Source organism: Ipomoea nil, unplaced genomic scaffold (genome assembly GCF_001879475.1).
Source record: "Ipomoea nil cultivar Tokyo-kokei standard unplaced genomic scaffold, Asagao_1.1 scaffold3195, whole genome shotgun sequence".
Taxonomy (NCBI): Eukaryota; Viridiplantae; Streptophyta; class Magnoliopsida; order Solanales; family Convolvulaceae; genus Ipomoea; species Ipomoea nil.
Window position 1 is genome coordinate 1531010 of NW_017619623.1, and position 72089 is coordinate 1603098.

Genomic DNA, 72089 nt, shown 5'->3' on the forward strand with positions numbered 1-72089 from the left:
AAACTTTATTTGGTAATAATATGAACGTGGAATAATAATAAGATTTCACCACACATATAAATGGTGTAGTTTGTCAAAATAACACTTTTTCCAAATTGATCACATTTGATTATTATTTAATATATAAATTTCAAATATTCCAAGCCAAGCATTTACACAACACACGGGTTCGACACGTCAAAACCCATTCTCGATACTTCGAGAATCACCACTCACAACGTTATCATTTATCGATAAATGTACTTGTGTCACCATAATATTATAATCACATAATATCACACATAATTTGTGAAATCATATAACATTGATTTATATAACATCATATCATAACCACATTCACACATTATAAAAACATATATATACTTTGGGGTAAATATAAAATTTTAGTGAACATGAAATCTTACCAAAATGATGACACTATCAACTCCATAAACTGTCCAACCTCGGATTCCTATCTTTCTTCCTCTATTTTGTTTGTCATTCTTTTCTTCCCATTTCACTCTCTCTATTATCTTTATTTTTTCTCTTTCTTTCTTTCTTTTCCTCCGAATCATCTCCCTACCCCTTCTTATAAAACTTTTATTTCTTATAATAATAATAATAAATAATGAATAATTATATTATGCTACTTAATTATAATAGCAATTGCTAATCACCCCTAATCTGTCTTCTAATCATGTCAATTTGTCTACTAATCAATAACGGCTAATCACCTCTTTTTTTTTTTTTTCCATCCAATCATTTCTCTACTAAAATAAAAAATAAGATAACCATTTCACCACTGGCAAGAATCGAGCCCAACATCTCAAGATTAACATACAAGTCTCAAACCAACACACCAATTCATCTCTAGGCTTACTTCTTATCAAATTGTGTATATATATATATATATATATATATATATATATATATATATATATATATATATATATATGTATGTATGTATATACGAAAAAGAATATATGGCTTTCTTTAGGCATAATAGATAACTATAACAATTAAATTTTTATAGGAATAATTTTCAAAAATTCTTTTTGCAACATACGATAATATTTTAATGCTGAACTAAATAATATTTTCTCAAAATTATATTTTTGCTTAAAATTACCGGGTATCACATGTACCTTTAGTACAATGACCGGGCACAAGTGGTGCCAACCGCCAACGATTCATTTCCACCAATCACAATCTCATCATCATCATCATCATCATCAATCACACCGGCCATTGCGCAATGACCACGATACTCATCATCATTCAATAAAACAACACATAATCAATCAATTAACAATCAAGACACAACAACAACTACACGTATTACACATAAATTCCTAGAACGATACCCAAAACACCAAACGAGACTCATACACGACAAACGGGGTACAACGGGACACGGGGAAATAACAAACGGGGAAAAACATCACGAACCATGGCAAGCTTCCAGCGGGCAGCCGCCTACCCGCAGGAGGTGGCAGGCTCCCCTGCCCCCCACCTACCCCCCCACTGACTCACAGGCAACTTTTCGATCTCGGGATCTCTCGTGGAACCTGAAACCATGTCCAGACACATTCAAACACATAATGACAACACCACGTATTCAATTAACGGGATTAAATCAAGAATCACACCAAAATCGTTCTAACACGATTCCTAAACATGCCAAGACTCAACACTAATCATATAACGGTTCTGGACCATCCGGAACCACAAGAACATCAAGAAATCTATATGCAAAGTTCTAAATACAAGTCCTAGTCTAGACTCAACACCCGATCATGCATAAACCCACCCCAATATACCAAGAACGTCATAATACGAGATTCACGACATAAACCCTAGGGCTCTAGACATAATTAAAATACAAGATTATACATATAATCAATCACAATATCAAGAATATCAAGATTATCAAATAAACACAATATATACCCTAAGCAAGGCTCTATCAAGACTCAATCACAAAATTACACATACGATTATCAAAAGAGCCAATAAATAAGATATAGCAAGAAAAATAGGTTTTGTCGAGACATGGGTTACCTCTTAGCGTTAATTAATCCTCCCTTGGCTATTAAGGTTCTTCTCTAAGATTTCCCTCTGATTGATCTCTCTAGGCTTGATGGTGGGGAATCTCTTGGGAATATTTTCGTGTATTATAGCTATGGGTGGTAAGGGTTCTAATTGCTTTCTAATCCCCTATTTATAGAATCAGGAATCCTAATCAGAATATGAATAGTAAAGGCCTACTTTCTTTATTCCTAACAGATATATAGGTCTAGGATTCCTAATTAGAATCTGACTAGTAAAAGGTTTACTCTCTTTATTCCTAATAGGCCTAAGACTCTAGTTTAGGCAAGGGTCCACGATTCATGGTGGACCACATTAATTAATTAAAGAGAATCCTAACCCAATTAAATCCTTTTAATTATTATTAACGGAATTAACTAAATAATTAATCCGGAATTAAAGGCTGTAAAACGGGGTGTTACACACTCCCCACCCCCCCCCCCCCCTCATAAGAAGCTTTGTCCCCGAAGCTTAGACATCATTACGGGGATAACGAGTCAAAACTAGTACGGTGCTCATATAGAGAAAGTATTCTACGGTGGAAAATATATAATTATATATCTATGTAAACTGTGTTTTTGGGAACGATTGGGTTAAAAGGATAAAGAGAGTGGACAATTCGGGTTTCAAACTTGAGGACAAAGTTAATTTAGGAAATAGGATCAAAGTTTTCAAAGTTTCAATTTAGGAAATAAGGTTGCCACCTTGTATGGTATCATTTGAAATAAGGAATCAGGAACGAGGTTTGGAATGGTAGAATGGATTTCTCAACGAACGGTATTCGATAGACAAGGAAAGGAAAAGAGTTTGGCTAGAATAGGGTTAAGGATTCTCGACTTCGAGCATTTATTCCTGTTTGAAACTCGATTATGACGTAAAGATGAACTGACGATCTTTTTCTTTAGTTTTGGCTTCGCTTGATTCTAAGATTTCCGTTGATCTTTTCTTCCCAAGCTAAAGTCTCATCCATCTTTACCGCTTTAGTAGGAATTCTCGTGATGAATTCTGTGCATACTCTCCCAAAATGCCCTGGAGTCTTGACCTAGTCGGTTAGCAAAGCCAATCCTTAGGTCTCAACTCCCGATTCTTGTTGAGGTTTCTTAAGGATCAAGGGGCTTCGGGTTGGTTTCCTCGTTTTATTGAATTTCATTTCTTCCTTGGTAGGTGAAATCCTTAGCACGACTTCACGTCCTTCCTGAAATTTGACTTGTTGCGTCCTTTTGGTGATGCTTCTAGTAGCAAAAGCTCTTAGCACGCTTCCTTCCTTCTTGGAATGCAGTTGGTTATTGATCCTTGTTGCGAAATGACTTGGCAGTCCTTACGAGTTGTTTTACTTCCTTGTTTGACCCTTAAAGTAATTGAGGTCTTGATACCAAAGTGTTCCCTACACTTCCCTTGAACATACGATCCTAGAATGGGTGCATGAAATCTTATGATAAGAAATGTCCTTAGACTCTAGCCATCTTATCTTGTTCTTCTTGGGCGGATAGGATGTCTCTTTTATTCTTCACGGATTCGGGGACTTTTAGTAAGGTAAACAAAGGGTTAAGGGCTGGAGTGGGTTTGTACCATAGGTGTCGGCATTCTTGCTTTTTACAAAATCTTGAAGGAGTTCTTTGAAGATGCGAACGATAACCAAGATTGTAAGAAACTCGGTCTATCCTTAGAACTTGTCTTGAGGCCTTTGTAAGTCCGTAGCGCGAGTTCTCAACTCGTCTTCTTGGTTTGCACGTTTCTTTTTGTCAATCATGCCTTGTTGGTTGAATCGTAGTGTTCAGCTGTAACTTCACAACTAACGCTGTCGATAGTCCCTTTTTAAAATGAGACGTGGGTTTAATCCATTTAACACCTTGAGACGACCCATGGTTCTTTACTCCAAGGATTCACGCAGGTCCTTACTACTTGTTCAATAGGTCGGGTCTAGTTTACAGTTAACAATCTTGAAATCTTCATAAGGTAGCTGGCAATAATCCAACTTTTGTCTTTTCCTTGTATTGGTTAATGACAAACCCTCTTGGCCTTTCTTGAAGTCCGGCTTGTTGTCCGATCCCACTTAATCCTTTAGCGACCAAGTGCTTAGTGATGTCTTTCTCTTTCCTGAATTGTATCTGGTTAACTGTTCTCGACGTCGCACGATGTTGGCGATTCTGTGCGCCGCATGTACTTCTTACGGTGCCTTAAAAACATCAAGGTCCTCTTTCCAAAGTAAGAACTTCATTGCGGTGAAGCTTAGTGCACAGTACTTTCTACGCGTCCACCACCTCTACTTAACATGCCGAGTCCTTTTAAACAACTATCCTAACACCAACCTAATAAGCATCAACCTTCACACCATTTAGAAAAAACAAGGGGTTTACACCACTTATAGGGTTTTTAGCAAGGGTTCGAAAGAGAGGGATACAAAATTAGAGCAATGGCAATGATTCCAAGCTCATAACGATTTAAGGTTTCCAACGATGAATTAGATACAACAAAGAGTGAGTAAAGGCATAGCGGGTGTTTAATTGCTTTCAAGGATAACCAAGGATTCGAGGTAAGGGTTCCAACAATTAGGAATATCGAGAGGCTGGGATTCAATGGCGAATGATATTTTAACCTGAGGCAAAGGGTTCACCAGTCATCATGATATACTTACCTTGCACTAAAGATTAAGCAAAGATGACGTTCATGCGTTACTTCACTTCCTTGCATTTAATTGTCATTCTAGTTCCCTTTACAGGTGGTATCCCACTTCTGTTACTCCTTTTCCGGATCTGCTCCTGAACTCCCTGTTGTAGAAGTTGGATTCGGTAAAGGTTGGCGGTGCTAGCGTAAGCCTCGTTGAGGGTTTGGGTTTACTTACGGTTAAAGCCTTTTGAGTTTCGAAGTTGAGACCCACCACAAACTTCTCTACTTTAGTCGCCTCTGTGGGCACCAATTCAGGTGCGAAACGAGCTAGCTCGAAGAATCGTTTGTGGTATTCCACCACTGTAGTTATCCCCTGTTTCAAGTGGAGGAATTCTTCGTACATGGCTGCCCTTACATGCGCGGGGTAGAAACGTCCCTGTAACCGAGCCTTCAGGGTTTCCCAGTTGAATCCCAGTTCTTGCCTACAGGCAGGTCCCTCGTGGACCCACCAAAGATCAGCCTTATGTCCGAAGTAGAACGAGGCTAGTTCCACACGGAATCATTCCGGACATTCCACTACTTCAAAGATATTGTCGAACGTTCGGATCCATTCCTCAAGGGTCGTAGGATCTTCTTCTCCTGCGAAGATAGGTGGGCGATGGCTCGACACTTGGCGAGCCACGTCTGGGTTCCCGTTCGGGGGTGGTCGGTTGTTGTTATTAAGGATGGCGTTGCTCAACGTCTGGGCGACCTGAGTCAACTGTTGTAGGTTCTGGGTTAACGAATCTTGGGTAGGAGGCTCGGGGATTCTCGACTGGTTCCTTGTTGGCGTCATTCCGTTGTTTACAGGATCAGCACCGATCGTAACGGGAAGTTAGGGGTTCGCATCCTTACCTTGATGCTATAATTATGAGGAATTCTTAAACTAAGCACAGAATAGTAAGGAGAAGTGAAGTAGATAGTGATAGATAAACTCACAGCCTCACCGCGTGTTCTAAGCTCCCTAGATCCTATGTATTTAAGTACCAAGAGTCCGAACTTAATGTCCTAAAGTGTTGTCTTAGGGGCCTTATCCTAGGGTCGAACTTAGGCTCTGATACCAACTCAAACACCCCTAAATTTTTAAATATTTAAAGCTTATAAAATAAAGGCGAATCTAATATTAAATCCTAAACAGAGCATAAACGAAACATAATAGTTGGGGTGCTATGCCACATCTAGGTTTGAGAACCTTGATGCTCAGGCTAAACTAACCAAACAAGGCATGAACTATAACTAATATCCATAATACAATTCAAGGCTTATAGGCCATCTAACTAATACTAAGCTAAATCCACGAGTCCAACTAACGCGCTCTGAAGCTACTGATCTGTACCTGGAAAAACATATGGTGTAACAACCGTCAGTGAATAATGCTGGTAACCCATTCCAACGCGTTAAGTACAATATAGGTAGATATAAGAAAATCATTTTGAAATTGGAATACATATATAACCTACGAGACTCTAATTTAAATCCAAGATCAAGACTCAAGACACGATAATAGACTCGACAATATAATCATAAAGACTAACATGCGTCCTAAGAACACGTTGCAAGACAAAACAGACAGATAAGCATATAAATAGCAAATAGAGACAACAAAGGCATTCAAGACAATCAGTTAGCAAGTACTCAACAAAGCACACAATCCATCTTCCAACCTTATACCAAGTTCCAACCTTGTAGCTCCCCTCCGTCCTTATATCAGTTCTAACCTATATCTCCAGGCCACCCTTATATCGCCTCCCCTTATTCCTCCGGGCAACTACAGGCCCCCACCGACAAACCACCTATCAACCACCAACATATCAAGATGGTGCCGTAATTCCATTCACATGATCCGCACCTCTAGTGCCAATATCAAGGGGTCAGCACATATAGCCCTGACATGACACCGCAGCACTTATAACCTGACCCATGCTCAACGGCAAGCTAGTCGAAGGTGGGTTTGTGCCTTTAGCACAGTAACCGCTAGGGCTTGTACCTTTAATACAATGACCGGGCACAAGTGGTGCCAACCGCTAACAATTCATTTCCACCAATCACAATCTCTTCATCATCATCAATCACACCGGCCATTGCGCAATGACCACGATACTCATTATCATTCAATCAAGCAACACATAATCAATCAATTAACAATCAAGACACAACAACAACGACGCGTATTACACATAAATTCCTAGAACGATACCCAAAACACCAAACGAGACCCATACATGACAAACGAGGTATAACGGGACACAACGGGACACGGGGAAACAACAAACGAGGAAAAACATCACGAACCATGACAAGCTTCGAACGGGTGGGTGGCGGGTGGAGGACCACCCGCCAGCCTTACACCAAATGTTTTTCAGGTGATGAGCATCAGCTGCGGAGCGCGCTAGTCAGAACCCTTGGACTTAGCTTAGTTAGCTCTTGTATAGTAGATGGCATGCGTGCCTTGTGTTGTATTTGAATATTAACTTATGAATTAAATATGCATTGGTTAGTTTAGCCTGTGTATCTAGGTTCTCAAACCTAGGTATGGCATATCACCCCAACTCTTATGGATAGTCTTATGCTCTGTTTGGGATAATTAAATGTTAGATTCGCCTTTATTTTATAAGTTTTAAATATCTTAAAAATTAGGGGTGTTACATAGTGTCTCGTAGGTATATATGTATTCCAGTTTCAAAATGATCTCTTATATCTACCTATATTGTACTTAACGCGTTGGAGTGGGTTACCAGCATTATTCGCTGACGGTTGTTACACCGAATGTTTTTCAAGATCAGTTGAGTAGCTTCGGAGCGCGCTAGTTGGATTCGTGGACTTAGTTTAGATAGTTCTACTTTGATGAGATGGCCTGCGTGCCTTGATTTGTATTTGGATATTAATTACGCTTTGTTAGTTAGTTTAGCCTATGCATCTGGGTTCTCCAGCTCAGGTGTGGCATAACACCCCGACTATCATGTTTAGTTTATGCTATGTTCGGGAATTGATGTTAGACTTGCCTTTATTCTATAAGCTTTAAAAGTTTTAAAATTTAGGGGTGTTACACAAACACCCAAGAACAATTATGAATAAAAGATGCCCCTTTGCTCTATATTGCCTCTTCTCTAAATTGCTTCCTTGTTCATTCACATACATACATGCGGTACATACATTCTATGAGTACAATCGGGAATTAGTACTATCACTACCCGCTGGGCTTGGAATCCCAGTCAGGGGGTGTGCACGCTGAAAGTACAATACCCAATTCCAAAGAAATAAAGAAAGAAAGACAGAAAAGAAAGAGAAAGAGAAATTGATATGAGATTTGTGGTCGATATTCGCCGAGCCCGGATTAGGTTCATCTCACGAATCTTGAAGTTCCTACCTCCCCACTGTATGATATGATTGAGGTTCCGTTGTTACGGATGAGGCGGTTGTGTGGGAAGCATTGTTCACTAAGGCTTCATCGCGGCAGAGTGCCTACCTCCTATGACCCAGATTCATGAGACAAATGAGATTGATGAGATTATGACGAGACAAATGAGATTGATGAGATTATGATGATACAGATGAGATTGATGAGATTATGATGATAAAGATGAGATTCCCCCAGTAGTACTATTATGATACTCTATTTTTCTTGAGTGTGAGAGTATTTATTTTTAAACAATTTGCATATCTATTTGAGAAACCTTTTATTATGATTCATACATTTTTATATGAAAACAAGAGAAGTACGATGTCATGTATATCATTCGAGTCATTTGGCATGAAAGCATTAATTTACATTACACTCATCTCTTTTCACTTATGTTACTTATTATAAACCATCCTTGTTTACTTACTTCAAATATTGACATCTATGTATATGTGTTGCATCGTAAATACTATTAGTATGTTATAAGTATGAGTATGAACTCTGTGTGTGTGTGTGTGTCTATATATATATATATATATATATATATATATATATATATATATATATATATATATATATATATATATATATATATATATATAGGGTTGCATTCACATGCAAACCCACTTAAAATACAAATGTGTGGACATAATCTAGCCATAGGATATCATTGGATCAATGGACTGGATGAAAGGTTAATAATGACACACGGATTACTAATTAATGTAGACAAGGGCAAAATCGGGAATGTATTAACACTGTAAAAACGGAAAAATTTGATTAGAAAAGGAATACAATTGATTTCTAAAATATGCAACGGTTAAGGAAGTTTAAATTGGGTAGGATTTGAACACATCATATCCCTGCGAACGAAAAATTCTATACGAACGGCAAAGAGATTCTGTCGTGCAACCATGGACGTGAGAGAAGATCCCATTCACGGCAAAAACCGGCCAAATTACGATGCCAAACCAGACTACATGGATGCTCCAAACCCAGGTAAATACACCGTATATCTTACCAGAATCATTGTATATAGTTCGTGCGGTAATGAAGAATGTGTAATGCGTGTGTTTTTAATTTTTTTTCCTGCTGCAAAAATAGGGCAAATTTGAATATGGTCATACTCGTAGCAGAATTTTTTTGAATATTCTGTATACAATTTGGCAAATTTAGCACTTATGGAGTCAGTATACTATGTGGGGCGTAGGTGTAGAGGTCTGTATGAACTAGTGCACACGTTATTAGCCGGCTGTGCACACATGGGTACATAGACACGGACTGTGAAAAAAATGGATGACCAAGTGCGGGTTTACTGTTTCGTTTGTCTTAGCATACACAATTCTAATAGTGCTGCCAGTGCCGAATAATGCATCTACTATTAACAAAATAACATTGTTGATATACAGGTGAAGAGCATAGCGGAGCAGGAGTAACGGATTGCGATATGATTGTATTACCCGATGGAACAAAACAGTGGTTACCTACTTGCAAAACCAAAAGCACACCATACGTTGGACAATAGTTTGCAACTCTAGAAGACGGACGTGCGCTACCTGTGACCGACCGAGCCACGACAGGCGAAATTGTCCAGACAAACAAGACATATTAGCCGAATAACCCCACACGATTTAAAACAGTATGAATAATAACTTCATTTGAAGTTGAACTACATCGTCGTTGAACTTATGATATCAATGGTTGATATTTATTTAGTTCTCATGCACACTATTTCTTTATAATATGCTTACTTTAATATGACAACATGTTTTAGTTTAAAAAGACAAAACAGTAGCGGTATTTAACTGTATGTACAAAAAGTTTTTACTTCTCATCATCATACATAGTAAAACATCATAAATAATGCACCTTTTATAAAATCAATTTAAATATACAAAACATTTTTATAGACTTAAAAATGCTATATTAATTTGTACTATGCTTCTTGTATATACCATGCAAACGTATGTTGTTAGCGCATGCACACAGTTAGCGCAGAATGGCATAGGTGTAGTTATTCGCTAAGTCTATTAGGTAACAGCGAACTAGTCCCGTATATGAAATTTATGTAGTAATTATCTATGATTGCAATTCATTTAGATTCCCATACACACAGTTCAACCCTACCGTGCGGACACCTAAATAATTACTAGACCAAATCACTAACAGTAAACTAGCCACTGTTGCGAATTTTTTTTTAGCTAATGTCCATGGTTGCAATTTCTTTAGATACAAATGCACAGAGTTAAGCGCAAGTATGTGCATGTGCTTTGCTTTAATAAGCCCACAAGTTAAAGGTGAACTAGTCACTTGAGTACATTTAATTGACTTCTTAGCCATAGTTTACATTTATATAGTTTATATAGTTGTTCATACACACAGATTAACGCCACCGTGCACACATGTGTTCATTTTACTAAACGTATACGGGAATAGTATCCTAGGCAGTGTTGAGAATTATACATATTTGATCATGCACACAGTATGGTGCCAAAGTACACACATCTGTCCATTTACTAAAACAAGCGGAATTCATTTAGTCGTGCAAGGCTGTGCACCCGAAATTATAACACTGTGCATTTCGACAAACACACACGAAACGCACACCAAAGTAGACAATGAAATTTTAATAAAGACGGAGCAATTAATACCATAAATTTGTCACTAATAAACACACAACCAACTGTGAACAAACAAATGTCTAGGGACCCCACGAGGGTACACAGGTGCAGCCCGTACTTAGCAAAAAAATTGAGAACTCAACAAACTAAATAGTGGTTTAATCACCCATAAACAATAACAATGGTAGCTGTATAAAAACCCAAAAAGGAAGCCGTACCACAGCAAAAACTGCGAATTAATATCCATTAAACCAAGGACACGAAAACCACTACGGACCTACGGGATCGATGACACGAACTAATACGCCCGAGAGATATTCCTACGCTTAAGTAAATTAAATTCTGATGTTGCAATTTCCTTCATGTAGCATAACCTCAACTTCTTGAGCTGAGCAGTGTTACCTTTGGTAAGGCCACACCTCTATCTGGCCAATCCCTGTCCCACGTAAGACTCCATGTGACGCATGACATACACCCCGCAGTCAACCTTATTCTTGCCATCACGCCAACTCATCTGCATGTGCTTTGGCTCCAAACACGCAGACATCGTAGACCTCCCCGGATGAATACTGCTAAAGAATTCCATTAGCATGTCCAACTGTAACAGAAGCCCATATTGCAGACATGAAAATGGAGAAAAACGAAAAGCGCAAAGATGTAAAAAGTACCAGACTTGGCGAAATAGAGAACATACCAAATCTTCCGGGCAATCACCATATTTCAGCTTCGTATTAGGAAAACAAAAATGACATCAAACTAATGACTATGCACACACTTGCACCTAGAAGTGCACACATCTGAGTAAAATAACAAACAAAATAAGCACACCATAGATCACAATCCGAAAATAACCTAGAGCACATTGAAAAACACAATGCATACATAAAATCGAATAAAATCACCCATTTATTCACAAGCATGCACACATCAAATTCATTACTTTATAACACAACCTTGCAACTAAGCAATTCTTGAATTCAAATTACAAATGTCATTTAACAACACTGTGCACACATAAATCCCAGCAAATGCACCCATTTATTCACAAGCATGCACACAGGAAATTCATTACTTTATAACACAACCTTGCAACTAACCAATTCTTGAATTCAAATTACAAATGCCACTTAACAAAACTGTGTACACGTAAATTCCAGCAAATGCACCCATTTATTCACAAACATGCACACAACGAATTCATTACTTTATAATACAACTTTGCAACTAACCAATTCTTGAATTCATATTACAAATGCCAATTAACAAAACTGTGCACACATAAATCCCGACAAATGCACTCATTTATTCACAAGCGTGCACACAGCAAATTCATTACTTCATAACACAACCTTGCAACTAACCAATTCTTGAATTCAAATTACAAATGTCACTTAACAAAATTGCACACACATAAATCCCAGCAAATGCACCCATTTATTCACAAGCATGCGCACAACGAATTCATTAGTTTATAACACAACCTTGCAACTAACTAATTCTTAAATTCAATTACAAATGTCATTTAACAACAATGTGCACAAATAAAACCCAGCAAAAACAAAAAATCCCAAAAACTAAGCACTATGCACACATGCACACCAAGAAGAATCTGGTGGCCAGTGAGAGTTCTAGCATAGCATGCATTTACTTGAAGCCAATTTATTATTTCGAAAAATAATCACAGACAACAACTACAACATTAACATTGTTCATAATACGAATTCATCATATAACTAATTACAATGAGGCCTACAATTATGCACAACAATAATATCTACTGACTTATTTTCCTTGAATTTTCAAACCAGAAGTAAAAAAAAAAATGAAAAAAATGGTACTGTATTACAACCACCCCGAACACGCCATGCACCACTGCAAGCCACCACCCCCACACACAACTCACTTAATGATGGACCTAAAAATTTGTCTCCACTCTCCATTGAATTGAGCGCACCAGTACAAAAAAAAAGGGGGGGGGGGGGGGGGGAAAAACAAAACAGAAAAAGGAAAAAAAAAACAAAAAAAAAACCCCATGGTCCGCCGGCTCAATCCCCTGGCAACCGCCAAAAGCCATCCCACACCCCACATACACCTCGCCTGATGAAGGATCCCGACATGTATAATCACCCTCCACCACTAAACGACAAACACCCCAACAAAATCGATCCAAAAAACGAGTAGAAAAAAATTCCAAATGAGAAAGGTGAGCAAAAAAATACCTCGATCTGAACCTTGGGATGATGGTCCCAGTCGCTTGGCTCCACCGCAGACCCCACCGGCGACCATCGTGCGGTGGCTGATGATGATTGTGAATCGACAGAGAGGGATCCCTTGGCAGTCGCGCAGTTCGGAATCGAAAGAGATAGAGACCGTGAATATCGCGTAAAATAGCGGTGATTGAATTTGAGAAGGAATTGAACCGATTTTAAGAAATGGAAAAATCCAAAAATACCCCCACTAAAATACATGAGCCGATCGGACCCTTAAAAATACCATAAATAATTAAACAAATCCTGGACATTTAATTCTAAAATTCGACGATCCAAATAAATCCACACGTTTGTATTTTAAGGATTATTTGTATTTGAATATAATCCTATATATATATATATATATATATATATATATGGTTGCATTCACATGCAAACTCCCTTAAAATACAAACGTGTGGACATAATCTAGCCATAGGATGTGATTGGATCAATGGACAAGATGAAGGCTTAATAGTGACACACAGATTGTTAATTAATGTAGGCAAGGGCAATATTGAGAATGCATTAACAATGTACAAAACGGAATAAATTTGATTTGAAAAGGAATAGAATTGATTTGTATGATATCCAACAATTAAGGAAGTTTAAATTAGGTAGGATTTGAAGACATCATATCCCTGCCAACGTAAACCTCTATACAAACGGAAAAAGAGTTTCCGATGTGCAACCATGGACGCGAGAGCAGACATTATTCACAGCGCAAACCAATGAAATTACGACGCTATACCAGACTCCATGGATGCTCCAAATCCAGTTAATTACACCGTATATCTTACCAGTATTATTGTATGTAGTTTGAGTGGTAATGAACAGTGTGCGATGCATGTGTTTAAAAAAAAAAAAAATTGAGTAAAAAATAGGGCAAATTTGAATAGGGTTATACTCGCAGCTGAAGTTTTTTGAATATTCTGTATACAATTCTACAAAATTAGCAATTATGGAGTCAGTATGTGGTGTGGGACATGGGTGTGGTGTGTGCACACGCTATTAGCCGCATACGCACACATGGTTACCTAGATGCATACTGTGAAAAAATGGATGAACAAGTGCACCTTTATAGTTTCGTTCGTTATAGTGTATGCAATTCTAACAGTGTTGCCAGTGCCGAATAATGCGACTATTATTAACACAATAACATTATTGATATACAGGCGAAAAGCATAGCGGAGCAGGAGTAACGAATTGCGACATGATCTTATTACCAGATGGAACGAAACAGTGGCTAGCTACTTGCAAAAATGAAAGCACACCGTATGCTGGACAAGAGTTTGCAACACTTGAAGACGGACTAGATTTCTACTGGGCATACGCAATCATTTCGAGTTTCAATATCAGAAACGGCACGATGCGACGGAATAGGGAATGGTCAGTTCACATTTGAAGTTGAACTATACAGTCGTTTAACTTATGAAATTTATCAATTCTTGATATTTATTTAGTTATGCATACACACTGTTTCTTTATAATATGCACACATATATTTAGTTGCTATTCCTATACGACAGTAGTGAACATGCCACTTTTGTGAAATTTACCTATTCATTACCCATGGGCAAAATTTTTAAAGTGGCGCATGCACACAGTTAACACAAAATGTGCACAATTGTTGTTATTTACTAAGTCTATTAGCTAACATCGAACTAGTCACATATGTGAAATTTATGTACTAATTATCCTTGCTTGCAATTTATTTAGCTTTCCATGCACACAGTTTAACCACAACGTGCGCACACCTATTTATTTACTACGCCTATTCACTAATAGTGAACTAGCCCGTGTTGTCAATTTTTTTTTTTTTATGTAATGGCAATGGTTCAATTTCTTTAGTTTTTCATGCACACAGTTTAACGCAAGTATGTGCATATGCTTTGATTTACTAATCCCACACGCTAATGGTGAACTAGTCACTTGAGTAAAACATATTGAGTTATTAGCCATAGTTTAAATTTATTTAGTTGTGCATACACACAGATTAACGCCAACGTGCACACATGTATTTATTTTACTAAACGTATAAGGGAATAGTGGCATAGGCAGTTTTGAGAAATGTACATATTTAATCATGCACACAGTATGGTTCCAAATTCCACACATCTTTCCATTTACTAACACAAGCGGAATTTATTTAGTAGTCCAGGGTTGTGCACTCAGAATTATAATATTGTGCATTCAGGCAAACACACAGGAAACCAACCCCAAAGTAGACAACGAAATTTTAATACAGATGGAGCAATAAATAGCATAAATTTGTTACTAATAAACGGACAATCAATTGTGCACAAACATATGTCTTGGGGTTGGAGCCCTACTTAGCACCTCATGACGGTACACGGGTGCAGCCCTACTTAGCAAAATAATTGAGAACACGACCAACTAAAAAGTGGCTCCATCACCCATAAACAGTAACAATGGTAGCTGTATAAAATAAAATAAATTTTTTTAAAAAAAAAACCCAAAAAGGAAGTCATAATGCAGCAAAAATTGCGAACTAATATTCATTAAATCAAGCACACGAAAATCACTACGGAACCTACGAGATCGATGAGACGAATTGATACGCCCGAGAGATATTCCCACGCTTAAGTAGATTGAATTCTGATGTTGCAATTTCCTTCATGTAGCGTAACCTCAACTTCTTGAGTCGAGCAGTGTTATCTTTGGTAAGGCCACACCTCCATCTGGCCACTCCCTGCCCCACATAAAACTCCATGTGACGCATGACATACACCCCGCAATCAACCTTATTCTTGCCATCATGCCAACTCATCTGCATGCGCTTCGGCTCCAAACACGCACACATCGCAGACCTTCTAGGATGAATAGTGCTAAAGAATCTCATTAGCATGTCCAACTGTAACAGAAGTCCATAGTGCAAAAATGAAAACTAAGAAAAACGAAAAGTGCAAAGATGTAAAAAGTACAAGACTTTGTAAAATGGAGAACATACCAAATCTTCCGGACAATCACCATATGAACCAACCACAATTCCAGAAAAACTAAATACACAACAATAACAACAATTACGCACTTATTCAGTCTGAGATCTCCAACATCAATTTCCTTATCCATCAAACATAAGTGACTACTTCACTATTAGCTTATATGAACAGTATATATATATATATATATATATATATATATATATATATATATATATATATATGGTGCACATTGGCGTTAAACTGTGTGCATGTACAAACTAAATAAATTTCAACAATGGATAATAACTAAATACATTTCAACGAGTGACTAGTTTAGTATTAGCAAATAAATTGAGTACAGGAATACGTGTGTGCACATTTGCGTAACAACTAAAGAAATTTCAACCCTAAACAATACCTAAGTAATGTTCACACAAGTGCCTAGCTCACTATTAGCATGTAGGCTTAGTAAAACAAAATATATGTGAACACACTGTGGTTAAATTGTGCACATGGACAGCTAAACAAATCTCATCGATGGATAATAACTAAATTAAATTCGCATAACTGACTAATTAACTGTGTGCATGAGCAAATAGTTAAGTTTTAACCATGGATAATGAGTACATAAATTTGGCACAAGTGACTTGTTCACTACTAGCCTATACCCTTAGTACATAAATACATGTGTGCACACAATTACATTACGGTGTGCACTGGCCTGCACATCAAAGAGAAATTCACTCATGGATGACAACTCAAAAAACTCCACAGAAGTTGCTAGTTACTATTAGCTTATACACTTAGTAAAAGAATAGATGTATGCACTTTGGGGCCAAACTATGTGCATGCATAGAATATAAAATTTAACTAGCCTATAGGCTTAGAAAATAAACAGATGTGTGCACCTCTGTGGCAAACTCTGTGTATGTGCAACTAAATAAATTTGCTTAACCATCAACCAGGTACACTGAGGTATCCTAAAGTCTGTTATATGTTATTTGATAAAATATAATAAAAATAAGAATGGTTTCACAAAAGACTTAATCTTGTTTCATAATTGGATTTTTTGGTCATTAGCATCGGCAGGAAAATAGACATACACATATGGTATGGATGTTCAAATGCACTACAAGTATAGCAAGCCACAAAATACTTAACACAAGGACATTTCAGAGATTTTTAAGCTACAAAACAATCAAATAAAACCAAACTAACAATCTTTCCTCCCATAGACATAAAATACATAAAAAGAATGAAAGAATTGAAGAGAGTTGAGCACAATAACTAAACTAGGAATAATTTGAACAGTGTGAAGATGCTTTCACTAAAACAAACATACTCTCAACCTTTCTGATGTCAAGCTTGCTGGTTCGTCCGCACCAAAAACCATCCTAAGTGTTTAATTTTCTTCCAAACAACTATCCTTGTTCTCAGGTTCTTTCTCTTCTAAGGTCTCTGGATCATGAACATCAATGACCGAGTCTCCCCTATCATTAGACTACAGCCAAGCCTTCCAAACCCAGAATTGATCAAATTGATCAAAAAAAGAAAAAAAAAAAAAACCTAAATCAACTAAATTCCCCTAATCCCGCCGTCAAGCAATGTACCACCGTCCCTAGCCCCCCTCCCTCTCACACACACGCAGACACAAAAGTCGCCCCCTAACAGAAGACAAAGAACGAACAAAAAAAAGAGGAAACAAACAGCCAGAACAACTGAAAACGACAAAAGGGTACAAAAAAATACATCGACCTATACTCCGATTTGATAGTCCCCGTCGCTTGGCTCCACTTCAGCCCCCACCTACAACCATCTTCCACCGCTGATGAAGAATCTGAATCTAACGGCGTGGGAGACACTTCTTCAACAACCACGGTGAAGAGAGAAAGAGATCGGGTAAGACAAAGTTTCTAATCCTGATTAAATTCCTATAATTTAATACAATAAAAACAATAGTCAAAACCCAAAACTACCCTCCCTAACATAAAAATAGACGCTTCATCAATTAAAATATGCAAAACTAATTAAATAAATCCTATCCATCCAATTCTAAAATCTAACGATCCTAATCAATCCATACGTTTGTATTTTAAGGCTTGTTTGTATTTGAATATAATCCTCTATATATATATATATATATATATATATATATATATATATATATATATATATATATATGCTATCCATACATGTATTCCATTGAATGATTGTTGTACCTCTTATGATCTTATGTGATATATGTGTGACTGTCAAACCATTTTCCAAACCTATATCTATATCTATGTTACGGGGTTGGGTAGTTTATACTTAGCATTATATGCTAACATGTTATTTTTCCTTATAACCCTTTTCAGGTTGTTCTAATGCATGATTGAGAGCGCAATCTATCAATGATACAATAGTGTAGCTCTAGTTAGTTTATTTTTGGATGTTAGCCTTAGTAGTTATCCTTAGTCTTTGAGACTGATGCTACTGTTTTGATGTAGCCTTAAACTACCTATGTTTTATTGGTGCATAGACACCGGGATTCTTAAACCCCCATTTTTTATGTTTGTAGAGCTTATGACTCTAGTATGTTAGTTATGATGTTTTAGTCGGAACAACTACTCGAGGGTGGGTAGTTGTGGCGGTAGCACTCCCATGAGAATGATTATTTGGTTTTACCTATTTTAATCTAGTCTTTTACCCTTATCTTTATCCTTGAATGAATGTTATAATCTAGGCTCGAAAGTAAGAAAAATGGGGGTGTTACAGTATCATCCTCGGCAGAGCATCGCCTCTTCCCGACCACTTCAGGTCGTTACCGGCCCGCTGCGGAAGATTGATTGATCTTACGTTACTCAGGAATCCATCTCCATGTGGTCCCTTCCAATCAGATCGAATGACGGCCCGATGCATGGCCGCCATGTGGCCAGCATGCCGAAGGACCGGGGGATTGTCCCCTGAACCCCTATAAATACTGCATTTAATGCAGTCAGAGGGGACTTTTGGATGTTTACCTAAAGGACAGTTGCAGGGCTCTAGAACCTCTAACCCACTGTTACGTTTACCTGGCTTCATTGAAATGGCGTATATGTATAGCTATGGCGACCTACTGGGTTAGCCGACCTATGTAACTTGCCTTTATACGTACGAATAATAATACAAATCGTATTTTACTCCATCACTGTCAAATAATATACATTCAGTATACAAATAATGTATTTTTAGTATATTAAATATTTAACTTGTATTCAGAAAAAAATACATCACTTGAGTGCTGAAAATACATTATTTTTATATAATATAAATTCAATATGCAAATAATATACTTTTAATATATTAAAAATGTATTTTTTATGATCCATACAATACTGTATGGTCTACCTAAAAATTTACCAAATATCAAAAGATCAACGGATTGTGTGGAGTTCTAAAAATGTGATTGGCTTGGGACAGTTAAGTGCTTAAAAGACCAATTATATGGGTTAGAACAATCTAGAAATATGTTCAAGAATATTTGTTTTTAATGCAAGTAGGAGTATGTTGGATATTTATATATATTCGATAGATGTAATATAGCTAAAAAAAAACTAAGGGTGTGTTTGGTTCGCCTATAGGAATCAGAATCGGAATAGGTATCAAATACTTAATAATGGTAATAAGTTTTGGGGAAAAGTATTTTACATGTTTGGTAATAGGGTAGAATTGGAATGATTACCAATATTGCGCTTTGGTTATATATGTTCCTGTAATGGGAATACATATTTAAAAAATACAAACACAAAAAATTAAGACACTTTATTCTAATATAAAGACATCCATAGCACCAATATGAACAAAAAATATATATATATAAATACTAATCCAAACTTAAAAATCAAATTACCAATTAGGAAGGGAATAATGAAATGGAACTCTTATTTTATTAGGGAATGAGTTTTCTAATTAAGGTGGTAATCAAATCCTATAATAGTGTTCTAAAAACTTCTCAACCAAACAATAACAATGACTTTGATTTCTATTCTGGATAGTTAAACTCATGAACAAAACACGCCTAACTCATAAAATGAATTTGGATAATCTCTAAAATGTGAGGTAATATCTTAAAAGAAATTGTTTGTTATTCATTTGTTATCCTATTATTTATGCTTAAAGTTTCTTACAGGTGGGGGTGGTTAAGTAAGTAGGTAGAGGGGTAATGATATGTATTTTTTTTTTTTGAAAGTTACTGGCTCTATTATATTGTAGTATCTGTTCATATACTTTCTCAACCTACTGAAACACAAAGAACCAATAACGCCTCCACTGAGATTTGAACTCATAATGATATGTATTTAGACCACATAGTCCTGGTGGGTGATGATATGTATTTAGTTAGAGCATCCATCTCTTTTTTAGCACATATTTTTAGGAGACAACTAGAAGAGAAGTAATATAATGAGGAAAAAATCCAAAAAAAAAATAAAATAAAATGAATTGTCAGAAAAAGAAAAAGAAAAAAAAAAAAAACAAAATGTTGTTATTAACTCTTTCAGCAGGCGTATATGTAGATAAATCTCTTCTGACATTTAGCTTGTTTGTTAAATCAATAAATTATTGTGATTTACATCATTTCACATATTTAATAATATTAAAATATGGGTACCCTTGAATTGGATATTCAATTTTGGGAGAAAAATAAATTAATAAACCCAAAAAAAAAAAAAAAAAAATCGACCCTGTGTAATTTTTATTTTTATTGTTTGTTGTCCGCAAATATGACGACTGACGAGATAAACAAGAAAAATCTTTGATAAACCCAAAAGAAAAGAAAGAGAAATGGTGAGTTTGCCCAATGATTCATCTCTATGTCCATTGTCCACTAGCACTCTCTCTCGAGTCTTTTATTCTTTAACCACCCCCACCCCACCCCATCCCTCAGTCCCTCTTCTTCCAGCTTAGTCGGCTCAAATCCTAAAAGAATAAAACCCTTCTCTGAATCTTCTTGTGGTTATCGGACTTTGCACAAAAGTACACTCCTATTTGCTGTACATTTTTCTTTCCTCTTCTTCCCAACCTAATCCTTAATAGGCCAACTACCCTAAAAATCTATCGATGCAAATGTAGTTTTATTTGTTTATTTATATATGGGATTCGTATGATCAGATATATAGATTCCTGTGTTGTTTTTCGAGTAATTTCATTTGTTTAATGACTTTGAGCTCTGGGTTCTGTAAATCTGTGCTTTAGTGCAAGAAATCTATTGTTTCCCCGTGAGAACGGAGTGTTGTTCCATTTATGTCGGTGGATGTGCGTAAAGGTGTGATCTTTATCATAATTTAGTGAAGTCTTGTTTCAGATCTGAATTGAAGGCCAATTACTTTCCTGGGCATTATTTATTTTCTTGGGGAATTAGAAAGTAGTGCAAAAAAGTTGTGTTGTTGTAGATAAGAGAGTTGTGGAAGCGGGCGGAGAGATGAAGTGGGGTTATGGGTCCAGGTCAAGGAGCCGGCACAGCTCTGTGGTGGCGGTGGCGGAGGCGGAGGAGGCGTGTGAGGGGAGTCAATTTGGTGATGAGGGGTTGAGGCAGAGTTGCTGGAATAACATGCCTATAGAGCTTTTGAGAGAGGTGTTGCTGAAGATTGAGGAGTCTGAGGCTAAGTGGCCCATGAGGAAGAGCGTGGTGGCTTGTGCTGGGGTGTGTAGTAGCTGGAGAGAGATCATGAAGGAGGCTGTCCAGACCCCTGAAGCTTCTGCCAAAATAACCTTCCCAATTTCAGTCAAGCAGGTTTCATATTCTTCTTTCATGCTTGGTTATATAATATTTAGAGCTTTCATGTCATGATAAATTTTTAATATTGCTTTTTGATTAAGAGTGTTATGGCATGGTATATATATATTTGTATTGTTTGGGATTGAGAATTTGAGATATATATGAGTATATATTTTCTTTCTTTTTCTTTTTTTAATGACGAGTGAAACCCCACTACCCTTTCAAGTGTGAGTAAATCCTACCTCGTGGCTAAAGGATCACAAGGAAGGTTGGTTACTACCGGTTCAAACCAAGGGGCAAGGATTTGAACTTGTGATCTTGTGGTTACAAGTGTGGATCTCTTGTCTGGGTTTACCCCTATTTTCTTTCTTTTTGATTTTATGGGTGGTTATGCCAGATATGATTCATTTAAGGATTAAAATTTTCAGTGCTATGATAGGAACAGTTTTGAATCATCACTAATTTATAAGCCTTGTGTGATTATAGAAATCACTTACAGTTTGTATCTTCAATAATAATAGGATAGAGATTTTTATGGGGGAAAATTAAAAAGAGTCTCTGTTTCATTTGCTGCAGCCTGGCCCAAGAGACTCTCTCATGCAGTGCTTTATAAAGCGAAACCAGTCTTCACAAACATATAATCTTTATCTTAGTTTGACTCAAGGTACAGTTTTGTTGCTTCATATGGTGATTGTCTCCAATTCTTCTACTCATTATGATTTTTTAAGTAATGCTTGCTTGTTTTGTCTGACCCTCTGCCTCCAATGTTCTCCATCTTATTTTATATGGCAGCATTGGCTGATGATGGGAAGTTTCTCCTTGCTGCTCGCAAGTATAGGCGGACCACCTGCACCGACTACATTATATCTCTGCAAGTAGATGATATGTCAAAGGGAAGTGGCACTTATATCGGGAAATTGAGGTGTGTAGTGATAAATAGTTTGTTTAAACTCTCATGTCGACAAAGTCTTAAGCTCAATCTAGACCTAGTTGGGATTGTCTACTAGTTCTTGTTAAAATAGATTAATGATTAGAAGGATGCCTAAAAGAAACTTCCCCTTGATGAAGGTCAAATTTTCTGGGAACCAAGTTCACAGTGTATGATGCTTCATTGGCGCATGCTGGAGTGAAAATGGTGAAAAGTAGATCCACTAGGCTTGTGGCCTTAAAGCAAATTGCTCCAAGAGTGCCCGTTAGCAACTACGAAGTAGCTCACATTTCATATGAGTTGAACGTGCTTGGAGCCAGGTACAGTTTTTAGTCAAGTATATGCATTATTCTTCTACCTGCATAGACTGAGAGATGAGTATTCATGTTGCGGGTAAATTGATACATGCATGCTGGCCATGATTTTTATTATATTACCTACTTCAGATATTAATAAATTACTAAATAGTTAATTTAACGCATTTTTCTTAGTTTCCAAATTAATTTAGGTAGTTTAATTATTTAGAAGTAAATTGGAAGATTTCAGCAGATTACTTAGCTTATTTAGCCATTCTATAAAAAGGGAACCAATTTCAATGAAAGGGAAGCAGAAATTTAATCCCAAAAAAAGCAAACCCAATGTCTTTTTCTTTTTCAACTATTATTCTTTCTTCATTTTTCCTTATGTTTTTTTGCCCGTGATTGCGCATTTATGTTTATATATAACATTTTGTTATACTATGCAGGGGTCCAAGAAGAATGCAGTGTGTTATGGATAGCATCCCAGCTTGTGCCATTAAACCTGGGGGTGTGGCCCCAACACAGACTGATTTTCCAGTTAGCAATAATGATTCATTTTCAACAATACCGTTTTCCCGATCAAAATCAGCCAGTGTGGAGAAATCTTTATCTGGATCCCTGGAGAACCAAACAGAGGGAGCACTAGTTTTGAGAAACAAGGCTCCAAGATGGCATGAGCAACTCCAATGCTGGTGTTTGAACTTTCATGGACGGGTAACAGTTGCATCAGTAAAAAATTTTCAGTTGGTGGCTGCTCCTGAAAATGGGGTGAGTGGGCCAGAGCATGAGAAAGTCATTCTACAGTTTGGGAAAGTAGCCAAGGATGTATTTACTATGGATTTCCGCTACCCATTGTCAGCATTCCAGGCATTTGCCATCTGTCTTAGCAGCTTTGATACCAAGATTGCTTGTGAATAACATGGATTCAGAGGTTTGATTCTTATGGCTTTTAAATCATTTCCATAGCCAAAGCAAATTTACAATTTTATCAAAAATCAAAATACTCTGTCCAAATGGACCAAATTTCAAACTTCATATTTATTGTGGTCATAGTCTCATAGAAATTGCCTCTTGGGGTTGCACACATGGCCGTTCAGTGTGAGCTGCTTTAAATTCGTTCCATTTGACATGACATGACATTCTCCCATTCATATGTAATTGCACCAAACTGTCCAACTTTGGATAGCCAATGAGGTAACACTTGTCACAAGCTAGAAAAATATTTGGTGCAATGCAAAAGAATTATGGCAAGTAGCATTTTGCATTTACTATTAGATGTTCCCAAACCTACTTTGAGAGAAAGATGAGGCTCAGATCACCATAATTGCCGCCCCCAAGCTAACAGCCGCAATTCTAACCTCCACAACCATTTAAGCTCCCACCTGGACACCCACATCTGCAACCCAAGAGCCTATTTTGACTCACTGTTTTCAACTTGGCTACAATTATTACAAAAGCTACAAAATCAGAAGCTTATTTTGGATGCTGTAGCTTAGTGCTTCAATTTTGGTAGGAGCTTTTGCTATTGCCACTTAAGGTAATTTTTGTTTGTTAGGGGTGTAAATACAATTTGAACAACTCAAACTGTGTCAAACTGTTAGTGCTTAAGATTTATGCTGTTTTATTACAACATCTGATATATGCAACCATTTATCCAAAACTTACTTGACCATCAATAACCCATGCCTTCCTACATTCCTTTCTTTGCCATGTTTGATGCTCTAGCAATTCTTTTCCATTCCATTCCATTTAGTGTGTTTGTTCACTGCTATATATATATATATATATATATATATATATATATATATATATATATATATATATCTTCATCTAATAATCTCGATCTAACATTGTTTTCTTTGAAGCTATATTAACTTTCTTTCCAATGGTTGTTCAGGAACGGAAGGAAAGATTGTTTGGCAAAACCAAATAAACAGTCTGAAGTGGTTGCTTGCATTGCGGAGCTAGCTAGCATGATATGATGTTATTCACAATTTACCTTCAAATGTTTTCTTAATACAAAGACTAGTCAGTGATGGTTGTATGTTTAATTAGGGGCATTGGCTGTTGTTCATTAATTTGTCTACATTACTGTGTAAATGCAACTTCTTTTTCCTTGACAATTTATCTTCATCCCCACCCCCCAGCTTTGTTATCATCATCTGCAACGTAACTATGTTGGGTCCAGTTTTAACGTTGTTTTGTTTGGCCAATTTTCCCAGGTTCAATTTTGGCATGCTGTGTTTGTTTGGCCTTTTGATTTTTCTTGCTTTCACTATAGGGGCAAGGAAAGGAAAGCGTGTTCAGCTTTTACAGTAGATCACAACTACATTTGCTTTTAAATCAAAAGATATGAGTGTTTGGATTGTAAATTTGGTGGGGAAAAATTAAAGTGGAAATAAAGTAAGAATTTAAATTATATTGTTTGGTATGGAGGATTACAATTATTGAGAATGAAAATGAAAGGAGTGATATAAATATTAGGACTATGTTATTCATATTAGACTAGGACTATGTTATCCATATTAGACTAGGACTATATTATTCGTGTTAGACTAGAATTCTATCTAGTATCTATATATTTGCTCTCTGTACTCTCAGACATTATGATTGAATATAACATAATCTATATTCTCATCTGGTATCAGTTTCCAGGTTTTCTCTCATTGAGCTAGGGTTTAGCGCTTAAGAGTGTCGCTAATTACAATTGTTGGTTGATGTGATTCCATAATTACAATGAGCACTTGTAAAGGTTACCGAGAACCGTGTCAAATTTGTAAAGGTTTCGGCCACACGGGAACTAATTGTTTATGGCGCTATGATGAACCGTGTCAAATTTGTAAATGTTTCGGTCATACGGGAGTCAATTATTTTTGGCGCTATGATGATCCATGTCAAATTTGTAAATGTTTCGATCACACGGGAGCCAATTGTTTTTGGCGATATTCAAGGGCTCCGGGTTCTCAGCGTTTTGCAACCTCCCCGGCTCCTCAGGCGAATATGGCTGTCTCTGGTGAGAATGGTGATCTCACAGGTCCACATGAGTGGTTCACAGACACTGGTGCTACGAATCATGCTACACTTGATTCGTCCTTGATGACTTCCGCAACAAGTTATAATGGCCCGGGAACTTTGCGAGTCGGCAGTGGTACAGGTTTGCTAGCCACTAATTCTAGATCCTTTACATTGCGTGATGTTTTGCATGTCCCTGGTGAAGAGTATTGAGAATATGAAGGAAGATAGATGAATTGTATTATTGAAGCAAAAGCCATCTATTTATACAGTGCATACAGAGCATGGTGGTGGCAACCCATGATCTTAGGAAAAGGAAAAACAATCATAGACGAAAACAAAATACACAGGAATAGAAGGAATAAAGCTAACTAATATTATTCCTTAATACACCCTCGCAAGATGGAGGATCCATCGGAGACACCCAGCTTGCATCTAAATTTGTCAAAGGAAGCGCGACCCAAAGCCTTGGTTAAGACATCTGCAATTTGATCACCGGTGCGAATATGTTGGACCCGCAAAGAGCCATCAGAAACACGATCATGGACAAAAAAATAATCAAGGGCTAAGTGCTTCATTCGAGAGTGGTAAACTGGATTCTTGCAGGCATATGTTGCACTCATATTGTCACAAAATATCAACGGGGATTGAGGCAAACATATTCCCAAATCAAGCAACAAGTTCTGCAACCAAACAACCTCTGCAGACGATCGAGCAACTGCCTTTTGACGAACTGATTTCCAAGACACAACATTTGAACCCAGGTACACAACATAACCAGTAGTCGAGCGACCACTATCATGAATACCACCACAATCCGAGTCAGAAAACGCGGTTAAAGAGAGGGTTGAGCCTTTCCGCAAGAATAAGCCATGACACAAGGTTCCTTTGAGATAACGTAACACACGCTTGACATCTTGCCAATGGTGCATTGTTGGAGAATGCATGAACTGACTCAACCGATTCACAATGAAACTAATATCAGGACGTGTAAAAGATAAATATTGCAATGAGCCAAGAACACATCGGTACGTTGTAGCATCTATTGAGGACGAATCCACAGCCGACAACCGGTTTGCCGAAGTTGATGCCGGTGTATGCATAACCTTAGCATCATCCATGTGATATTGCTTCAAGATATCGATGATGTACTGAGCTTGAGACAGGAAGAGCCCAGTTGCGGTAGGCAGTACCTCCACGCCTAGAAAATGATGTAACGGGCCAAGATCTTTGATAGAGAATCGTTGATCCAGCCGGTGAACAAAAAAATCAAGAAACTGTGAATTATTTCCTGTTAAGACCACATCATCAACATAAACAATGAAGTATGCCAAAACACTGGTAGACTGATAAATAAATAGTGAGTAATCAGCCTTTGATTTTTGAAAACCAGATTCAATCAAAAAACCTGATAACTCCAAGTACCATGCTCGCGGAGCCTGTTTTAGACCATATAACGCCTTTTTTAAACGACATACATATGAAGGGTGTTGTGGATCAACATATCCAGGAGGTTGGGTCATGTAAACCTCCTCATGCAAAGTTCCATGTAGGAATGCGTTATTAACATCCAATTGTCGTAAAGGCTAATTAAAACACAAAGCTAGAGAAAGAACCACACGAATAGTGGCAGGTTTAGTCACTGGACTAAAAGTGTCAAAAAAATCTTTTCCAGATTCCTGCAAATACCCCTTTGCCACAAGTCAGGCTTTAAAACGATCTATACTGTACCATCTAGTTTTCTCTTCACACGAAACACCCATTTGCACCCAATAGGTTTTTGATTCGTTTTGGGCACTAGCTCCCATGTATTATTCTTTAAAAGAGCATGGTACTCCTCATCCATAGCTTTACACCACGCATGATTAGCCTTCACTTGAGTGACAATAGAAGGTTCTAGTGTTGGTATTAGCTTTCGACAGTCTCGTATCTCATGACCCATGAGATGACAAAAGTTGCACACAATCGTATTTCGGCCTGGATGCGGTTGAGATTGATTCGGCCATCCTTGGCGAAACGATGAATTTCCATTGTTGTTCTGACGAGTTGCACCAGTTGGAGTGTAGTTATTATTTGTTGATCGTCCAGATTGAAAATTTCTATTTTGTCTCTGCGTGACATTTGCTGTAGCAAGAAGAATCTGTTGGGCAGAGTTATTTTCATGTTGTAACCTTTCAAACTCCAACAGTACGTCAGAAATTTCTGCGAAAGAAATTGGTGTTTCACGTATCCGTAGAGCAGGGACAACATGATTGAATTCATCTCCAACTTGCGAGAGGACATGAACGACAAGATCTTCTTCGACAAGATCTTCTTCACTAACTGCCACACCCCGCCACGGTACCTCGCTGATGTGGAGCTTGAAGGACCAACCTGTGATGTACCTGCGCCCCATGGCAGTCTGTTCCCCCAAATTACGATGCGGGGAATGCCTAAGGAGCTTCACAACAAATACTCGATCTACAGAAGCGTTTCTTGCACAACATCCTTTTGTGCAAGGTCGATGACAACATGCAGAGTATTGCCACTCGTGTAGGCGAGTATGATGTTCAAAGGATGGGTCAGCTGCGCCAATGACTACGGCGATCTACAAAGTAGCAAATGAATTAAATTCGAACATTATATTGATTCATTTAATTTATTATTTAGCGATTTTAGTTGATTATAGTTCTTGGGAATAAAGGAATGTTTTGACTAAGTGGTTTATAACATATGAGGGTGACCAACATCAAATCGGAGATGTAAATATAAATCAAATGTCCAAAAACATGTGACACCGGGGCATACCCCTGATTACACCAATCGTTAAAACTAAAAAACAAACAAATACACATGTAAATAAATCATTTAAGATAAAACAATAAAATCCGGGATGCCCAACTAAACCAGGTCCCGTGCACTATGGTCCTCCGAATCTGCTCCATGCATTTCCATGCACGGCTCAAACGAAAGTCTTGAAGAGCTGAATGTAAAAACAAATCTCCATGAGGACTCGAACCGGGTCTCACGCCAACTAATTGGGATGTCTCCCGCCACGCTAGCTTGAATCATTGAATCCATTCTGTCTTAAGATTATGTTAACCATATATGTCACGGTGGGAAAGAAAAAAAATCATCACCATAATAAAATGATCCCTTGAATCACGCAAATCCCATATTCATCGCCCTTTCCATACCGAGGCCAGCGCCGGTCAACCATTGGAGAACCACCACCATCCACGGACTTCCATTGGCGAAGCTACAAATTACCAGAAAAATCCATGGCCATAAAACACCCTTGCCGGAAACACCCATCCATGGAATCCACCCAAACTGACCGGAAAAATCAAGGGACGTCGGACAGATGAACGGGAGCACCCTAATCCATCTCCAACGCACTCCAACTCTAGCGCCAATTCAGATTAGAAAACAACCACAAATAAGATGAATACCAAACAGAACAAACCGGACCTTTGCTCACCACCATTGCAATCACCCTAACACAGACGGAACCACCCCAACATGGCCGGAAAAAACGAGGACCATCGGAAACTGGGAACATCCACACATCTCCAATGCAGTCCATACTCCAGGCGCCATTTCAGAGAAAGACCATCCACATACAGGGGTCAAATAACAGAGGCGAACACGCCCGGAGACAGTCCATTCGCCGGACAAAGCACCCACTGCCAGATAAATCAAAAAACAAGACGCCTGAGAGAACTTACGAGATCGCCGGAACTCACAGAGATCTCTCCCACCGTCGTTAGGTTCGCTGGACACCACTCCCACTGCCGTAAGCCAACCGGTTTTCAGATCGTCCGTCAGGGACACTGTGAGTCGGAGGATTTGGGCGCCCGCACTGGTATCTCGCGTCAAAGTCCTTGTCGTTTCCGACAAATCCAAAGCTTGCCACCGGAAGAACGTCAACGAGCTTTCCCCATATCCCACGGTAAATCGGAACAGGACGCCTGGACTGAGACCACCACTTGGAGCAGTCACCGTCGCCATCGGGGTTGGGGTAGTCAACGCTTACGCAAAATCCACCAGGAAGGCAAAAACCAAAAAAGATGAAGCCACCGAAGAGTGACTCGCCGGCCTCTTTATCGGAAATCGAAGAGCAGATACACCGAAGTAGCCGTATTGCAAAATCGTGACCGTAACTCAACGGAGGACTTTGTCGCTATCGCTAAATCCAAGGGATTTTGACGTTAACGAAGAGTCCAAATGGAAACGGACAAATCAAACCGCCGGAAATCATTGTCTTTGTCTCGCCGATGGTGGACCAAAGACGCCACCAGAAATCCTTGTCTCATTCCCAAACGCCAAAGCTATGAACAATAGTAGTGCAATATTCAAATCACAATCTGGGACAAAGCTTTTAGATTTTACATAAAACCAAAATAACACAAATCATTAAACCTTCCAGTACGTAAACGAAACAAATAACCCAAATGAATTGAGAAATTCTTTGTTCACGAACTGGGAAAGGACGAAAGAACATTCATCGTGGCATTGGCACTCTAGAGAGAAGTCAGAGAGACTTCTCTCTAGAGAGAGAAACACTCTAGCCTAGCCAACCTCAACAATCCATGAGTTATGAGGGTGACCAACATGTATCTATATATGGATGTGTGTGGCAATTAACAAGGTCAATCATGTAGTCGGGAGTAGGAACCAAAAAAAAAAACAAAAAGGAAACTAATTAAAAAAAAAAAACAAAAAACAAAAAAAAAATTTTAAAAAACAAAAGGAAACTAATTAAAATCAAACTAAAATTATTTGTAGCGTTAAAAAATGGGAGTAGGACTAACAAAAGCGCCCTTCACCAGAAAGGACAACTACGAGCGTTGTGACGGGCGTACTCACTGCATACCTCCACTTCCGTCCAACTTTGCCACTTTTCCCTATGGCTATCTCTCGGCTGCTCTTAATACGCTTCCCACTTCCTTTGTTTTAGTTTGTGTTGGGGATTTAATGGTTATAAAGGGGGGTGGCTGCACTCCACATAGAGCTTCGATTGCGGCTGCGTTACCCTTTGTAGGGACATGGCCGGTACCATCACGCACAAATTCATCTCTCAACTCTTGCAATACTTGTATCATTTGTGCTTGACGCACCGTACTATTATCAACCATCCCAACACACATGTTCATATCAGACCATAGGTTTGTAGCTCCTGTTTTACCCCAACGATCAACGGTATAGTCTGAGGGTAAGCGCTTTACTTGTGCAACCCTCAACACTAGAAACATATGCCTGCAAACCAACCCCAATCGTAGGAACATCTTGCAGTTGCAAACAGTACTACACCCAATTAACCGGCTTGTACTCTACGCGGTCTCTATAGCCTGCAAATAGTGACATGTGAATGGGGTTAGTCAACACGCATATAGCTAAAGGGGGGATAAGCAATTTGCATTAACATTCTGCCAAAATAGCAAATGAACTTTGGGGGGGGGGGGGGGGGGGGGGGGGGGGGGGGGGCGGGGGGATTCAAATAAGCCACAATCACATTAGGAGTTAGTGACTGCATCATGGGTGATAAACAGGATGTTTTAATTCAAATCACTTCTAATTAAACCATGGCTTAGCTTACTCAATAAGAACAACTTGACACTGTAAATTAAAAAAAAATGGGAAAAAAAAAACCAACAGACCACAGCACAAGAGCTAAGGAACAGAATAAATGCACAGATAAGAAGACAAAATGCACTATTAATTCTACAGTGCTCTGTGTGATAACACCAGGCCTCACTAATCGTTCAAATGCACAGAAAATAGCTAACGAACAGACAAAATGCACATATAAGAAGAACAAATAAACTACTAATTCTATAGTAAACTAATTCTACAGTGCTCTGTGTGATAACACCAGGGCTCACTAACAGATCAAATGCACAGAAAATACTACTAATTTACCGGAAGGTTGTTGTAAACCAACAAATGTACTAATACCCTAATTCGCATGCCAGAGGCTGATCACCCACGGTAGTCCAGGAACGAAGCAGTAGCAGGAGAATTCAACCACACCCATGTGGTGCCACTGCAAGGCTGGGAACAACGTTCGCTACGTGCGCCGGAGGGAGGCGCACCAACTGCCGCACAGGGGCTGCCTCCGGTGTCTCCGTCGGTACGACGTCGGCGTCTGCACTTGCGGCGCACGAAACCAAAAGAACGAAAGGGAGGGTGAGGGGGGAGGATACCTGTGGAAGCAATCTTGGATGCACCGGCTGCAACATGCCCCCCCTCCCCCCACCATGAATCTCTATCGTCGCAACAACCTAGTTCGGGTACGCAGAGGAAGAATGCCCAGAAAAATAGGATGGGAGAGACGTAACTGGAGTCCAGTCCAATGAAGAATAGAACACGCGATACCCCTGGAATGCCTGGATGTCCATATTGTAACATGTGTGTCGGTGCATCGTAACCGTACGCATGCTAACTCTGGGCCGTCAGATGCACGCGATCAATGCACCAGATGGGTACACAAGTTCACACATTAAGTGTGGTATGCACCAGAAAACCACCCTATATATATAGGGAAGGGTTCAGGTGCGGGTATAGCTTCCCGTGCGGTTGACGCTCCTTAAGCATTATAATCGCGCACCTTAAGTACAAAAACCACGCATCTTAAACACACAAACAAAGCACCTTAAGAACACAAACCACGCACCTAAGGTTTTAAAATGGCGCACCTTAAGTTTCAACAACTCACACACCTGAAGCATACAAATCACACACCTTAAGAAGGAAAACCACGCACCTTAAGCTTTAGGTTGACGCACCTTAAGTTTCAACAACTACTCACATTAAGCACATAAACCACGCACCAAGGTAGGAATTCCTCAAGTCAATGCATATTGATACATGCTTGTTTATATTTAAATATTGAATACATTGGAAAGCCTAACTAGGGGAAATGGAGGGTATTTATATCTGTGCATCATGAATTACAGTTATAATTCAAATAATTTAATTACAGCCCGTAGAGTATTTCAAGTAATTTAAATACGTAAATGAAGAAACAAATAATCCCTTATCTCTCGTTGTGTTTCCTAAATGCACATACCGCAGCATATTGCAAGAACACCCAAAAAAAAATAGAGGGTAGTGATTGTTGTTAGGGTGGTGTAGAGTGGGCAATATACCCATCCTTAATCAAGATATTATTAATGCATATATAATAGAAAGACCATCAAATTGATTCTGAATCGAAAAGGTTAAATCTTAAATTAATGGCATACATCACTCATATCTTGTCTGCAACTTTAATTATAAACAAAGAAAGAAAATTATAAATGCTTTATTTTAATATATGACTTATGAGAATGTATGTGGTACATTTCAATTACCCCCTTAATGTCTAAATTGAACTACTTTCAATGAATAAGGAACAGAACATGATACTGTAATTTTTTAAAAACCAACAGACCACAACACCAGAGAACACTAACAGACCGAATGCACAGCTAATAAGATCGAGTGCACTACTAATCCTACAGTAAACTAATTCTACATTTGAAGTTCATACATGCATTTAAAATACCAAATAATTCTACTAATTCTACCGTGCACTAACAGACCAAATGCTTAGTGTGGTTTACCTTGAGGGCTCTACGAATATAGTTAACTTAGAATGATTTTCCTAACCACTGTGCACTCGTTAAACACTGTAACACCGGTTGATTATAAATTAAATACACACCCAGTGAGCAGATTGCCAAACCAGGATTCAAATAGCAAAATCAACCAATAATAATAATAATACCATCCAAACAATAAGAATGGTCCAACAATCATCCAACGAATGACCCACACACCAAACAAGCTCCTAATACACAAGGCATCTCCCACGACCCCAATACCACCCAGCTCCCCCACACCAGAATACATATACATAGCAAACACGCAAATAGAACTACGAATACAAAATCAAGGAAATCGGACCCCAAAATTGTAAGAGAAACAGAACTAACCGCGGGCCTACTCCGCCAGCCGCACGGTTGAAGACCCCCGGCGCCACCGATGGCGGAGTACGATACCTGGACCACCGCTTGAATGACCGCTTCCCCACCGCGACTCTGTACGACCCTCCAAAAGGCTGCGTCGACGACGAGAACGGACGGCCCGACCTTCCCCTCCTCGAACGGCGTGAGCCACTAGAACGCACCATCGCCCCGTAGCAGAACCGACCGGCAAAATTTGTGAACAGAAATGGTAGGAGGACACGAGTACAGTAGAGATACGCAACTAGCGTAGAACGCCCTCCTTAGCTCCGTGAGAATTCCAAAAATGCCCCCGAGTAAGTTGCATAGAAGATTTATTATACAAACACGGTGCACACGGCGAGCATGCACCCTCAACCCCCACCATAGATCAACTCAAATGCACGGTGTCAAAAAGTGCACAAGTTCACATGGTAACTAAAGTTCACACCTAAACTTCATTCTATATATACTTCATTATATATATATATATATATATATATATATATATATATATATATATATATGCAGTAATAATATGTAATATGCGGTGTGCTTGCTGAAAAGCGCTCATGGTTTTGTTTTTCAATACCATATCAAGTATTCAATTTCAAAGTTTTTTATGTCATGTTCAATGTGACCTATTAACTTTGACAAATTGAAATTTGAAATTTTGATTTTTCAACCCATAAAAAAAGTTCCTATTTGCCACCTGTAATTTAATCATGGCCATAAATTGCTGGTCTTAATTTTTTAGTCTCTTTAGCGAGCTGTAATTATCAAATCAAAGCATAAAACCCTCCATTTTCCATGTGTTGCTTGGTGGGTGTCTATTGATGAGACTGGAAATGTTGATGTCTTACCAGCATTCTTGTCTTGATAGGCAGCTATCTATCTACCTTGAACCAAAAGTTTGGTTTAATCAAGAAAAAAATAAAAATAAAAATACCCCTCGTGTGGAAAAGTTCAAATCATTCTTGTACTTGAACAAAATGTAGGATCATGCCATTCCGAATCAGATCAGCAATTAGTCAAAACTCAAAAGAGAGTGAAAGTAGAAGAGAGAGATTTAACAATAATAATAGGGGCTTCTTCTCTGAGTAAATAAGAGTCTCCGATCCAAACTAAAATACAGCTTTAGCTCTTTTTCTATATTTAACACTTACTAATTTCACATTCAATATCTTATCTATATTATAATACTAGGCATGGCATGTCTAAGCAGCTTGCTCTTGTAGGTTCCTGGCAGAAAGAGATGATCCAGCAGGCTGATCATCTGAATCGAGTTCCAGTTCGAGTTCCCTGAGGTTGCGCATGAATTTGGTGAAAGAAGGAAAATGGTCGGGGGAGAAGAAATACGCCCCCATCCGTTGATAGGTGAACAAGCTGATGGCTGCTGCACTTTCACCCGCTAAGTACTTTCTGATCTGTTCGAAACCACTGGCAGCAGCGTTGGAAGCCGTTGAGTTCTGGCCAAGGATTTCAACTCCATGCTTTCTGCAACACAATGCAATTTGTGCAAGTAACGATTCTGGACTCGAGAGGGATTCCTTTGGCTGCTGCTCGTCAGACAGGTCCATTCCTGGCAAGATTATTTTGCACTTGTTCTTCGAGAACATCTCAACTATAGCTTCGTAGCCATCTCTGTTCTCCGTGTTGTAGATCCCAGCGACCAGCTCTGCTGGGTGGGAACGAGTTTTGTACCAAGAATGGATTAGAGGAACTTTTCCACAAACTGTAATCTCGGGGACATCACTGAAAGTGGAGGCAGCAACCGAAAGAAGTTGATCTCCGTGTGTAATAAGCTGGTTGGAATACCAAGAAAGGAAAAAATCACCATAAGTCGTCTCCCATGATCCACCATGCTCCTTGAAGAAGTTGGTTGAGATAGGTGGGTCGTTATAGGCAGGAGCATCATGGGGACCACCAAGTCCCCACAGAGGGTTACCAGACATTTCCGCGTGTTGTTTGAGATGACTTAGCATGTATTTATCATAACACTGGAATTCCCCAGCTCCATTATTGCTTTTGGCTGGTTGGTGGTGAGAAGGGTAGCGAAGCTCACCGTCTGGTCCTAGACCAATTGATATGCCCTATACAAAACAAAACCATAATCTATTATGGAAGGAATTTCATGAATGAAAATGAAGTTAGTGAGTGTCAAAATTCTTTACAGTTATAGTGGAATCCATGAAATTGGAAAATGCAGTCTTGAAGCTCTCGCAGAACCCTTTGTACACTTGCAGTGGAGTTTTCCCATCAAGAACTGGAAGATCATCCACAACTAAAGACAAACAATCTTTATATTGGTGCCCTGACCGATCTGTAAAGAAGATGCTAGGATCTGATTCACCGATTTGATAAACCCATTCAGGAAGTGAGATTTTATGTTTCATGGATGCATGGAAGCATAATGACACGTGAAGCTTCAGGCCGAGCTTCTGGATCATTTCAGCCACAGCAAGGTAGCCACTCCAGTCATACTTTCCCATAGCTTCCTTCTCAGCAATACCCCACCAGATTGGCAGTTCCACACCATCTACACCTAGTAACTTGAAAGCTTTCAGTCCAGCTGCAATTGCTCGTGCTTGGTTGATCGTGTTAGAACCAGAGACTGTATCCAATGGCAGCCCAACATATAGTTTCACACTATCAATCTGCATAACCATTTTGCAACTAATCAATGTCAGCAGCATAAGATTGGAACATTTAGAATTTAATATGGAAATGAAAATCTACATAATATCTAGTCTAGACTTGTTGGGCAGAGACCAGTAAAGGGCCAAGTCTAGCACCCAGCGTCTAGCGTAAGTGGTAAGCGCTTGATCTGATCCTAACAAGACTAGACTTTATAAAAGAGAAAACAGATCACTAAAGTAAAACATAAGGATGATATCTCCCCAATTGAATTGAATTGTTAACTTAAACTCTTAAAGACTTGATCAGTGGTTATAAAGTGAGTTTATCTTATTTACATACACCAAGTATAGAAACAGTTGGCCAGTTTAAGTGTTAGGGAGGTAGTACCGTTCTGATCTAGATCACTCATTTATCTTAGTACCGACTACGGAGAAAAATAGCAATCAAAATAGCATTTCCTTGGTAAAGTTTTCAAGAATTTTCAATTAAACAACTCTAACAATGAAAAAGACAATACTTGTAATAAATTCACCAACCCGGCCTGCTACTTACCAGCCTAAACAAAATAGTGTTTCGCATTAATTTGGGGATCGTAAGCTCAATTTCTTTGTTAAACACAGAGAGAGGACCACAATCAATATTAAGCACCAAACACCTGTCTTTGGTCTTTGGACTTGCTTTTTCCTTCTTTCTTCCAGTGTGAAATTAAGATCTAATTATCTCTTCACTTTACTCGACTCTAAAAAAAAGCTCCAAAAAGAAAACCAAAATTGGATAAAAGTAAAACTTGCTTTAACTCTATCAGAGCAGATTATACACGATCAACAGTTATATTTTAATCCAACTTTATCTTTCACCATAAAACTAAACAAGTCAAAGCACCACAACAAAATAAATCACTAATTATAAGGCGATTAGCATAATCAAAATTGTTTATGAGAAAAAAAGAAAGATGACTTACAGGTTTAGATCTTTTTGCTCCACAAACTTTGTCAGAAACGACAGCCTCAGTTTGGGAAGCAGCAGAGGCTTTAAGGCTTAAGCAAGCAGAAGTTCTTGAAGGCCATGAAAAAGTCTGACCAAAACACAACTTTGGATTCTTCAAAGAAGAGGTCTTAGCATTGAAGTTTCTGCCAAAACTACAAACCCCAACCTCTCTAGAACCCAAATCACTCCTGCCCAGATGCACCTTAGAGCTTCCAATCATTGAAACCTCCATAGCTACGGCTCAAAATCTGGAAAAGAACTCAAATTATTTACAAATAAATTCAAGATTCAAATACACAACTCGCAAAATATGCAATCTAGGGTTGGTATTGGAAAGATTTGGAGCAAAGGGTACGGAGAAATTAAATATGGTGTTTGTGAAAAAGATTTGAAATTTTGAGAGCTAGAAATGCAGAGAATTTAGGGAGAAAAAAGTTGTTTGGATGCTCCTGAGAAATTGTTCCGTAAGAAAAAGAAGGCAGTGGAATGCTGATTTTAAAGAAACGGGCCACGTGTCACCCCCACAGAAAATATTAAAAAACAGCCGCATAATTTTTTAGCTTCTACTGTACCAATTTTACAATATATATATATATATATATATATATATATATATATATATATATATATATATATATATATATATATATGGATATGGATAATTTGAACAAACAAAGTTACAGGGACAAAAATGTACACAATCAATAATGGAATGACAACAATACCACTAAAATAATGAGTATATAGAAAATAGAGAGAATGTAACTATGTAAGTACTCCGTATTACTGTGAATTGCTTTCTTTCTTACCTCATGAATGAGATATATTTATACTAAGTAGTCTTAGAGTTATAAAAGGAATAAATTTCTAGATTATTTCATATTTAGAGTCTTTGTTACATTAGGAGTAAGAAACTCAATCTTTATCTCATTATGAATAGGAAGCATAATCCTACTAGATTACACATAGGCCGAAGATATCTATGCTTCGCTGAGTTCTGATTTTCTTGCGCTCTTTGAAGTTTCGGGCCTGACTCGACTAATTCTTGGGTTCGCTCGCACTTGAGTTCCTCTGGTCCGACCGACTTCCCAAAGCGACGGTCTAACCGGTCAACTCTCTAGTCCCCTATCCATCACAATTATTATATTGTAATAACAATCGATTTACTAATCATTACATTTTTTTTTTGGGAATTAATCATTTTATATGGTAGGTTTAATAATATTATTTTTGATGATGCTTTAAATGAAAGGAATTTATTTATTTTTTTTCAAAAAAATGCTAGAAACATTTTATTTTATAATAAACATTAAGTGTTATCTGTCAATATTTTTTCCAAATATATACAGTAACTTTATAAGGTTTCTACTCTATAATTATTATAATGGAAAATGACATCCATTATCCAAAAAAACGCGTGGGGACCATTTTCCATAGACTGTTGAATGACGTTGAAATTCTAGAATAATTTGGGGGCAAAAAATAGAATTATTTTTTTTCCTGTGGATATAAAGGACAGTGATGATGTGGAAAAGATAAAGTGTCGAGCCCGGCCCGTTCCTCGTGCCAACCAATTTAACGACCATTAATTATTTTATTTTATTTATTGTTTTGAGTAATTCCTTTTGGAGATTAAATTATGTTCAGTCATAGCGTAGTTATTGTTGCTCATGATTGGGGTGACACGTGGCAAGATAATCTACTGTCCCCTGTAGATGGCATGGGTGCTGACTCAGCGCCATGCCAGCGTGTGTCATTCTGCTTAGATTCTCTGACCATTGATTGCATCCATGATAAAAACCAATGGATTGTGATTTATACCCTCCGCATTTCATCTCTGAAAATTAAAGATGTGGATAAGTGCTCTTGCCTCTTGATGCATTTTGTGGTTATGTTTTGGATGACTTATTTTTAACTTTTCTTCTTCTAAAACAAAAAAATAAAAAAAAAAAATAAAAAAAAAATTGAATCCTCGGCCCCAAATACCCCCACATTCCAACTTGATAGAGTATTTGAGAGAATACAAATCACGGTGATCCAATGACTCAGCAAACATGACCAAATGCCAGTACGCATAAAAGGATCTACCCACTTTAAGCATATTTTCCACACTGCCCTTGGCGAATTTCAAACTTTGATCTCTTCTCACAAATGCTGCATACTCAACCAATGAGTTAAGTTCGTGCAGATTTATGTTTAACTTTACTATTACACTACTTTCATATCATTTTATATTTCTACTTCAATTAGTGATGTTTCACCAAAATTATTTTCAATTCAATTTTTAATAATATAAAGTTTTAGTACTTAAAATTTATATATTTTGAAACTATATTAATAGTACTATTAAATTTTAAAAAATCAAAATTTAAAAACAATAATAATAATAATAATAATAATAAATAAATAAATAAATAAACAAATTAAAGAAGAAAGAGTTGTTTGACCCATGAATAATAAGCATAACATATAAATAAAATAGGAGTAATAAAAAAAAATTATCAACTACAAGAGGTAGGAGTTAATTTTTTTAATTTCATGAAGAGAAAATTGATGTTATTGTGAACACTAATCTATAAGCATTTGAAAAAACAATCTTCATACTGTCCGTGCATTGTTGCCCATATTGTAATGTGGGTCACTAACATACACGTTAGTTTTAGATATACATGCTTTTTTTTTTATTTTTTTATTTTTTTTTTAATTCATTCATAATGTAGTGCATGTTTAATGTTAGTGCATTACCTAAAAATAATCATTTAGTATATCAAATTAAAAATGAATCTACAGTATATTAAATATAATATTTATCAATAATCCATCCTAAAATATGGATCATGGTTTAGTTGAGGCAAATTTTAAGAAAAAAGATTATGGTGCGTGGTTTAGAGGTAATATATATATATATATATATATATATATATATATATATATATATATATTTGGTGAACTTAGTGTTGGATATCCGTTGGTGAAAAAAAAAATTAATCTAATAAAATAAGATTATTATTTTTTCTGGAAAGTAAGGGAAGGAAATATGGAGAATTTGGCTAGTTTTTGGTATTGAGTTTTTAGCAAGAGTCAAACGATCACTCTTTCCTTAAAATCTTACTTGCCACCTCCCAAAAGTGGTAGGAGCGTTGTGGTTGTGGCCTAGGCAAGGTGCCGGCATACACGACCTCGAGCTTGAATCAAGCCTTTTCTATCTCGTTTCTAGTTAGAATTTGAGATGCATTCCCCCTACCCCGCACGCACGAGAGAGCTTCTATGCTATACAATTTTACAAGTTCTAAAGGAGCTCTTGTATAAAAAGGGGGGCAAATCCTCTTTTCAAACCAATGTGGGACAAAAACCCACTTTTTCCCTTTATTTTCCAACTCAAATGGGTCTACTTTGAGAATCAATATCTCATTCACCCATTATCTGTTTTGAGCGTACAATATATCAATCTCTCCGTCCACTACGAAGAACCGGAATCCACTTTGACCCGACCCAAATCAGAAGTGGACCCCACTGATAATTGTACCACAAAATAGTCACTTAACATGCCATTTTAAGCTATTTTTCCAACAATCCCCACATGAATGAAAAATTGATTTTCAGGGTATTTTGAAATCAGAAACAACTGTGTGCAAACGGTCGATCCCTGCATAGGATAGGTAGGGAGTCACTATACCCTTTGAACCTTCACTTGTGAAGACATGTTTACTCTACTGGCTATACGGTAGAACGCGATATCTTTGAACCGACTGCCATTTGTGTAGACGACGACATATCTCACACAGGAACCTCCCAACCATGCTCTTGTTCTCGCGAGTGTGCCCGTTTGGGTCGTGGGTCACCGTTCCTGGTTCTGCGAGAGTTCCTAAAGAATTGTTGCCCATCAATTCTCCTTTGAAGCGACCCTCACTTCTCTCTTACATAGGTGATTCTTTCTTGAGTATCCCGCATACTCAAGAATCATTAAAGCATCAACATGCTAGCCTCGTGCGGGAGTCACTGTTTTAACGAGGAGTAGTAGGAAGTCCGAGACCCCCACAGTGACACGCTCCGTTCCATAATTTAGTTGTCCCATTGAACCTAGGTGCCAGCTAGGTTGGATATCCACTATAGAACTTTTAGTCCAAGGGCATTAGACCCATTCCTCGTGTCAACTTCTCCACAACTTCTTTGCCTAACCCTTTGGTCAGCGGATCCGCTATATTGTCTTTTGACTTTACGTAGTCAATCGAGACAACACCAGTTGTGAGCAGTTGTCTAATGGTATTATGTCTTCGACGCACATGTCTAGACTTACCATTATACATATGACTCTGTACTCTCCCAATTGTGACTTGACTATCGCAATGCACACATATTGGAGGTACCGATCTTTCCCAATCAGGAATATCCTCTATAAAATGGCGTAGCCATTCAGCCTCTTCACAACCTTTGTCCAAGACTATCACCTCAGATTCCATCATGGATCTAGCTATCACAGTTTGCTTAGAGGATTTCCATGCACTGGCTAGTGTAAACACGTAGCCACTCGTGGACTTAGAGTCCTTAATATCAGATATCCAGTTCGCGTCGCTATGCCCTTCAAGTACAGCGGGATATCTCCCGTAGTGCAGTCCAAAATCACGAGTATACCTCAAGTATCTCATAACCATTACTATTGCCTTCCAGTGCATAGCACCGGGGTTACTCGTATATCTACTGAGTTTACTAACCGCATAGGCAATATCCGGCCTAGTACAGCTCATAAGATACATCAAACTACTAATAACCTAAGCATATTCCACTTGTGAAATACCTTCTCCGTGGTTCTTGGTTAGATGAATGTTTGTATCAAACGGTGTTCTAGCCATTTGACCATCATCCTTGTTAAACTTTCCAAGGATTTTGTCAATATAATGTGATTGGCTCAACACAAGGCCATTAGGTCTTCTAATGATTCAAATCACAAGGATTAAATCAGCCAAACCCATATCCTTTTATGTCAAATCTCGCATTTAACATGTTTTTGGTAGACTTGATCATCCGATCATTACTACCAACGATGAGAATATCATCGACATATAAACAAAGAATGACGTAGCCGTCTATCGTTTCTTAACGTAGACACATTTGTCATTTTCGTTTATTTTAAACCCGTTAGTTAACATCGCATGGTCAAATTTCTCGTGCCACTGCTTAGGCGCTTGTTTTAAACCATAGAGCGATTTAACCAACTTACAGTTAGAGGCAATATATTGTTTTTATATATTCTTCTTGCTTAGCTTACAGTTACACCACAGATACCAATTGTGGCGTACATCTCCTAACATAAATAGCCCAAAACATTCGATGAACCAACGCAATGAGAAAGTAGTCAAGAACTATGTACGTAAGAAAGTATGCTATAAAACATGGATTGCCTCGAGTATGGACAAAAAAATTCAAGTAAAGATATATTTTTGAAAGCCACACGGATCTCTATCTTCAGGCAAATTATGCCCTGGACCCGTGTCCACATTGAATTGTGGACACGGGCCCAAAACGACGTCGTTTTTTAAAAAAAACGCGTCATTTAGTTAAAAAAAAAAATTTGCGCGCGTTTTGCCGTTAACGGCGTTATTTTTTTTTTTTTGGATTATGAATGTACAGTTATGCCGTTATGAATGTACAGTTATTCCATTATGAATATACAGTTATGCAATTATGAAATTATGAACACAGAGCTCTAACATTATGAACTTACAATTATGAACATATATAGTGATAAAATTATGACCATGGAGCTTTAAAATTGTGAATATAGAGCTTCGAAGATTATGAATGTACAGTTATCGAGTTATGAATGTACAATTATAGAGTTATGAATCTACAGTTATGGAGTTATGAATCTACAGTTATGAGATTATGAATCTACAGTATGGAATTATGAATGTACAGTTATTGATCAAATTATAAACAAAGAGCTCTAACATTATGAACTTACAATTATGAACATATAGTGATAAAATTATGAACATAGAGCTCTAAAATTGTGAACATAGAGCTTCGAAAATTATGAATGTACAATTATGGAGTTATGAATGTACAGTTATGGAATTATGAATGTACAGTTATGGAGTTATGAATGTACAGTTATAGAGTTATGAACGTACAGTTATGGAGTTATGAATGTATAGTTATTAACATATAGTAATAAAATTATGAATATATACTCTTACAATGAAGCAGTCTGAAATTAAAAAAAAAAAAAAAAAAAAAAAAAAAGAAATAACAGTGCCTAACGGCACTGTTACCCGTGTCCAGCAAGCATGCTGGACACGGGTCCAACGCATAACGATTGCTATCTTCAAAGGTTGGCTCCGTTTGGTCTACGTAATATATTTATGGAATGTTGTTAAATTATGTGATTGTAATTAAAAGTATTTCATTAGTCAATTCAACTTCTCATCATCATCATCATCATCATCATCATCATCATCATTATTTTTAATTTTTTTTTTTTAAATTTTTTTTTAATTTTTTTTTTTTTGTGTTTACAATACTTTTGATGTAGGTTTATATACTAATTAGGAGTTAATACCTCTCATGGTCCTCCGAGTATTAGCCATACACCAGCTATAGTCATCCGACATTTAAACGACCACGAGATGTCCTACATGTTTTAAAAAGTTTCCACCCGAGGTCCTCCGTTACATTTTCTGTCAAATAGGTGTTAAGTTGGAGGGTAAACTTGTAATTTCTCAGTTTAGTGTTTTTTAAAAGAAAAAAAACACTAATGGATGCGGCATTCCTGTCTCCGATAATTTTAGATGGAGATTCTGCAGGGAGCACACTACTACCGGCATTGCTGTCTCTGGCGGCGGTGGACCCTTTGAAACCGGCGGTACGTGGGGCATCTAATATGCTAAATGTGAAGCTAGAAGAAGACAATAACAACAATGCCCTAAATTTATCAAGAAACTTTATGAAAATGTCAATAAATGATCAATTCTGGAGTGGCAATAATGGCTTCGCAGCAGATCTGCCTGGTTATGCTTCTTCCACTGGTCGACTCTTCTGATTTCTCTTCTTCCTCAAAACCCTTACTTATTAAATTTATACAAAAAAGGGTTTTTTGAAACATAATCTGTAGACTGGGAAGGATCAAAGAAGACAATTACAAAATCTCAATCTGCTAGGAAGATGTGTTAAAACTCTTTTTTTTTTTTTTTTTTTTTTTTTTTCTTCCAGTGGTAGGTTGAAAAACAAGAGCTAGACCCGAATCCATCCGGGACCTCCACCTATAGCTTCAAACGGCAATGAGCCTCCAGAAAACCCTCCATAGTTAGACCCCATTTCGATTCCACCTACTCCGGCTTCGAAGCCATTTCAGAGCCACTAGGAAGGCCTCCCATGGCGGACCCCATTTTTTTTTGTTTTTTGTTTTAAAAACTCTGAAATGAGAAATGACAAGTTTTCCCTCCAACTTAACACCTATTTGACAGAAAATGTAACGGAGGACCTCAGGTGGTAACTTTTTAAAACTTGGAGGACGTCTCGTGGTCGTTTAAAAGTCGGATGACCACAGCTGGTATATGGCTAATACTCGGAGGACCATTGGAGGTATTAACTCTACCAATTAATCATTTAATCAATTACACAAAAGAAATGACTAAATTCCAATAATTAATTAAGAAAAGGCCCACCATAGTCCATGAGCCCTTATCCCTAAACCCAATCCCCTAGTTCTAGAAGGAATAGAACTAACCCTGATTAGGGACTCTTAGGTATATAAATAGGGGGCATAGGAGGCACCTAGAACCCACACCACAATAATCTCTCACCACACAAGAAGTTCCAAGAATCCCCTATGAGAAATCAAGAAAGAAGGAATCTTAAAGAAAGACCCTTCATAGCCAAGGAAATTAATTAAGGCTAAGAGGTAACCCATGTCTCAACAAAACCTATTTTCCTTGCTATAATTATCTTCTTTGGCCTCCTCTCTATATTCGTGTCTTGATGAATCGTTTATGATATGTTCTTGGCGATTATGAGATGATTTTATGTGTGATCTTCAGGATCTTGATGATGATAAGAGGTTCTTGATGATTATGTGATGTTCTTGATGAATCTTGAAGTTTTGGCAATTAAAAGATGAACTATGATTTTATTGATTTGAATATGATTAGAGCCCTAGGTTAAAATTGAGAATTTCGTATTGTGTTATTTTGATATAATTGGGTGGGATTTCGCATGTTCGGGTGTTGATTATGTTTAGAAGTCATGATAGGATATGTGCTATATGATTCTTGCTTTTGATCCATTAATTGTATACGTGGTGTCATCAATTGCGTTTAAAAGTGTCTAAGCATGGTTTCGGGTTCCACAACGGATCCCGGGACGTTTATTTTGATGAAGAGTCAGTGGGGGGTAGGGGGACCCACCACCTACCCGCTGCCCGAGAAAGACGTCGCCGGCAGCGGGCAGCCGGCGGGCAGGCGACTGCCCGCCGGGCACCCGCTGCCCGGAGACCTTACGCCGGCGGGCAGCCTGCGGGTGGTCCACCACCCACCGGCTACCCGCTGGAAATTGCCCACTTCGGGACTCCTGCTTCCCCGTTTGATGTTTCCCCGACCCTCGTGGTGTCCCAACGGACTCCGTTTATCGTGCCTAAAGTCTAGTTTGATGTTTCGGGTACCATTCGTAGGATAAATGAGTCTTATATATATCGCATGCTAGTTGAATTGGTATCCCGTTGGCCTAGGTGAAAGAAGTATGAACCCCTTAGGATTATTCCTAGTATGTGGATGACCACGCATAGGTTTCATTATACGTTTTCTCCCCTCTCCCAATATATTAATATGGGTTGCATGTGCTTGTTATGTGTTATGTGTGCATGATACCCCAATTTGGTTGCGATCAAATTGGTTATTCCTGAGCTGCGGTTCAGAAGCTGGCTGCGGTCAGAATTACACTCTTGGGCTGCGGTCCACCGTTTGGTTGCGATCAAACGTTTTACATGAGCTGCGGTTCATATTTCTGGCTGCGGTTAGATGACTACTCTTGGGCTGCGGTCCACTGTTTGGTTGCGATCAAACATTATGATGAGCTGCGGTTCATCGGTCGGTTGCGATCGACCCCTTCGTATTGCGATACGAGGCAGGGTGCTGCGGGGCCGTGTCAGAGCTATATGCGCTGATCCTCATGTATGGGCATGCGATTGGTCCTGTGGCGCCACCAAAGTGTGCTTGTGTGTGATGAGATACGAATTGAGATGATGATATGACTGAGATGAAGTGAATCTGTGACCATAGGATATATGCTAGTATCTCTATATGTTTGATTATAACTGTTGAATGTGCTTATCCCTATCTGTCGAGTCTATTCTTGGTTTTAAAAGTAGTGTCTCCTAAGTATATAGCTTCCTGCTTCAAAATGGTTTTCGTATATCTATATATAACTATCTATAATGTATTTCAACGCGTTGGAGTGGGTTACCAGCATCTCCCGCTGAACAGATATATTTGGCTTTCAGGCACAGAGAAGTAGACACTGGAGCGCGCTAGAGATTTGGAGCGTAGAGTAGATAGTTTTCCCTTTCGGCCTGCGTGTCATGCTTCTGTATTTACATTATCGAGGATATTAGTTAGTTGGCCTGTGCACCTGGGTTCTCTAGCCCAGGTGTGGCATAGCACCCCGTACTCTATTATATTATGTTTTGAGATTTAATAAGAATTTACCTTCATTATATAAATTTCAAAAGTTTTAAAATTTCGGGGTGTTACAGTTGGTATCAGAGCCTAAGTTTGACCGTAGGATAAAACTCTTAAAATCAGACTTTAGGACAATAGGCTTGAACTCTAAGTATTTAGGAACATAGGACTCAGGAATCTTAAGATGCGCGGTGAGATTGTGAAACCTACACATAACCTCCCCTCACTTTATCCCTCCCTAATTTAAAAAGAACTTCCCCTACGCTTACCACACCAAGGTAAGGGTGCAACACACTGACTCATCATTACAATAAATAGCCCCGAAAACCATCAGCATGGCACCAACAAGAAGTCAGTCAAGGACCCCACACTCCTCGAAGAATGGATCCGGACCTTCGACAAGATTCTAGGATTGGTAGAATGCCCAGAGGAACGTCGTGTAGAGATAGCCTCATTCTATTTCGGACACGAGGCAGACCTTTGGTGGATCCACGAGGGGCCCACGTACAGACAGGAACCAGGGTTCGACTGGGAAAACCTCAAAACACAACTACGAGAACGATTCTATCCAACACACGTAAAAGCATCCATGCACGAAGAGTTCCTCCACTTGAAACAAGGAACGACCACCGTCATGGAATATCATAAACGATTCCTCGAACTAGCGCGCTTCGCACCAGAACTAGTCCCCACTGAGGTAACCAAAATAGAAAGGTTTGTATCGGGTCTCAACTTCGAAGCCCGCAAAGCACTAGTAGTAAGCAGACCCCGGACCCTCAACGAGGCTTACTCCAGTGCCGCAAATCTCTATCGGATCCAATTACTGCAACGTGGGGTTCAGGAACAAATTCGAAAGAGGAACACAGGAGGTGGAGCACCACCTATAAAGAGAACGAGAAACGACGCTAACACAAGGCCAAGCCATCCAGTTGGCCAGAGGCCACCCCTAGGAAACAACGAAACTAACGTAAGGAGCTTCCCTTGCCCAAAATGCAACAAAAACCATAGAGGCAAAGATTGCATGGGCAACCCCTGGCGATGCTTCAACTATGGGGAAGAAGGGCACAAGGCCTTCCAATGCACTCAACCCCAGAAATCACGCCCCACAACCATGGGCCAACACGGGGGCACGAATCATCAAGGAAACTACGGTGCCCCCGGAAAGGTGTTCATCATAAGCCGCACCTAGGCCGAACTCGAGAACGAAAGCAACCTCGAGGAAGGAGACATGGCTCCATGGGACGAGGACCATGCAAACCCACCAGAAGAAAACCAAGGAGATGAATTCTGCTTAGGATAACTAGCAAATTCCTTGTAACCACCCTCGTAGTAGAATTACTTGCTTAGATTAGCTATTTCGGAATTATTATAAATAAAGAACTAAATCAGAATTAATTTTAGCATAAGGGAAAAATACTAGATTATGCACAAAAGGGGACAAAAACCAAGTCTTCTACCATTAGGAGACGAAAGAAGGAAAAAGACAAGGGTCACACAATGGAAAAGACTAAGTGTCACCAATGGGAATTGAACCCTAAACCTCCCACTTAAAAACCCAAGTCCTTAACCACTAAGCCATGAGTATTTCTTAAAACCTTAAGGGAACACTCCCTTCTTAAACCCCTACAAATCCCTAAAACCCACAAAAATCCCCAAATCAAAAACCCTTCTTCTTCTTCCACATTCCCCCACCCCCTCTCTCTCTCCCTTCCTCTCCCTCTCACCTCCCCGCCGACCCAACAACACCCCAGCAACCACCACTGCCCGTCGCCGTCACCAGCCGAGTCGCCGCCGGCCACCCAGGCGACGCACCACCGCACACCACCATCGCCACCCGGAGGCAACCCGCGGCGCCACCACCGTCCGTCACCCACCCGGACACACCCCGCTGCCACATGCCTCACCACTGCTCGGTTCCGCCCAAGACCACCGCCAGCACGTCGAGCCATCGCCAGGACCAGACCCCGGCGCCGCCCGCTCGCCGTCGAGAAAGCAACGCCACCGGGAGCTCGCCGGAAGTTCATCGGAAAACACTACCCACCCAAACATGCCGAAAAAGCCCCTCGGAACCCGCACCCCAGAATGGAGCAGCGCCGACTACACCGTGATTGGAGGTAAAGCTCTTGAACCCGACCAATTCTCTCCGGAGTTGGTCGACATGCTTAACTTCCAAGGGCTCTTGGATACGTATCTCACCATAAAGGGGGATACATACCTCGAATTGGTGAAAGAGTTCTATCGTCACTTGGTGGCCGTCAAGCGAGGTGATAAATTGGAAATCACCGCCAAGGTCCGAGGCAAGGAAATCATACTTTCCGAAGGCCGCTTGGCCAAGCTCTTAAAACTGACCACCACGGGTGTGTCAGACTACGACCGAAAGGGGTGGATCGGCACCCAAAACCTGGGGTACAAGGACTACCTCGGGTACCTACTCGGAAAGGAGGAAGGGTTCACCTCGGCCACACGACCAAATAGGAAGTGGCTAACTGCGGAGCAAAAGATATTGGTTATGATTGTGACTGACAGCCTTTTGCCCACAAATAATAAAAGCAAAGACGTGGGGAGTTTAGAGTGCACTTTCGCCTATCTCTATAATGTATTTCAATGCGTTGGAGTGGGTTACCAGCATCTCTCGCTGAACAGATATATTTGGCTTTCAGGCATAGAGAAGTAGACACTGGAGCGCGCTAGAGATTTGGAGCGTAGAGTAGATAGTTTTCCCTTTCGGCCTGCGTGCCATGCTTATGTATTTACATTATCGAGGATATTAGTTAGTTGGCCTGTGCACCTGGGTTCTCTAGCCCAGGTGTGGCATAGCACCCCGTACTCTATTATATTATGTTTTGGGATTTAATAAGAATTTACCTTCATTATATAAGTTTCAAAAGTTTTAAAATTTCGAGGTGTTACAGGAGGCACAAAAGAAATTAGGTTATCATGAATATTAAAAAAAATTCAAAAAATAAAAGGCAATAAACTGTATGATATAAAGCTATCCTTATTCATGCAATACCCTCCCACTTTTAAAAGTGGATCCACTTTCACATCATCAAATTTGAAAATTCTTTACTATTTTCTCTATATCCCTGCAATACTCTCTCACTTTCAAAAGTGGTCCACTTTCATGCATTTTGATGTAGTTTTATATACTAATTAGTGTTTTAGTTGTGGATGCACCGAAGAAATTAGGTTATCGTGAATATTAAAAAAAATTCAAAAAATTAAAGGCAATAAAATGTATGATATAAGGCTATCCTTATTCATGCAATACCCTCCCACTTTAAAAAGTGGATCCCACTTTCACATTATCAAATTTGAAAATTCTTTACTATTTTCTCTATATCCCTGCAATACTCTCTCACTTTCAAAAGTGGTTCACTTTCCTGGGTTCTGCATTTTGGAAGAATAAATATATAATAAAGTAATATATAAAAAAATAAAATAGGAAATGAAACTATAAAAGTCAAGCTTGTAAGCTTCTTATTATAGCAAGCTTGCAAGCCACATAAGCTAACAAAATAAAACAAAAAAAAAAATTAAAAAAATTAAAAAAATTAAAAAAATCACATTACCTTTCATATAATCTTGAAAGGGGTTTACTTGCTGGGATAAGGATAACCTAATAATATAGTTGAACATTCTATATATTTGGTCAATTGTGTATTTTATAACATACAAAATTTAAACTAATTTGTTTTACGGTTAATATAGTCAATAGTTATGTACATATTTAGATAAATTTATAAATGAAATATATATTTATTCTTAATTATATTTTATATATTATAATTTCAACAATATGAATAATAATTAATGAAATTATACTTAGAAATCAAAAGATGTAAAATTTAAATTTTGTATGAGACGATTTAGACTCTAATATGATGTATTTTCTTATACAATTGTATAATGCATTGTATGTACACATAATATTTATTAATATGTATTCAGGCAAATTTTATAAAATAGTTTTCTTAAATATAATTTATATTGTTAGATTTATATATACTTAAGATAATTGCATTTAAAATTAAAATTTAATATTTTAAATCTATATGATTAATATAGTGAATAAGTATATGGATGTATTTAGCCATATTTCTAAGTATTTATGAATAACATTGAGGTTATATAGTTATGGAATAAAAATTATAATTAATTTTATAACTTCATGTCCATAATTATATTGCACATTGCCTTAATTATAATTAAGGAAATTACACTTAGAAATTAAAAGAATTTAATTTCTAAATTTTGTATGGTTAATGTTTTTTGTTTTTTTTTTTTGTTTTTTTTTTTTTTTAAGAAACACCACAAGATTTCATTAAAATAAGTGTTCAATACATGAGGGAATGGAAGACAACCAACAAAGAGGACCAGATTGAGAACGAGTGGCCCTTGCCAAAGCATGGGCGAACTTATTCACTGATTTAGGAACAAACTGAAAAGACACTACTTCAAAGTGTCGTTGATAAGTCTGGCACTCACTAATCACACATCCTGGATATGAATAATCTGGTGATGTACCATTCATCAACTTACAAACGGCCTGGCAATCAAAATAAATCAATACCTTTGTAAAACCTCTCTCCTAAACCCATGAGAGAGCTTCCTTAACGACAAGAGTTTCCGCTAAGTGCGGGTCATTCAAGCACCGGATATGATCGTTATTGGATGCCACAAACCCACTATTCCTGTCCTTCACAAAAACCCCAAAATAAGCATTGCATGAGTCCGGGAAGACCGTACCGCCTCATCTACATAAACAAACATCATATCTTCGCTAACCAATGGAAAATTAACAAAAACTGGCACATTTGTTCTGTGATTCTCCCCCTGAACCAATCTTTCCTGACAATCAAGATAGAGATTAGATGCCTCCACTTTAATTCTAGTTGGCTGCCAAGATTTACGGTTCCAAACAAACCCATTCCTACCTTTCCAAATACACATGGCAATGCATTTTAGCTTAGCTTCAATACCAGCTTGGGATAACCATCTCGAGAGCCAAGACACGAAGTCATCATCCATTGCAGGAGGGGGACAGTCCACCCTGTTGGAAAACATAGCAGCAACGTCAACGTGCGGCTAGAAAGCTTTTAAGGAACCAGGACAACACGAGTGTAAGACTGAAAGGGAGTCTGTGTCATGTTATAATAACACTAACACTACCTTAAAAGTGTTATTTGCCCGGTAACGGTGCAGTCAGAACCCTGACACGCTTTCGACAGGTTACATAGACTAAATACGCTTAGTTCGCACCAACTATAGTGTAGGTGAACCTGACTTTGCTCAGATGATTACACAGAGGGAATAAAGAAAGAAGGATAAGAAGATGATTGTTGAGTGTGTTTTGATAAAGGTGGTAGGATGTGATACCCCGAAAATCCAATCCTTAAATAGAATTAATTATGTAATTAATTCTAAGCCTTCTCATGAATTTCCCCTTCCAGTTCTTTAATTGAAAGTCGGAGGACTTAAATTGACCAATCCCTTGATCAATTGACTAATTCAAAAGAAAAAGGGACTTTGAGCTTTATAAGTTGTACATGGCCTTTTGTCTTCCTAGCCTTTTTAGTAAGGGTATGCTTGTCTTTTCACATTTTCTTAGCATTCAAGCCTTTCCCTGGCAAGATCACATTTCATTTCCCTCATTTGGCAAGACACTCTAAACTCTCCACCTTCTCTCTAGAACAGTAGCTTTCTTCCCAAGCCAAGTAAGTCCACCTTCTTCCTTGCAAGGAAACTCTTCAAGATTGCACATTTCCACCATTAAAGCATTAGGAAGGGTAAGATCTTAACTTAGCTAGTGTTTTTGGTTAGTCTTTCATGGTCCTTATCTAAGAATGGTTTTCTTTGTGTGGTTATTGGTTTTGTTGAGAAGATTTGAGTGAGGAGGAACTCCAAGGAGAAGTCTAGGAGTCTAAGGAACAGATTTGTGGTCTACAAAGGTAACCCATACTTTACAAAACCTATTTTACACTTGTTATGATGATTTCTTGACATTCTATGGTTGTTTTTGATGTTGTGAGTGATTTGATGCATAATCTTGTGTTTATGCATGTTTAGAGCGCGTATCTAGGGTTCATAAATTCTATTCTTTGAGATATTCATGTGTTCAAGTCATTTCCTTGTTGAGTGTGAGATTTGTGGTGTTTTGGACTTGGACTTGGCATTGTTGATGTTTTTCTCCAAAGGGAAAATGGTGGGTACAGGAGTGTACCCGCGGGTGGCTGTCCACTCGCCGTTCCACCCGCGGGTGGTGTGGCTTGCACCGGCGGGCAGAGTCGTGGGTGGAGGCCCACCCATGGTTCCACCCGCTGGTACGTGTAAAAGGGGGTCGGCGGGTGGTTGTCCACCCACCGTTCCGACCACTGGTACGTTGTGTTTTGGCCTCTGTTTTGTTGAATCCTTGTGTAATTGTGTGTCTCCTTTGATGTTTCGTACGTCTAGAACGGTGTCCTAAGTATCTGTTATAAGATTGGGAGTCTTGAATCATGCTTACGGTCCACCTTTGTGATTCGTTGGATTAATGTGAAAGTGTTGACATTCGATTGAACCGTTATGTTTCTCCTTTTGATGCACATGCTAGTTAAGATATTGATTGATGCTAGTATGCGTTTTTCCTTCGTTGTCTTGTGATTATTGGCAACTTGTGTTGTTAATCATGTTAACCTTTGGATTAAGGTCTATTGTTGCTGTATCGTAATTTGATGGTTGAATCATATCCTTCCTTGAATTTTATCGATTGATTCCTTGACATGATCTTGTGCATATGTTGTTTACGTTCGTTGATGCTTGATTGGACTATTGATGAGCCTCAATCCTCTTGATGATGACTATGTGTTACTATGAGATTGGTGGTATTGTTACTGAGCTTTGCTCATGAGATCGGTGGTATGTTACTATGATATTTAATGGTACCCTCGTGTATTGAGAGTTCGGCGGTATAATGATTGGTGGCATGATTGGTGGGGGACGATGGTCCCAGGGGGAATAAGGTTGGACTCGATGTACAGGGTGGCACTCGGTGGTAAAGGTTGGAACTGAAATAAGGCCGGGTGTAGCCATAAGGTTGGAACAGGGCATAAGGTTGGAACTAGTCATTTGATATGTGATCTTTGAATTATCTTGTTTGGAAAGTATGACTTAAGTTGAATATGGTATTGTCTTTCATTGCTAATGAGCATGCTTGGTGTTATCTCTTGGTCGGTGATCGTATGGTGTCTTATTGAGTTATTAAGTAACCATTATTGTTGGTCTTTGATTGAGAGTATACATGATGAGTCTTATGATGTCTCGATTCCTCGTTTTGAAAGATTATATATTCTATTCCACTGTCTAAACTGATTTTCCCTATACTTATACGATATGATACTTAACGTGTATTGGTGGGTACCAACATTCTTCGCTAACGGGTGCTACCCTTGTGTTTTCAAGTGATGAGTAGTTCCCTCGAGTGCGCAAGAAGACGGATAGATAGCATAACTCCTTTATGTCCTTTAGTTAGACTTGTGGCATGTGTGCCTTGAATATTATGACTTTGTTGATGAATGATGATTTGGTTAGACTTTAGCCTGTGCACCTATAGTTGTATAGGTGTGGCATAACGCTTTCCCGATTTTTATGAGTTTAACTTCCGCTTTATTTAATGTTTAGATGTTATCTCTTTCTTAAGCTTAACGGTTTTAAAATATGCCTAAAATCTGGCGTGTTACACAGGAGCAGTTTATATAATAAACAACTCCTCCACTCCTGCCACATAAGTGAGAGAAAGGTGCTGGCAATAATAAAATGAGAGGCTATGAAAAAGTCAGCCACAAACAAATAAGAGGTTGTGGTATTTTCTCTTTAATTTTCCAACAAACTCTCTATCTCTCTCTCTCTCTCTCTCTCTCTCTCTCTCTCTCTCTCTCTCTCTCTCTCTCTCTCTCTCTCTCTCTCTCTCTCTCTCCCTCTCTCAGGATTTTCCCACAATCCCCCACAAATTCTGAGTTGAGACGCAAAGACTTGTCTAAGCTATTCACAAGAAATGATGATCCCCCATATATTCAAAGTAGAAGGCTAAAGAAATAATGTCTGAGCAATATAAACAAGTTGATCTTAATGTCAGTGTTTGAGAACTTGAACTGACACATAGTGACACTGAGTAATTTTCTTCCCAAGAGTGATATGAATCTTGAACTAACCAGTTAGATAAATTTTGAACTCTAATGCACACACCAACTCTAATAAGTTGGTTCTACGAAAGTCAAACTCTTTAACTTCTTATGAATACCCCTAGTATTCAAGTTTGTTATGTCTATCTTAATATAGACCTCCATCCTGTCAAGATCTATCTCAACATAGACTTTTAACTCTGACAAGTCTTATCGCATTATAGATTTTTATGTCTTGTCAAGTCCATCTCAATATGGACTTAAAACTCTACCAAGTCTATCTTAGTATAGACCACCTTTAAAGGCTTATACAGTATTTAAAGACATAAATCAGTTGTAAGTCTTTTCCTTCTATCATAGTGTAACAACCCAAAATTTCATTTTATAAATCCGGTATTAAGAAATCCCAAAATAGCCTTATTCACTCCATTAAAATTTTTTGCGATCAATCGGTGTTTGAATAAAATATTTTCGTTACATTTTAAATTAATTTGACACCAAAAATGGATTCTATTCGAAAATTTCTAAGTTTTCGGGTATTTCGCGTAACAAGATTTAAATCGAGAAATTTATCTGAGTGCGACCGGGAGAATTCAAAAAAGATTTTAAACAAGTGTTCATCCAAATAGCTTTTTGAGAAAATTCATTTTCAACCCCAAGGTATTTAAAGTTAGCATTTCTAGCCTTGGTCCATGATACAAGGTGAACCATTCCATTTCAAAAGACTTTGCTGAGAATTCATTTTATGCAAGCTTTTACCATTTTTCCCTCAACCAATCATTGGCCTTCTACCTAGGGTTTTGGACTCTATATAAACCCCATTATTCCATCTTGATTCCCTGATCTCTTTCTTTGCCTCTCTACACAAATTGTCTGCCAAGAGAAAGAGAGAAAACGACATCACAGTAAGCTCATTTCATTCTTCAATCCTAGCCTTCATTTCTCTTCTAGTTTCTTTTAATCTTTGAGGTTCTAGGCTAAGGTTGTATGTTGTGTTTGAGAAGTATAGGTGGTGAAGGAGGCTCAAGCTAGATAGAGAGGAAGAAGAGATCCAAGCTAGAAGAGAGACGACAAGAGGTATAACCCCATGGATTCTTCTTTAAAATTGGCTCTGTGAAGCCTTAGTTTTAAGTAGAAATGAGTAGAAACTATGAGCTTTTGATGTGTTCATGCTTAGAAGTGATTTAGTATTTGTTTGTGAGTTGTTGAGATTATTTTAGACTTGTTTGGATTGGTTTCTTTTGCAGATGAAAAACTTTCTGGTGCACAACACAGTGTGCACCAGATCAGATGAACGGCCCTAGCCGCGGCCCATCAGGAGGGGCCGCCGGCTATAGCCGTGCATACACGGGACTAGGGCAAGACCCTAGAGGAGGGCCGCTGCCTAGTCCCGGTGAAGTAACGTGGTGTGAGGGGCGTACCATGAGGAGTCCCGTCCCAGGCCCCTGACTTTGATTTTGAGAAGAATCTGTGCAGTGGCCGGGCCCTTGTGGCTCAGCTACGTGTCGTTTCGGGCCGAGTGTTACGGGCCCTTGTGGCTCGGCTCTTCGGGATCGTCTCTGTAACACCCCCGAATTTCAACAACTTTTAAAACTTAATTTAAAGGGATTAAAGTCTAAACACCAACATAAGAAAAGTGGAAGCTAACTACACAAATCCGGGAGATGTTATGCCACAACTACACAACATTAGGTACACAGGCAAACACTAACTACTAAGCATTCTAACAGTTCAACTACTTTGACTCACAAGCCTCAACAACTAATAAAGGAAGAAATCTAATCTATCTACAGGCCACTAGCGCGCACTCCAAATCTACTCAACCTGTAAAAGATAAGGGATAACACCCGGTCATCGAATAATGCTGGTAACCCATCAACACACATTAAGTATCATAATATACATAGATATAATCAAAACCATTTGAAGCTGGGAATACAGTATATATCATTTTAAAGCTGAGAGAGATGAAACATCAATAGACTCATTAATCACTCACAACAAAGAACCAAGACCAACATACTCAACAAGATAATAGAACCACAAGCAACAAGCTGAACAACAAGGTACAACATTCGACACACAACGAAGGATTAACAATAGACATGCTCTTAAGCAATGGAAAGCCAGATTCACACCATAACGAGTTCCAAGTCCACATAGGACACCATCACACCAAGTCATATACCGTCGAGTCAGCACCACGGCTCGATTCATAGTGGATCAGTGTGGAGGGCTCCAAATCATCAACAAACATGTATCACGTAGTCATCGCAACGACCCGGATCACATGCATAGTGTCATTTCAATGACAAGGACCGCAGTCGAATGGAAACAGATCTAGTAACCTTAAGTGTATACACCCCCTATTGAGATTCCAAGCTCAACGGGTTAGCTACTATCTCTGGGAACGGGGATGAGTTTCCCATGTTGCCCACAAGTCACAAGTAACCTAACGGCCATCCGAAGCTTTCAACCCACTACCGGTCCATTCACACATAAGTCCCCACACTGTCCACTATACCAGCTCAATCATCTCTTTACATCAATCCATCATCTCAACAAGGGTCAATACACATGGAATCTAGAGATACAACAACACCTAGATTCCACACCAAGTGTGTACAACAAGGATAAGCTCAACAATGGCTTAATCAAGGAATAATCATACACACGGGATCCCATCAAGGGATCCAAGTAAGGGGATTCAATGAAGGACATGAAACGATACTCAACAACAACAATGGACCTCAATCTAATATCAACATGATTGGCAACACGAGTTGCCAATCCTCAATAAAAAGGGACAAACAACACATACTAACATCAATGACACCAAGACTAGCATGCATATCCAACGGGTAAACCAAAATAGTTCCAACGAACCACAAAGACTCAACATCAATCCAACGAATCACAAGGTTGGATCATTAGCACGATTCAAGACACCAAATCCTAACATGGATTCCTAACTCACCGTTCTAGACATATGAAACATCGAGAAGACTCACAAAAGCTCAATAATTCAACAACGGGAGGTCAAAACATCAAATACCAAGAAGAAAGGATCACGGGGAACAAATCCCCGCAACCCACATATATGTTCCCCGCGGGTGGGGCCACGGGTGGACAACCACCCATGGTTCCGCCCGCGGGTACCAAGCCCACGACACCTCGTTCCCCGCGGGTGGGGCGGCAGGTGGTGCCATGCCCGCCGTTCCGCCCACGGGTACACCATGTACTCCAAAATAATCCCTTCGGGGATTTTCAACAACAAGTCCAAATTCAAGTCAAAAACACCCAAAATCTCACACAATACAACAATATGACTTGAACCCAAGAAATAGCCAAACAATGGCATACAAGAACCCTAAGAACAAGCTATAAACATGCATTACCACAAGACAATGCATCAAATCTCGCATTTCAACACAAGAATCACAAATAGAAGCCAAGAAATCATCAAGAAAATAGGTTTTGTAAAGCATGGGTTACCTCTTGTTGACCAAGAACACATTCTTCAACTTCAAAGCAAGACCAAAGCTCCTCTAGATCAACCTAAAACTTCACCCACAGCTAGATCTTCTACAAACTCCCAAAACCTAAAACTTCACCCACCGCTTCTGAAGTCCTTGCATGACGTCTCGATGGTGCCATCCTTGACTTCTACAGAAACAGCACGATCACGGGAGGAAACTTAGAGCCTGCACCCTTACCCGGTGCCTTAACTTAAAAGAACGAAAGCAGGAAGAAGAACAAAGCACAGGAAGCATTACAGAAAACGATAAGAGAACTCATAATCTCACCGCGCGTCCTAAGGTTCCTAAGACTTAGGTACTTAAACACTTAGGATTCGAGCTTAACTTCTTAAGGTCTTATGCTTAAAAGTACTAACCTAGGTTCCAATCTAGGTTCTTAAAGTCCAACTCTTAACATCCTAGGCTCAAACCTAGGCTCTGATACCAACTGTAACACCCCTGAATTTCAACAACTTTTAAAACTTAATTTAAAGGGATTAACAGTCTAAACATCAACATAAGAAAAGCGGAAGCTAACTACAAAAATCCGGGAGATGTTATGCCACACCTACACAACATTAGGTGCACAGGCAAACACTAACTACTAAGCATTCTAACAGTTCAACTACTTAGGCTCACATGCCTCAACAACTAATAAAGGAAGAACTCTAATCTATCTACAGGCCACTAGCGCGCACTCCAAAGCTACTCAACCTGTAAAATATAAGGGATAACACCCAGTCAACGAATAATGCTGGTAACCCATCAACACGCGTTAAGTATCATAATATACATAGATATAATCAAAACCATTTGAAACTTGGAATACAGTATATATATCATTTTAAAGCCGAGAAAGACGAAACATCAATAGACTCATCAATCACTCACAACAAAGAACCAAGACCAACATACTCAACAAGATAATAGAACCACAAGCAACAAGCTGAACAACAAGGTAAAACATTCGACACACAACGAAGGATTCACAATAGACATGCTCATAAGCAATGGAAAGCCAGATTCACATCATAACAAGTTCCAAGTCCACATAGGACACCATCACACCAAGTCACATACCGTGGAGTCCGCACCACAGCTCGATTCATAGTGGATCAGTGTGGAGGGCTCCAAATCATCAACAAACATGTATCACGTAGTCATCGCAACGACTCGGATCACATGCATATTGTCATCGCAATGACAAGGACCGCAATTGAATGGAAAAAGATCTAGTAACCTTAAGTGTATACACCCCCTATTGAGATTCCGAGCTCAACGGGTTAGCTACTATCTCTGGCAACGGGGATGAGTTTCCCATGTTGCCCCCAAGTCACAAGTAACCTAATGGCCATCCGGAGCTTTAAACCCACTACTGGTCCATTCATACATAAGTGCTCACACTGTCCACTTTACCAGCTCAATCATCTCATCACATCAATCCATCATCTCAACAAGAGTCAATACACATGGAATCTAGAGATACAACAGTACCTAGATTCCACACCAAGTGTGTACAACAAGGATATGCTCAACAATAGTTAATCAAGGAATAATCATACACACGAGATCACATCACGGGATCCAAGTAAGGGGTTTCAATGAAGGACATGAAATGATACTCAACAACAAGAATGGACCTCAATCCAATATCAACATAATTGGCAACACGAGTTGCCAATCTTTAATAGAAAGGGACAAACAACACATACTAGCATCAATGACACCAATACTAGCATGCATATCAAACGGGTAAACCAAAATAGTTCCAACAAACCACAAAGTTTCAACATCAATCCAACGAATCACAAGGTTGGATCATTAGCACGATACAACACACCAAATCCTAACATGGATCTCTAACTCATCGTTCTAGACATATGAAACATCGAGAAGACTCACAAAAGCACAATAATTCAACAATGGGAAGTCAAAACATCAAATACCAAGAAGAAAGGCTCACGGGGAACAAATCCCCGCAACCCACATATATGTTCCCCGCGGGTGGGGCCACGGGTGGACAACCACCCGTGGTTCCGCCCACGGGTACCAAGCCCACGACACCTCGTTCCCCGCGGGTGGGGCGGCGTGTGGTGCCCTGCCCGCCGTTTCGCCCGCGGGTACACCCTGTACTCCAAAATAATCCCTTCGGGGATTTTCAACAACAAGTCCATATTCAAGTCCAAAACACCCAAAATCTCACACAATACAACAATATGACTTGAACCCAAGAAATAGCCAAGCAATGGCATACAAGAACCCTAAGAACAAGCTCTAAACATGCATTACCACAAGACAATGCATCAAATCTCACATTTCAACACAAGAATCACAAGTAGAAGCCAAGAAATCATCATATAAGTAAGAAAATAGGTTTTGTAAAGCATGGTTACATCTTGTAGACCAAGAACACCTTCTTCATCCTCAAAGCAAGATAAAAGCTCGTCTATATCAACCTAAAACTTCACCCACCACTAGATCTTCTACAAACTCCCAAAACCCACAAGGTAGAAGAAAGATTTAGAGAAAAGATGGAGGAATCTTGTAAGGAAAAGGTAGGGAAGGATAGATCTTACCATTCCTAGCCTTGTAGTGTTGGAAAGTTGGAATCTTGGTGGAAGACTATGCAAAGCTTGGAAGTCCCCTTTTTGACTTGGAGAGCAAGCTGGGATTCTTTTAGAGAGAGGTTGGAGAGTTTTTAGAACTTTGGCTAGCATGGAATGAAGACAAGAGGTCTTGCTAGGGAAACATGAGCACCTCTCACTAGTGAAAAAACCACCTTACTAAGGTTTGGATGAATAAGGGATTGAGGTACAACACACAAGGCACAAGGTACACCAAGAAGACTAGTCAATTTCTAGTCCTTCGACTATGAAATTTCAGGATTTTAGGAAGAAGTTATCAAGGAAGGCTAGGATTAATTCCTTAATTAATCCCAATTAGCATTTAAATTTACGGGGTGTCACATCCTCTCCCCCTAACAAGAAGTTTCGTCCCCGAAGCTTGGGCACGACGGGTTACCAAAAGGAATAGCATTGAACAAGGTGTGACAAGAGAAAGCAATTAACAAAGGTGTCCACCAAATAACCAAAGCTAAAGAAATCAAGGTTTCAATTTACGGTGATAAGATTGATAGGTTTAGAAATAGGCTGAGGGTTCGCAAAGGTAAGTCAAGAAAGAAAGATAAGGTGATAGATAGAAGATTTACCGGGAGGGAAAACTAATTCTACATTATACTCAACTCTCTACCATCACTAGCCACCGAACTACCCAGACCTAGACGTCTTAGCTATGGAATAAGATACAACGGAAACTAACACCAACAGAACTCTAAAGCTAGATTACCCGGGAATGAAGAACAAGGATCGCGTCTTCAACAGATCACCGCTAACTTCTCCAAACAAAGGAAGCAAGGTACTCACACTGCACAACTTGATCTCGACAACCGCTTGAACTGGATCGGTCACTTCCAAACAAAGGCCACCACTGCAAGCTCCAAAACACTAGCAGGATGTCCTTCTCCCTAGCTCTTGGGCTAACTTAATGCAGGCTGCCAACTTAACACTTGCATTAACACACCGCCCACAACTCTCTACAAAGCAGCGCTTGAAAACTTCAAAACTTTTGGTCCGGATGAAAGGTCCAAAGCAGGAACGGTAGCAAGGAGAAAGATAACTTAGGGAAAAGAAAGCTCGACAAGAACAGTACGATTCAAAGGAAAAGACCAGAGTGAAATGTTTAGGTTCAGAAACTCGAGGACCATGTTATAGGAATCGGATCAAATTCATCAAAGTTGCAACTTAGGAAATAAGGTTGCCACCTTGCATAGAATCGTTTGAAGTGAGGAACACAAGAACGAGGTTTAAGAGGATGGATAAGGATTTCCTAACGGAAGAGTTCTAGGTTTAGATTCAAGGATAACATTGATTAGAAAGGGAATCAAGATTTTCAAAGTCACAACTTAGGAAAATGAGGTTGTTACCTTGTACAGAGTAAATTCAAGAAGGGAGCAAGAACGAGTTTCGAATAGATAGGAAGGAATTTTCCAATAAAAAGGCTTTTGGTCCGTCAAGGTAAAGAGAGGAAAACGGCTTTAAGAGGGTTAGGGATTTCCGACTTCGGGCGAAAACGTCTGCTCGACGCTTGATCACTACACTTTTGTCGAATTGAAGGTTCTTTTCTTCGATTCTGGCGCGACTTAACTCTCAGACCTTGCCAGATTTCCTTCAAAAGCTGAAGTCGTCATCGCCTTACACAAGATGGTTAGGAAAGGAAACAAGAACAAGGTTCGGAAGAAAAAGGATTACATGGAAAAAAGATGATTGGGTTCGTCTAGGAGGAGGAAAAAGATTAAAGAGGGTCAAGGGTTCTTTGACTTCAAATGATTTCTTCTGCTTGACAAGCTAAGAACACCCGTACCTTACCAATCTTTTCCGGATCTCTTGAAAACCCAAGAAGCTTCGAGTCAAAACCAAGGTCAAAACTGACTCTTAAACTAGCTAACACCCGAGGCTAACACGCAAGGAAGGGCACAAAGGCAAAGGGGGGTGCAACAAAAGGGTATAAGAACTTACTTCATTGGTTTCAACTTGCATCTGACTCACGATTTTGGATCTTGCGTCATCGAGGTCTCAGCTTCGCACCCGGGTCTTGGCTGCTTCATCCACTTCGTCCGCCGTTGATTCCCCTTTGAAGCTTAATTCCCGACTGAGGTCTCACACTACCAGCTGGTTTCGGGCTTGCTGAAGTCTTCCTCTTAGGCACACACTCAAAGGACCAGTGACCTTTCTTACCACAAGCAAAGCACTCTACCGGCTTCCCATGACAGTCCATGCCGGGGTGGCCACTTCCACACTTCTTGCAAACGGAGCGCCTTCCCTTAACCTCGTTATTCCGGATTGGCTGGGGAGTCTTACGACTCTTAGATTCGTTCCTTTAAAGGCTTCTAGATGGTTCGGCACCGGTAACTGACAAACTCATAACCACAGGCAAAAACACTTGTTTCAAAACTCCTCTTACGGCTCCCCCGGATTCCTTTATGAACTTGTTGCATCCGGTAGGGGTCGGCTATAGAAAGGTAGGCCTCATTGAGAGTCTTGGGCTTTGACACAGTCAAGGCTTTCCTAGCCTTGAAGTTGAGTTCGGCCACAAACTTCTCAACTTTACTCTCCTCAGTAGGTACCAAAACTGAGGCGAAACGGGCTAACTCCAAAAACTTCTTGTGGTACTCCATTACCGACAAGGGTACTTGCTTAAGGTGGAGAAACTCCTCGTACTTTTCCGCCTTGACATGAGTAGGATAGAACCGCTCACATAGCTTATCCTTCAAGCTTTCCCAACTGAACTCTAGATCTTGTCTACAAGCTGGCCTTTCAAACATCCACCACAAGTCCGCTTCTTGCCTAAGGTAGAACGTAGCCTACTCTACTTGGCGATCCTCCGGGCAGACCACTACTTCAAAGATCTTGTCAAACATCCAGATCCACTCTTCCAACACTGCGAGATCTTCTTCACCTGCGAAGATCGGGGGACGGAGACTTGATACTTGGCGTACTACGTCCCGATTCCCATTCTGAGGAGGGTGGCTGTTGTTGAGGAGGGCGTTGCTCAGCCACTGGTGATCTGTGTTAGTTGATGAAGACTTTGAGCTAGCTGATCGTTGGTGGCCGCTTCTGAAGTCCTTGCATGACGTCTCGATGGTGCCATCCTTGACTTCTACAGAAACAGCACGATCACGGGAGGAAACTTAGAGCCTGCACCCTTACCCGGTGCCTTAACTTAAAAGAACCAAAGCAGGAAGAAGAACAAAGCACAGGAAGCATAACAGAAAACGATAAGAGAACTCATAATCTCACCGCGCGTCCTAAGGTTCATAAGACTTAGGTACTTAAACACTTAGGATTCGAGCTTAACTTCTTAAGGTCTTATGCTTAAAAGTACTAACCTAGGTTCCAATCTAGGTTCTTAAAGTCCAACTCTTAACATCCTAGGCTCAAACCTAGGCTCTGATACCAACTGTAACACCCCTGAATTTCAACAACTTTTAAAACTTAATTTAAAGGGATTAACAGTCTAAACATCAACATAAGAAAAGCGGAAGCTAACTACAAAAATCCGGGAGATGTTATGCCACACCTACACAACATTAGGTGCACAGGCAAACACTAACTACTAAGCATTCTAACAGTTCAACTACTTAGGCTCACATGCCTCAACAACTAATAAAGGAAGAACTCTAATCTATCTACAGGCCACTAGCGCGCACTCCAAAGCTACTCAACCTGTAAAATATAAGGGATAACACCCAGTCAACGAATAATGCTGGTAACCCATCAACACGCGTTAAGTATCATAATATACATAGATATAATCAAAACCATTTGAAACTTGGAATACAGTATATATATCATTTTAAAGCCGAGAAAGACGAAACATCAATAGACTCATCAATCACTCACAACAAAGAACCAAGACCAACATACTCAACAAGATAATAGAACCACAAGCAACAAGCTGAACAACAAGGTACAACATTCGACACACAACGAAGGATTAACAATAGACATGCTCTTAAGCAATGGAAAGCCAGATTCACACCATAACGAGTTCCAAGTCCACATAGGACACCATCACACCAAGTCATATACCGTCGAGTCAGCACCACGGCTCGATTCATAGTGGATCAGTGTGGAGGGCTCCAAATCATCAACAAACATGTATCACGTAGTCATCGCAACGACCCGGATCACATGCATAGTGTCATCTCAATGACAAGGACCGCAGTCGAATGGAAACAGATCTAGTAACCTTAAGTGTATACACCCCCTATTGAGATTCCAAGCTCAATGGGTTAGCTACTATCTCTGGGAACGGGGATGAGTTTCCCATGTTGCCCACAAGTCACAAGTAACCTAACGGCCATCCGAAGCTTTCAACCCACTACCGGTCCATTCACACATAAGTCCCCACATTGTCCACTATGCCAGCTCAATCATCTCTTCACATCAATCCATCATCTCAACAAGGGTCAATACACATGGAATCTAGAGATACAACAACACCTAGATTCCACACCAAGTGTGTACAACAAGGATAAGCTCAACAATGGCTTAATCAAGGAATAATCATACACACGGGATCCCATCAAGGGATCCAAGTAAGGGGATTCAATGAAGGACATGAAACGATACTCAACAACAACAATGGACCTCAATCTAATATCAACATGATTGGCAACATGAGTTGCCAATCCTCAATAAAAAGGGACAAACAACACATACTAACATCAATGACACCAAGACTAGCATGCATATCAAACGGGTAAACCAAAATAGTTCCAACGAACCACAAAGACTCAACATCAATCCAACGAATCACAAGGTTGGATCATTAGCACGATTCAAGACACCAAATCCTAACATGGATTCCTAACTCACCGTTCTAGACATATGAAACATCGAGAAGACTCACAAAAGCTCAATAATTCAACAACGGGAGGTCAAAACATCAAATACCAAGAAGAAAGGATCACGGGGAACAAATCCCCGCAACCCACATATATGTTCCCCGCGGGTGGGGCCACGGGTGGACAACCACCCATGGTTCCGCCCGCGGGTACCAAGCCCACGACACCTCGTTCCCCGCGGGTGGTGCCATGCCCGCCGTTCCGCCCACGGGTACACCATGTACTCCAAAATAATCCCTTCGGGGATTTTCAACAACAAGTCCAAATTCAAGTCCAAAACACCCAAAATCTCACACAATACAACAATATGACTTGAACCCAAGAAATAGCCAAACAATGGCATACAAGAACCCTAAGAACAAGCTATAAACATGCATTACCACAAGACAATGCATCAAATCTCGCATTTCAACACAAGAATCACAAATAGAAGCCAAGAAATCATCAAGAAAATAGGTTTTGTAAAGCATGGGTTACCTCTTGTTGACCAAGAACACCTTCTTCAACTTCAAAGCAAGACCAAAGCTCCTCTAGATCAACCTAAAACTTCACCCACCACTAGATCTTCTACAAACTCCCAAAACCCACAAGGTAGAAGAAAGATTTGAGAAGAGATTGAGGAATCTTGTAAGGAAAAGGTAGGGAAAGATAGATCTTACCATTCCTAGCCATTTAGTGTTGGAAAGTTGGAATCTTGGTGGAAGACTATGCAAAGCTTGGAAGTCCCCTTTTTGACTTGGAGAGCAAGCTAGGATTCTTTTAGAACTTTGACTAGCATGGAATGAAGACAAGAGGTCTTGCTAGGGAAACATGAGCACCTCTCACTAGTGAAAAGACCAAGTTACCCTTACTAAGGTTTGGATGAATAAGGGATTGAGGTACAACACACAAGGCACAAGGTACACCAAGAAGACTAGTCAATTTCTAGTCCTTCGACTATGAAATTTCAAGATTTTAGGAAGAAGTTACCAAGGAAGGCTAGGATTACTTCCTTAATTAATCCCAATTAGTATTCAAATTTATGGGGTGTCACAGTCTTGACGCAAGTTTGGGCTTTGATTTCGTTGAATTTGGATTTAAAATGAGTATGTTATGAAAGAAATTGTGAAGAAATACTACACAGAGTATATATTTTGCTATGCACTGTATATGAGAAATTGTCATCTTTTTGATCTGTTTGATGTTTCATTAAGTATAGAAGCATGATCATTTGAGAATGTGATTCATTTTTATAGCATGATTAGTTGCGTTATTTGATCCAAAAGAATAAAAGCATATTTGTTGAAGTGAAATGTATAGAAGTTGCCTATTTGCAAATCGAGCATGACTTTATATTTTGAATTCTTCAAGACATTTCTTACATGATTTAGAAGCATGTTATAGAGCATTTTGGCATTTCACGTACGTCATATTTCAAAAATGCATAAGGGGCCAACGTGAGCCCAAGAATACTTTCAAAAACCATAAGCGTGTGGTATATCATTCTTTGATGCAAGGAGAACTAGTAGAGTTGTTTGCATGTATGAGATTGATGCATGAGAGATATATTTATGTATTATCTATATCGGTGAGGTTTTGGAGGATACCGTTTGGACTATGTCCTCTCGGGAGATATTTATGGACATTGCATCCCAGTAGATGAAACGCAGCGTATTCCCACGTTACGAGGTTGGAAAATGCCCGCCAGGCTTGGAATCCTAGTTAGGGGGTGTGCACACTAATAGTTCGATACCTGATTCCACAGAGTTTGAACCACAAGATTGGTTCCGTAGACGGTAGGAGATATTGGATCGGATTTATGCCGTTCCCGGTGGGGTAATTCACGCATTGGTGAAACCCTATGCCGTCTACGAGTATAGAGAAAGAAAACGAGTCAAGAGAGACTTAAGAGAAAGAAAGAGAGTCAAAAGATACTCAAGAGAAAGAAAGAGAGTCAATAGAGACTCAAGAAAGAGAGTCAAGAGAGACTCAAGAGAAAGAAAGAGAGTCAAGAGAGACTCAAGAAAGTAAGAAAGAGACCTCCACAGAAAGTACTCTATTTTATAAAAGAGTGTATGAGTATTTATATATATATATATATATATATATATATATATATATATATATATATATATATATATATATATATATTGTTGCACGAGATTACATATGAGTATGAGTATATTATTGCACTGGATTGCATATGAGTATGATTATATTATTGCACTAGAATGCATATGAGTATGATTATATTGTTGCACGAGATTGCATATGAGTATGAGTATATTATTGCATTAGATTGCATATGAGTATGATTATATTATTGCACTAGATTGCATATGAGTATGATTATATTGTTTGCACAAGATTGCATATGAGTATGAGTATTTTATTGCACCAGATTGCATATGAGTATGAGAATATAATTGCACTAGATTGCATATGAGTATGATTATATTATTGCACTAGAATGCATATGAGTATGATTATATTGTTGCACGAGATTGCATATGAGTATGAGTATATTATTGCACTAGATTGCATATGAGTATGATTATATATATTGCACTAGATTGCATACGAGTATGATTATATTGTTGCACGAGATTGCATATGAGTATGAGTATTTTATTGCACCAGATTGCATATGAGTATGAGAATATAATTGCACTAGATTGCATATGAGTATGTATATAGTATTGCATGAGATTGCCTAAGAGGTATGATTATAGCATTGCATGAGATTGCATATGAGAGTGATGTATAGTATTACACGAGATTGCATGTGAGTAGAGTATTGTATGAGATTTTATAATGAGAAGTTTGACTTAAGATTTTCCATCGAGCATGTTTATCTTGTTGTACTAGAAACTCTATTTATCTAGTTATGTGATGAGAATGTGAAAGCATGAGAACACCTGTTATATGGTCTATTAGCATGATCCTATCTGTAAGTATGAATTTCTTGATAAGTTATTTGTGAAGTTTATATGTTGATGAATCTATGTGAATAGTCTCAGACATATATGAGCATGCCAGCTGATATTATAGGGTGCAAGCATCTAGAAAGAGTGTGATAAATCTAAAGATGATTTGAGATGAGCTTTTTGTTATAAGGAAATCAAATGTTTTCAAAATATATGCTAGAATGCTTTAGAGGGTTGAGTGTGGTTATACTTAGCTTCGTGCTAACGGGTGTTTTCCTATTTGTCTATGTGTTGCTTGCAAAACCCCTTTCAGGTGGGCCTAGCAGTGTGAAGAAGTCAAGTTAGATTAGTCTCGTAGTTATAGATATCTAAACTCTAGTTTGTTTGATGTTTATGTTATGAATTTAGATTTATCGACTTTATGTTTTGAGGATGATGTAGACTATTTGGGGTGATGTATGTCCCCTTATGTTTTCCGTTTTTATGATGGATGCCAGGCTTTTACTTTATTTCTAGTTTTACCCCTTTAGCCTATGCAATCACCACGGAGTGGTGGTTGTGGCGGTGACCCTCCCACTATTTATCTTTTAGTTTTTCCGCTGCTTAGTGATGTAATTGACTGTTTAGAGTTGTATTTAAGAGTTAGAAAAGTTGGGTGTTACATATTGGTATCAGAGCCGTACGAACCGCGGGAGGCTTAGGAAGTTTGACCCCTGAGATTGAGTATAGAAACTCTAAGTAAAAGTCCTAGGAAGGACAAGTTAAGGAAGGACCTCTAAATTGAAGTCTTAAGAAAGACACCTTACGATGAGAACTCTAAGTGAAATCCTAGGAAGGATCAGATTAGGGAAAGAGCCCTAAGTTCTGAAATTTGAGATAAGAAGGAGCCCTAAGTTATGAAAATTGAGATAAGAAAGGCTCTAAGTTCTGTGATTAAGTATGAGAATCAGAGTTAAGAGAAATTCTAAGTAACAGTTAGGAACGCGGTGAGGTCATGAGTTCCTTTGTGGTTGCTTATATGTTTTGTGCTTTATCAATGTGTTTAAGTGCTTTTGCTTACCTTTTGAAAGTTACAGTTTGAAAGCGAAAGCCTTGTAAAAAGTGCTAATGTAAAAGTATAAGAGTTTATACATGTGTATTGTTTATATGATTTACCAATGTGCTTGTTATGCATTTGATATCTGTTTCGAGTAAAGTAGAGAAGTAAATAGAGAAGTTGAAAGAGAAAAACCAAGAGTTTGAAAGATTAAACTTAGAAGAGAAGTTTTCTAGTTAAGTTGTTGAAGTAGATGAGAAGAGAGGCCTTTGTTGCCTTGTGTGGTTTGCTTGTTGCAAGTTTGTCTTAAGATTTGAGAAGTTAGAATCAGATAACTTATTAGTCGTGCTAATAAGAATGATCTGTTCTGGTCATGTTCAAAGGGTTTCACGATGCCGCCGCGAAGAGTTAGAGAGGAATCTCCTCGCTCCTCAGGACCTGGAGCGTCGTCATCCACAGATTTGACTGAGAGTCTGCGCCAGCTCACCCAGTTAACCCAGACCATAGGAGCTGCTGTAGTTAATGGGAATAACAGTGGCGGTGACGTGTCCAGAAAGATCACGGGACGCAATCCACCGTGTTTCTTGGGTCAGGAGGATCCGGAAGTTCTTGAGAGTTGGATCCGCACTTTTGACAAGTTGTTTGACGTGGTAGGATGCCAGAGGACCAGCGAGTAGAGGCTGCTGTCTACTATCTATAGGGAGAGGCTGACCACTGGTGGGTCATGGAAGGACCGGCTATTCAGGCAAGAGAAGGGTTTGACTTGGGGATGTTCAAGATGGTGTTGAGAGAGAGAGATTCTACCCAGAGCATGTCAAGGATGCCAAATATGAGGAATTCTTGCATCTCGAGCAAGGAAGCTTGACCGTTCAGGAGTATCATGCCTGCTTTGTGGCACTGTCTCGATTTGCTCCTACCTTGGTACCTGATGAGGCGAGTAGGGCTCGCAAGTTCATCCGAGGATTGCACTATGATGCTCAGAAATCCTTCTCTATGGTAAGATTTTCTACATTGAATGAAGCTTATGAGGCAGCTGCTGGTTACTCCAGGATTCAACAGTTGCACTGCGATGCCATGCAAGGGATGAAGAAAATGAATGAAGGGATGGAAGCACAGTCGAACAAGGGACACAGGTTCAACCCGACGAGCAGTCTTGACCATAGAGGTGGGGAAAGGAGGAACATGACTATGAAACAAGGAGCTGGAGCTGGAGGACCACCGAGAGAGGGGACTTCGGTATGCCCGAGATGTGGCAAGGATCATCCTAAGACCACTTGTGGAGGATCGCCTATAGTTTGCTTCCGATGTGGGAAGCCGGGTCATAGAGCCACTATTTGTCGTTCTCCGAGGACGGAGGGATCCCATGGTACGATCCCGAGCCAGCCACCCAGAGGTCCGATCAACCAGGCGCCGAATCAAGCTATGGGATGTGGCTATCCACTGAGAGGAGGTCCGCACAGGAATGGGAATGGGAATCATGCAAGGACGTACTGGAGAAGCTGGACCAGGGAGGATCATGGTAACACTCTAACTTGGAATGAGTGTGTTGATTTTTGCTTGGATGCTTAATTAGATGTGCATGCTTGAGAAATTGTTACAAGTTGTTGCAAGGTGTTAAAAGATGTGCTAATCTAAGAGTTTTGGGAATTTAAAAGTTAAATGAGTTTGTTTTAGAGAAAAGCTTAGAATTGAATGTTACGAATTATTGAACAAGAGAATTAGAAGAATGAAAGAAGATATGAGTAAGAATAAAAAATCGTTAGGGAACGATTGAGATTTAAATAAGAGAGATGTCTACCGAAATAGAAGCGAAAATGAGAAAATAAGGAAACGACA

The 72089-nt window shown here is 39.1% G+C and overlaps 2 protein-coding genes and 1 long non-coding RNA gene across 4 annotated transcripts; 1 reads left to right on the forward strand and 2 right to left on the reverse strand.

The window, feature by feature from the left end:
* The first annotated feature begins 20734 nt into the window (after positions 1-20734).
* Positions 20735-25050, forward strand: LOC109168314 (tubby-like F-box protein 3). Its single transcript, XM_019317328.1, has 7 exons — positions 20735-20923; positions 21252-21680; positions 22242-22329; positions 22458-22587; positions 22734-22913; positions 23339-23823; positions 24790-25050. The coding sequence occupies exons 2-6, from the start codon at positions 21369-21371 to the stop codon at positions 23808-23810; spliced, it is 1182 nt and encodes a 393-aa protein (XP_019172873.1). The 5' UTR covers positions 20735-20923; positions 21252-21368; the 3' UTR covers positions 23811-23823; positions 24790-25050.
* Positions 24459-37961, reverse strand: LOC109168313 (inactive beta-amylase 9). Of its 2 annotated transcripts, XR_002052065.1 has the most exons (4): positions 37473-37961; positions 36046-36528; positions 35038-35964; positions 24459-24470 (listed from the first exon to the last, which is right to left on the reverse strand). XR_002052065.1 is itself a non-coding variant. In XM_019317327.1 (3 exons), the coding sequence occupies exons 1-3, from the start codon at positions 37728-37730 to the stop codon at positions 35089-35091; spliced, it is 1617 nt and encodes a 538-aa protein (XP_019172872.1). In that variant the 5' UTR covers positions 37731-37958; the 3' UTR covers positions 34992-35088. The 2 variants fall into 2 exon arrangements, 1 of the variants encoding a protein (XP_019172872.1); XM_019317327.1 differs by lacking the exon at positions 24459-24470 and having other exon boundaries at positions 34992-35964; positions 37473-37958.
* Positions 34940-55708, reverse strand: LOC109168316. The gene is made up of 3 exons (XR_002052066.1): positions 55698-55708; positions 50846-50855; positions 34940-35060 (listed from the first exon to the last, which is right to left on the reverse strand). It is a non-coding gene; the product is annotated as an uncharacterized LOC109168316 (long non-coding RNA).
* Between the last annotated feature and the right edge of the window lie 16381 nt (positions 55709-72089).

What these genes read in the sequence shown, in the direction of transcription:
- LOC109168314 (XM_019317328.1), top strand. Translation starts at nt 21,369, where the DNA reads ATGAAGTGGGGTTATGGGTCCAGGTCAAGGAGCCGGCACAGCTCTGTG. An exon ending in TTATCTTAGTTTGACTCAAG is followed by an intron (nt 22,330 to 22,457) that starts GTACAGTTTTGT and finishes TTTATATGGCAG; the next exon opens with CATTGGCTGATGATGGGAAG. An exon ending in ACTTATATCGGGAAATTGAG is followed by an intron (nt 22,588 to 22,733) that starts GTGTGTAGTGAT and finishes CCCTTGATGAAG; the next exon opens with GTCAAATTTTCTGGGAACCA.
- LOC109168313 (XM_019317327.1), bottom strand. Translation starts at nt 37,730, where the DNA reads ATGGAGGTTTCAATGATTGGAAGCTCTAAGGTGCATCTGGGCAGGAGT. An exon ending in GAGCAAAAAGATCTAAACCT is followed by an intron (nt 36,529 to 37,472) that starts GTAAGTCATCTT and finishes ATGGTTATGCAG; the next exon opens with ATTGATAGTGTGAAACTATA. An exon ending in TCATGGATTCCACTATAACT is followed by an intron (nt 35,965 to 36,045) that starts GTAAAGAATTTT and finishes TGTTTTGTATAG; the next exon opens with GGCATATCAATTGGTCTAGG.